The sequence below is a fragment of the Lolium perenne genome, chromosome 7, assembly GCF_019359855.2.
Source record: "Lolium perenne isolate Kyuss_39 chromosome 7, Kyuss_2.0, whole genome shotgun sequence".
Lineage (NCBI taxonomy): Eukaryota > Viridiplantae > Streptophyta > Magnoliopsida > Poales > Poaceae > Lolium > Lolium perenne.
In genome coordinates, this window is record NC_067250.2 from 129,857,181 (window position 1) to 129,929,269 (window position 72,089).

Below are 72,089 nucleotides of genomic sequence, written 5' to 3' on the forward strand. Positions count from 1 at the left end.
CATACTCCAGTTGGAGCTTAGCGACGCTACCTTTTTCGGATAAAGGGAACATATTATAAGAACATACCAATTACACTAATCTTTTGCACCAATATAATGCCAAGAACTAATTTAAACATCAAAGATACACACTTCAAAAATGAGAAAGAGGAAGGAAGAAGAAGAAAGGGCAAAAAAATCCCTCCACATTGATCAATCACTCGCAGCAACTGCACTCGATCTATCAATACAACATCTAGGACTACAAGAGAGGTTCTACAAAAGTGATGCCTTCAAAAAGAGAACAATGCACTAGCAGTGTCATCGGACAATCGTATATTGCATATGTTTTCATCTGTATTAGGTTTGAACTCTCGAGACAATGCCTTTAACAAGGCCTTAGGTACTCCCTCCGTCCCGGTTTACAGGTCTAGTGCGTACCCCAAAGTAATCAATTTGACCAATATAACATAAATTATAAAAAATAAAAAAATTACCCCATTATAAAGTATAACATCTAAACTTTCTACTGATATATATATTTTGTAGTATATACCTTGTGTTACATTGGTCAAATTGACGACCTAGGGATACACGTATGACCTATAAACCTAGACCGATGTAGTACAACCAACGAAGGCCAAACTTGTATTCGCTCCAGATCTGTAGAGCTTGACCGCCGTGCGCCAAACCCCCGGATCGACATGGCTGCTACGGCCAAACCCTAACTCCGCCACCTCTCCCTTCGACCGGAGGTCCCCCAGCCGATGCCAGGAGCCGTGCGCCGCCTGTAGGAGAATGGATCAGCCACACAGTCTCGTCAACAGCGAGGCCGCCGGCTAGGGTCACGACCGAGATCCATATCCATGGGCACCGCCGCTGCCAAAGCACCAACTCATGGGGAAAGCATAGCACCGTCGTCGCCGGTTATGGCATGGGCTTTGCACGAGCGCATCTGGCGGCAATGGCGAGAGGGAAGGCGAGAGGACGCAAGGCTTATGGTGGTGGGAGTTGGGCTCTCCAGTTCGCCCCGTGGGTTACCTTACGCGATGTGGTTCCCGGCCCGCCAGGGATCAGCCTCCAGCTTTGACACTTTGGTGTTTCATAGAAGACGAATTATTTCAGTTGGAGGCGACGTTCTTGTCGATAACGAGACGTCTTGGTGACTTTGTCAATTCTAAGATCCGTTAGATCAGTCTATTGTACAGACTCAGTATCTCACATACATGTGAATATATGTATGACGTTTCTGAGCGAGTGTATTATGTTTTTTTTTTGAGAATACAGTACAATGCAGACACTCACAAACACGCACATACAAATACCCCTATAAGCGCACGCACACTCTGACCCTATGAGCACCTCTGAGGGACTGAGCCGGCATATTCTGAGGTTGACGAAGTTACCACTGGCGCCTCACTGTTAACAGGCACGTCACCTACCACCGAAAGCATAGCGTCGGTTAAATCCTGGAACAAATCTAGGTAAATGCAAACATCCATGCCAAGTCTAGGATTTGAACCTGGATGGACTGGTTCCACCACAAGATCATGTGATGCTGAACATACCTGAAAGTTTCTATATGATGCCGGCATATATTGTGCATATGCCATTGACGGCGAAGCATATAGTGCAGTAAAAAAACACTAGTGCCTGTTCCAACGTCAGGTGCCCGGCTCAACCATTTCATGTCCGAACCACCTGCGTGCAAAGGCTAGACCTGGGAAAATATCTTGGAAGCTACCACAGCTACACTGGGGAGTAGATAAAAATATCTTCTCTTGTTTCTCCGTCCAAACGAAGAAGAAGAGAAGCGCTCTAGTGCAAGTGCAACGTACTCGGCGCGCACGAGGGGACGCAGCTCCACTGGGGCGGAATTGGGCTGGGCGGCCGGCACGACGTCGCGTCCGATGGACCGTAGTGCCCGCCGGAATATTGTGTCACTCCCTCTCGCTAGCCGATGGGGATCGACGGGGTTTATCTCCGGCCGGCGACATGCGCGCGGTGCGCCCCGCGGTTCGCCATTCCGGGCGTCGACGGAGCCGTCGAGGTCAAATCTGGAGATTCTCTGCCGCCGTGGCGAATCACGCGGCCTGTCAGCTCGGGCATTGTCGATCGACGGGACACCTAGGCCAGGCTGCGGCGTGCACGTACTACAGAGAAATTGACTCTGCTCATTCTCTGACGACATGTAATTAACGGACTCAGAAGTCTCATGGTGATGGTGGCCTCCTTTGACAGCGGTCACCTCAAAGCTGGACGCCAGGTTTCGGATGGTCATTAGTTCAACTGCCAATCTGCCATGGTGGTTTCATTGATAGCTTAACTAATCAACTTCTAATGTCAAGTGGTCATTTTTCTGCACTAATCACTCTGCTTACGTATGAGTTCACTACGAGCATTTTAAAACCACGGCAGGGCTTCCACCGAACCGTATCTGAGGACAAAAATATCGACCATTAAGGGTCAGAGGTAACTGATAGGTGCAAGCAGGAGCACGTGCTCCTAGAAGATAAACAAAATTTTCAACTGTTAAAAGAATTCAAGATATTTGCATACAAAGGCGACTCTTTGGTTCACAGAAATAAGAAAAACCACAGGAATTTAAAAGGTAAAATGCAAAAAAAGAAGTCGATGTAGAAGTTATTTGTTTGCACCACATAAAGAACAGGTGAATTTCCTAAGCTATTGAATATATGTCACAGTATTCATAAATGTACATAGGAAAATTTCCAATTTAGACAATGATATGTTGGCCATAGTTTGTGGTATTTGCGGCATTTAGACACTATGAAATGGCTCAACTGTGCTATTTAGACAATGGTATGTTTCGCACATGCTTCAACTAGTTTAACAGTTTGGGGTTGCTGAAACATCCATGCCGGGCCTAACTACAAAATCAAGTGAGCAAGGATATTTCTAAGTAATTTGTGTTCTTCACCTAATTACAAAATAATAAAACCGAAATAAATAAGTGATTTTCAAAATAGTTGCAAACACCTAGTTACTTCAACACCGACATGTGTTTCAGATATTAAGCACGGTGCAGGTGATACCATACCAAGCTGACATATTATTTTTAAAAACCATGAATTTTATGTATAATTCGCAATGCAAATCTGCACTACTAGAATATTTTTAAAAGTACCTACTCATTCTGTCCACAATTACACGTTGCACCAAAATATTGGTTATGTTATGCTAAAAATTATATCGTTGAATTTGTATTCCATGTAATTGAGAGGCCATGCAAAAGTAGATAAATAGAATTTCTCTTTTGTCTTGGCTGAAATATACTTGAATTTAACACAGCTCAATATGTAGACATATTTATTAGGAGAAAAAAATCCACCCTAGGAGAAAATGTCATAGACTGCATCTCAAGAGTAACACATGAGATTGCGGCAACCTTTGCCAGCCTAGGATGGTCGGCATCGTGGGGTGGGGTGGGGGGCTACCTGAATAAAGGTGGCGGTCCTAGGGTATGTCTTGTGCGAAGATGAAGACCTTCATGTGGCCTGCCATTTTTTATATGGCCGGAGTGATGAGTTTCAAAAGGCGCCGTCGGCGAATGTAACAGTGCTTCTATTGACTGGAGTTTGCTGGATCAGGTGGTATTCGGTCGTGCGCAACCATGCTTTTATTCCGACGTTTGGTCTGGAGGGAGCGGCGTCTGTTCTGTGTTGACATCAAGTGATGTTTTGGTCCATGGTGAAGTCAGAAGAAGAGAATATCATGAAGGCTGGATTGGAGGACTAGCTAAGGGAGGTTCAAGTCTCTGTGCTCTTGAGGGGCTTGCTTGGTATTCTGGGCTTCGCAATAGTGGTATGAAAGTGGGGCCAGCGGCACAGGTGAAATTCAGAATCTTACCTTTTATGGTGAAAATCCAAGATCTGGCCTTAACTGCTTATGCCTAGCAATGACCTTGTTGAAGGCATTGTTTTGAGAGCGGGGACTATCTTCAGGGTAAAAACCTAAGATCTTTGATCGGGCGATGACGGTGATGATGCAATGTTCCCTTCTTAGCGGTGTCGCTTTTGGAATTTCTGAATTTCAGGTGATGTCTTGGTGGTGGAAGTATTGTTGTTGCTATGGCTGAGATGCTGTAGCGGAACTTTTATTTCTTAGTTTTATTTTTCTCTTTTTTTGGTTGTGTGCATCCGTACTGCCATTAGGGTATTGCGTTGTTGCAGAAGCTGGGTGTAATTGGTATCTTCTGATATTAATATATTCCCTTTACTGAAAAAAAAAGAGGAACACCTGAGATATCAATTGACATGTAATCTCACACAATAAGTGCCTTATGAATTGTAACTGAATTAATTGGAGACGTGGGCTCATCTATCGCCGGAGTGTGGCAAATCCTTTCACTCCCCTTAAGCTTCTAGATAAGCAGGGTTGCATTGTAGATGCTCTTAGACGATTAAAACCTGAGACAACAGTTGTGGGTTCAGACGAGAAAAGAAAGCCCAAAATTATTCCCGGATAGCACTCCTCTATCTTAGGCCCCGCCACTTTGTGGTATGTCTGCCAACACCCCTACGTGATGACTGATGAGTGATGATGCACCCACATGATAATAATGGAACCAAGGTCCATTTCCTATTAGACCCACTGACGTCGTCACATCTCCACCGTACAAAGCTTTTTCGAGCAGCCGAAGGCGCCGCGTATGTGCAAGTGAATTGCCTAGACACGACAAAAGACGTCAAAAGGCAACCTTATCGATCGTACCCACACATTGCACACAAGTAATTAACCTGCCATGCAACTTCATTTAGAAAGAAGTTCTCCGAATTCTCATGCAGCTTTCCAGCTCCGGAATTATTTTTAGACAAGAAAAACAGAGTGAGAAATATATGATATGATTTTCATGTGCATTTGGCATTGAGATAGATTATGAAATCCACCTTTTTCCCTGCAGCTTTTGTCAGTTTTTCGGTTTCGGGTTGTAAAATAAATTAGACACAAGTCTTAATATGCCGATTTTGTGTTGAGAGCTCTCCATATTTTCATTCTGCTAGTGATTTCTCACCATGGTCAATTGAAGGCATGGTATTGGAAATTTGTCTCTTCACTTCAAATTGAAAACAGTAATGCTATACTATTTCCTAAGTTATTACTCCCAACTACTGTTATAGCGTTTACTATCATCAACTCAATTTATACAATTCCTGCAATCTGAAGTTAGGTTGCTCTCCACAAAAATGTTAGGCTCCAACATATTCATCACAAGGCTAAGCACTCTCCCAGTGATTGCCTAAAAAGAATTCTCAATGTCGTAACCCGACTCGAAGTGCTAGTCCTTCGCGTATCCACTGTAAAAATTGTCAATACCGGCTCAACTCAAAGCAATTTGTGTAGGGATTCATGTAAGCATAGCTCATCGGGCTCGGCAATCGGCATCCTTTTCGCCAATGATTCCTCCATTCTCGAAAGGTTTGCGACGTCACATGATCTGGCTGTCTCTTTTCCCCGCAGGAGAGATTTAGCCATCATGAACTCGTAGAAATGAGAGAGGCGTGACAGCTTAGCTGGATGCATGCGAGGCTAGTAGCATTGGATAAGCAAAAGAAAGGCTGCGGAAATGCGACTTTGCAAAGCATCAGTGTTGTTTGTTCTAACCAGCTAGTTGCTAGAGGGGTGCTAATTTGGGCCCTCGAAATTAGTAATTAATCTTCGAGCGATTAGTGGCACCTCACCTGAATCAAACTAATCTCACAAGAGAAAGGAGAAGCGAACGAGTGGGCACTACAGGGCGCAACATGGCATCATGACTGAGATGCGTAGAACCGCCGCCGTTAGCTTTTGAGTAACTCTAGCAGGTCCCGTAAAAACACCTTAGGGTACATCCGAACCCAAAAACTAATTTTTCCGCCGTTTGTGGTGTGAATATGCGTAGCTTTTTTCGATAAAGGAATATATTAATATCAAGAAGATACCAATTGCACCTAGCCTCTCAAACTACACAATACCCTAATGTGGTAGTAATGATGCACCTAGCTAAAAAATAAAAATAAAAACAAAGAAATAAAAAGTCCCACTATGGTGTTCCAGCCGTAGCAACAACAATACATCCACCACCTCACAACACCTGAACTCTAGACTCTCCAAAAAGCGACACCTCCAAGAAGGAAACAGTTTATAAGCACACCGTCATCGCTCGATCAAAAGATCTTAGATTTTCACCCGGAAGATAGTCCCGACTCTCAAAACAATACCTTCAATAAGGCCATTGCCAGACACAACCAATTAAGACTAGACCTTGGATTTTTAACCTAAAAGGTAAGACTCTGAGTTTCACCTATGCTACCCCCACTTGCATATTGCTGCTGCGAAACTCAGAACACCAAGCAAGCCCCTCAACAATATAGAGACTCGAACCTCCATTGCTAGTCATCCAATCCGGCCTTCATGATATTCCCCGCCTTGGATTTCACCATATACCAGAATGTCATCTGATGGCACCACAAAACAGAGCTTCACGTCGCTCCCTCCAGAACCAAACGGTCGGAATGAAAGCATTGATGCGCACGATCGAATACCACTCGATTCAGCAAACTCCAGGCAAAAGATGCATCATTCGCTGGCGGAGCTTTCCGGAACTCGTCACTCTAACCAGATCAAGACAGACATGCCTCAGGTAGGTGTTCATCTTCGCATAAGAACCGAGGACCGCCACCATTATTCAGGTCAGGCCTAGCACCGCGGACCATCCTAGGCCGGTCGAGGCAACGCGGCGAGACGCCTTGCAACCGGCCGACCCTCTACCGGTGACAACCAAGATCACGGAGAGGGAAAGGAGAAGACCGACCTAGGGCTTACACCCATCTGGTCCGTCCCACCTCGCACCTCCACCGCCGGCATGGCCTGCCGCCAGTGGCCGCCACCACCATCACCAGGATGCCGCCCAAACCGGCACCGAGGTCGCCGAGCCGCCGATGCCCTAGGAGCGCAGTCGCGCATCAAGCAGTTAGCACACCGTGGTGCCCGGCGAGCGCACCATACCCAACCGTGATGTATAGGACTGCCGCCGGCCCTAACATTGGAAGTTCTGAAAATCACTACAGAAAATCCAGAGGAATACCATGTTACGGTCACTGACCATATATATGTGAATCGGACTCTTTCCGTCAACTGCAACAATTAGGATTCCACCGATCATAGACTTGTTCTACACCTGTTTGGACACTTGTACTGTTGTACATGTCGCACTGAATAGCTCGTGGCACCGCAATATGCCATAGAAAATATTTTCTTCTGAATGATGTGTGATTAAGCAAGCCGAGCAAGTCCTTTTACCCTGTGTTCTCAAGTTTATTTTCTTTCTTCCTAGTCAGTAGTGGTCTTGGTCGTTGCTTTGTTTCTCCTTCTTGCTGTTTTCAGTTTTCAAGTTTTCAGTTTAAGGGTTTTTGTCGTTTTCTTTTTCTTCCTCCCTCGTATTGGCTTGAAGCCAATTTGTCTATAAGCTGTTCTTCGGCTTTCTTTCTCCTCTAATATAACACATGCAGTACTCCTGCAGGGTTTGAAAAAATACATATCGTGACACTATACTGAACCTTCCAACAGAGGGTGGCTCGACAGGAACCTGTCCAAGACGATCAGATACAAGCACTACCCGGGTACGTAATCTGGTACTCCTGCAAACCTTCTACCCTAGTAATCTGGTACTCCTATATATATTTAACCGAACCTTCATTCTTCTACCTGTACTAAACCCTTGGGTTCTTCTACCCGGTTGTGCTTTCCATTACTCATTAGACTGTGTGTGATGCATGTCTGCGGGCATTATGCGCAGGATATATTAGGAATGGAATGGAATGCCTTCCATACATCAATCAGGAAGCATACGATCGAATTAATTTCCAGTAGCTACGGCGCCATTGACGAAGGGCTAACAAAGAAAGCACGTAATTCCCTAACCCTCTGATGTGTCGAATTGCTAACACGATCGAGCAACATTCATTCTGACAAAAAGGAATAGGCCCAGGCGCCCAGCAGAGGTTGTTGTATCATTGAAGCATCTCATGTGAGGGAAGGCGCTTTGGGTGATTTTTTTTTACGGATGAAAACCGCGCACAAGGCGGCCGGGGTGCCATCACTCTATTCAGGACTTTATTTCTCCATGGAAGAGAAGAAAGCGACTGTTATAAGTTGATGTCGATCAATTCAGTGCATTAGCCGCGAAATCTTTAGCAGATTCTGTTAATCATATACAATCTGATATTTTGTACATGCCTCCCCTTTATAATGTTCGCTCCTTCTTTCGGTATATTTTTACATGGTAGGACACCTCCCTTTTTGTTTACTTTTAACACTTGGAGAAAGTATCACTATTAGGATTTATAATTTGAAACGGAGGCCATAGTTTAGTATCTTCGGTTACTTATTACAGAAGCACATGTGGGTGAATGAAAATAAAAGGTTACTCCGAGGACGTCCGCCTCGGTTTTGATCTGGACGGTTATGGAGGTAGGCGTATCACCATTAGATCATGTAATAAAGTATGTTTTAGCATAAACCTTTTCGAGCATGAGACGAGTGTCTAAAGAAGTCATTCTAAGGTTATGGATTCAAATTCAAGAAACTCGTGTTTGAAAATTCCACAAAAATAAGAGTGTTTCGCTAATAAAAGCAAAGTTTACCCAGTATGACTTGAGAAAGGGGGTCTTGAACTCATTGTTGCAATACATCGTGTGTTTCTACTAAATAGTGTGTGTCTATTGCACCTTATGTTTCAATACATCATGTGTTTCTGTTGCATCATGTGTGTCTACTATACAATGTGTTTCAATTGTATCGTGGTTTCTACCGTAACACGTGATTGGTGTTGCATCACGCGCTTACTACACCGCATGTTTCAATTGCATCACGTCTTCCTGCTAGGGAGTGGTTACTCTTAGCAGGGCCTGACTCTTAGAGGGTGTTTACTAGTTAACAAAGTAGTAAACCTTACAAAACTAATTCCTGTAAAGGTAGTGTATACAAATACTACACGTTGATACTATGCTATCGTTGGTTAATACATTTTCCCAGACAAGATGTATCCCAAATCATCAAATATGCCCTGTAATTTGGATATTTCTATTATGATGTAATGGGGGCATATAACTACTTTTCCACGATTGGCAAAACAAAGCACATTAGGCTGGTACTTTGTGCAAGTGGAAGAACAAGTAGAGTTAGATGATGTCAAATGGAATATCGTGTGGGATTTGCGATGTTTCTTTACTTTGTGAATGCATCAACACCTACACCAAACATGCCACAGATCGAGCCGTGAGATGTTAACACTATCATTTGTTAATCTCGAAATATACAAAACTTATAACATTCCATGTCCATACGAAACTCGAAAGCTCGACGGCGCGCGTCTGGAGAGACGACAAACGGGATCAACCCCTAACCGATTGATCTGCTCAATGACGTCCAGGAGCACTACTCGCGCGTGAGAGAGGTTGGTGAATCATATATCCACTCATACATGTCTCCAGGCAGAGAACCAGATCCGGTGCCCATGTACGCCTAGTGATGTCAACTGTCAAATGATGAGACGATCCACCACAAGAAGGATTAGGCAGTGGATTTTCCCTCTGTTTATCAGTATACATATATACAGAAGCTGACATCGATCCCATATGCGATGTTTATTAAATATTTGATGAACTTTCACTATTAGGCAGCTAGCTAGGCTGGAATCTTCTTGTACTTGCAGCGGCTTTTTTGGGTGCTGAACTGCTGATAATTGGTGCTTTTAACCAGGCGGTTTTGCTCTGGATAAGCATCAGGGGGGGGAGCTGTGTGTGCGCTCCTGTTTGCTTTGAGATGGGTGCAGTGTCTCATGGATCCTGTAGTGGACGTAGGACAGAAAGGGAATAAATGACGCAGCTGCAGGGTTTTGATGTCTCAGTTGTCTGTAGACAGTAAATGTTCCTATTTCTCCTCAAGGAAAATTTTACAGAGTTATGTTTCATAGAAATAGAAGTATGCGAGCTATGTTCTTAATGAGCGTGTGTGCATGATTTATTCTGCAGGGCAGAAACAAACTATACCTTTTCAATCTGAACTATCCATGAATTCCTAGGCTGTTTTGCTCGTCTCCCTCAAATCAAAACAAATAATGATGAGACTACAGAAGACTAAGCTCATACCAGTGCAGGCCCGCTAGACTACAGAAGACTGCCAGCCCACAAAAAACTAGGGCGAAATTTTGCAAAACTGCACGCACCTGCGCCAGTCCTATTTCTCGCTCATTAGAGGGACGGATTAACCCCCGCACGCGTGCGGGAGGAAAATGGGTCGCGGCCATTTTGTCTTTTTTTCTTTTCCTTCGTTTCTTTTTCTGATTTTGGTACGGTTTTTTTTTTTCTGGTTCTGTTTGGTTTTCACTTTTTCTGTTTTCCTTTTTCTGCTTTTTTATTTTTATGTTTTGAGTATTTTTCAAATTCGAGCATTTTCCAAATTCTAGCATTTTTCAAATTCGAGCAAATTCTAAATTCGAGCATTTTTCAAATTTGAGCAAATTTAAATTCGAGCATTTTTAAATTCGAGCAAATTCTAAATTCGAGCATTTTTAAAATGTGAACAAATTTTAAATTCGAGCAAATTTTGATTTTGTGCAAATTTACAAATTTGAATATTTTTGTAATTCTAACTTTTTTGGACGTGATTTTTTTTCAAAATCACATTGTGTTTAAATTTAAAATTTATTTAAATTAAATTTGCTCAAATTTAAAATTCATTCAGATTCGAAAACTGGTTGAAAATAGTAGAAACAGGAGTTCGAACTCAGATCTCGTTACTCCTAAGACAAAGCTCACAGCCAGCGAGCTAGTTCTCATGTCGTGTACAAATAAAAAGGATATTCTTCTTGTTATGAACACACGAACAAATTAATGGGCTGGCCCACCCAGGTTTTCCTTCTGGCGATGCCTGGTAGCGCCCGCTAATGAGCGGGGTATAGGGAAACCCACGCACTTGGCCCAGGGGCTAGGCACTTTGGCCAGTGCACAGCGGGGCCTCCTATACACCGATCGGGTCGGTGCGGACGCGGTGCCGCATAAGGGTGGACTTGAAGCTCGAGGCTCGAGGCTTGGCTCGGGCTCGACAGGGCTTGGCTCGGGCTCGACTCGGCTCGAAGGTTGGACAAGCCAAGCCTAAACCTCCCGATCAAGGCTCGAGGCTCGACAAGCCAGCTCGAAGGCTCGATTTAATAAAACAATCGCCATGGTATTTGCTAAAAATGTAACATTTTACAATTATAAACAACAATTGAGCATCAATAATATTATCTAATAATTTTATTAAAGTACTAATAATAATTTTATTAAAGTACTAATAATATTATCTAGCATATATTACAAGTTTACCACATGAATGCATGCACTTAGTCAAATAGAGAGAGTCGTATATAACACATAAACTTAGTCCAATGAACACTTTATTACTAAGAGCTTTCTGCATATGTGCATGTCATTCTTCAATCTGAACTAATGAACTAGCTTTGCTGAATTACTCAACCGGACTAATTAATTAGGTTTGCTGCATAACTCAACTCTGTGTAAAAATTTCATCATGTTAGGAAGGACCAATAGTTAAAAACATCAAAGGAAATCATAGCTACGATACTATTAACAAAACCATCTAATCTAATGACTACTCGGGGAACAACTTCCAAGAAACAACCGATACTATCAGACCAAATTCACATAGATAAACCACTGTAGCTCTTTTTTTATGACCGGTTGCCCACTAGTAGCGATAGGTACAGGAGCGCCTAGGGCTCACGAGCCGCTCGAGCCAAGCCACGAGCCAACCGAGCCGAGCCTCGAGCCTCCTTACCAGGCAGATTATAGCAGCAAGTCGAGCCTAGGCTCGGCTCGAGATTTGACTGAGCCTGATCGAGCCGGCTCGGCTTGGCTAAATTCCACCCCTAGCTGCCGCACAGCCCTCGACCCGGCGGTTGTGTAGTGGATCGCGGCCCATCAGTTAAGGACGTTTTTATTTTTCTTATTCTATTTCTATTTTTTCCTGTTTACATTTTTTTCGTTTTTTGAACATAAGGATTTTTTAAATCCATTTTTAAATCTGGAAGTTTAATTTTTTTGTCTTTTTCAAAATAATATTTTCAAAAAAATTAGATATCTTTTTTAAATTTAATATTTTTTAGATTGAACATTTGTAAAAATTTGAATATTTTTTGGAATGAACATTTTTAGAATGAACATTTTTTCAAAAATTCGATTTTCCCATAATTTGAACATTTTTCAAAAATGAACATATTTTAAATTTGAACATTTTTCGATTATGAACATTTTTCGGATATGAACAATTTTTAGCTTTGAACATTTTTTGTTTTGAACACTTTTCAAATTTGAACGCTTTCCGAATTTGAACTATTTTTAAATTTGAATTTTTTCGATTTTGAACAAAAAGAAAAATAAACAGAAAAAAGGAAACAAAAAAGAAAATAGAAAAAAGAAAAAACCGAAAAAGAAAATGAAAACGAAAACGAAAACGAAAAAAAGGTGAAAATGGGCCAGACCCAATACCCGACTAGGGTGTGCGGTGCGTGGTCGGCACCGACCTGATCGGTGTATAGGATTCTCAGTGCAGAGCAGCCATAAAATCTAGGTGGGAGTTCCTCACACTTCAGCGCCTCAACATCTGAATCAAAAGGCAGCCCATTAACGCATATAGTTTTCATGAATCTCAGAATACGTTATTAATCTTCAAAAAATAAATGTTCACACGGTTTAATATAGATGTTCATGTGACTGAAAATAATTGTTCATGTGTCAAATAGAAAATACTTATATGGACACCCCTGCGTGATGGTGTGTAGAGCTTCGCGGGAACACGAAAGGCCATGTGACGCCACACGAGGCAGGAGCGAGCACGGAGCATGGGGTGCGCACATCATGGGGGTCGTGCATGTCATTGTCTCACCTCATATTTTTATGATTTTTTGATATATTTTCTCTTCCTTCTGAATTTTAGACTTTGTTTTCTTTTTAAGTGTTCATTTTTTGCAATTTAAATGGAATACATTTTATTTCAACTAAATACAATTCAACCTTGCGGTGATCCTGCATATTGTAGTATACAAATCGTTGATATAACGTCAATGAAATATCGTTGCACTAGTGTTACGTCCCATAGAGTGGAAAAATTGCGGGTCCAAAGCATGTCTATAGAACTATAACTCCGACTATTTACAAAAGATCATCAAAGCCTCCTAATTACAATAAGGTAATATTGCAAATAAAACTCCAGAAGAACAATTCGTAGAGTAAAGTTATCACTAACTCTATCTATATAGGTCCTTAGCTTGCTAAAAAAAACTATGATTGGACTCTACCTACTTAGGTTCTAAGATTAGGGAATTGGTTCCCTCCTATTCCTAGGCTAAGTTTACACCATGATGTTTGTAGAAGTTAACTTTATTGGCTTCACTGAGTCCTGCCCCTTGTAGTAGTTGACTCCTCGGTCCCTGAGTTTTAATGTAGCTTCTCCATTAAAAATAAAGTTGTTATTGCTTTACTCTCTCTTTATCTGTAAATATCTTAGATGAGTTTAGGCGTAATATTAACATTAGATTAAGGAAAGATTAAGGGGGTCGTCAGATATGGTACCAACTGTGTACGGTCTTCTTCTTGTACTCATCCAGGGCAGAGGCTCTTCCTGCCAATGTAAACACGCAACCGAACCCCGGATTGGGGTATACATGTCTAGCACACACCATAAAGCCGACGGATTAGGCGAGGTATGCCAGCACCTGAACCTACATCCATAAAGCCATGCAACAGCCTAGGTGAGGGTATTCACCCTCCATCACCCTGGTGATTGATATCCGGATGCATCAGCATGGTCGGTTAGGCCCGGCCAGGCCCGGTCAGGCCCAACTAGCCAACTAGGCCCAGATTAGGCCCCACCAGCCACGCTGTTGCGCCAAGGCCGCCACCTGCGTCTACCTACAGCCCCGTGTCGGTCTGTCTTGCCACCACCGACCAACCCACCGCCATGCTATGTCGGTTGCCGTTGTGAACAGCGTCACCGTGCCTCACTCCCCCTATGTTGGGCCCGAACCGTAACCACGCGCTACCAGGAGAGTACCACCTCCGTGAGGCCCGAGAACAGGTCGCCACCGCCAGTCAAGACCTCTTCCACACCCATGTCGCACCGACGGGCCATGCCAAAATGTAACAACCCAACTTTGTGAACCTAGACAACAGTTGTTTTGAGAATGCAAAATTTAGAGCCAGCAAAAAAAATTCAAAATTTTGTGTACTGATTTGACTGAATGTTGCCATTGTCATGCTTGTGTGATAATTTTTGCTAAGCAAAAGAGTTCAAAGTATGGTACTCCCTAAATTTATAAAATAGAAAATCCTATAGTTAAGTTAAATTCAAAATCTCTCTGGTTCTTTTTCTCTCTCTGTCACTTTAGGAAAAACCCTAAGCCGTAAAACGTCACCTAATACACGGATTAGTGATCTTCAAATATTGTGATTTTGAAAATTTTGAGGTAGCCACACCCCTTCCTCCTCTTATCAAAACCTTTATTTTGAAAAATTACTTGGATTACTCCACCATGCTAACTTACTTAACAAATAATTATTTTCTTGTGAGCCATCAATTGAGGCCTCTTTAAAAAATATGAAATAAAGGAGAGAGAAGGAGTTGGCCATGCCGGCCATGTTGAGATCCATTTATTTCTCTCTCATTTTCTCTCTCTCCCTCTCTTTTCTTTTCTTATACCTCTATTTTCATGTACCTTTCCTCCTATCATGGTTGAGCATTCTTCATGTTTGAGATTGGCATGGTGGAAGAGAGAAGAGAGGAGATGGACAGTGCATGTGAGCACGGATGTCCTGCCCTAGAGCATCCCTCCCTCTCACCCAGGCTAACCCAATGACCAATTCTGCACACTGCCGCCGTCTCTCAAGTCTGCGCACCTCCCTATCCCTCCTACCATCCTGCTCCCCTCTCTTTTCCCTCTTATAAGGTCACAACCCTCTCATCTTCTCCCCAATTTGCCACATAACCCTCACCCACTCCACCACCCCACGCCCGAGCGGAGGGATGCTCTATCTCTCCCTACTGCTTGAGCTCGAGTTCAACGTCATCTTTGTTCCGATGAAGGTAACTGTCGCATCAAACCACTGTTCCTCTACCTCACTTCATCTTTGAGTTTGCACCATTTTCCTCGTCCTAATACGCTCTCTTCCCTATCCTAGGTTACTCTCGAGACGACGGTTGTTCCCAGTCCCTAACGTCGGCGAGCCCATCCGTGTCGTCGTCCTAGTTGTTGCCCGTCGAAGATGGAGCTCCTGCCACATTGCCTCAACACACCATGCCAGCCTCGACCCCTTTAGACCTCCCCCCACACTCTGTAGGTGAGCCGCTGCTCAAACCCGTACCCAGGGTTTCATTCCAGTCGACTCCCAAGTTGCATCGAGGAAGACGATGCATGCACTGTTGGATTGAATCCAACTACTGCATGTCGTTTTCCACCTGGTCCTGCACGCTGATGAGGCAGGGCCCTCCTATACGTTTTCAAACCGTCCGTTCGCGCACGGGCGTGGAAAATCTAGGTCGGATCGAGTCGAATCTGGGTTTCGGCCCGATTTTCTTCCTTTTCATTTTCTGAAAATTGCTATCTAGATATTGTGCAGCAGCTTTTAAATCACTTAAGGTTAATCACTCATCCAAATCACTTGATTCAAAACAAAATTTAAACCACCTGGAACTTCATGCATGTAATTATCTGCTCTAGTTATTTAGTAGTACTTATGTCTCTGAAATGTTGCTTATGTGATGTTTATTTAATTATGAGAGTTTTGTAGATCCTTTTTATATGAGACGAATTTTGCTGGATTGTGTTGATGAATAGCTTCATTTTGGTCTAGGATGCACTAGCAAAAGCTTCATAGCTTATGTTTAGATTTAATTTTGAGATCTGTCTAGAATAGATTTCAGGGATTTTTTTAATTTGATTTATGAAACAAAACCAACTTCAAGTGTTAGGTATCACAATGGGCTATTAATGTGCCAGTGGGAAAAACTTACGAGTTCCATATAATTTATGAGATTTTTGTAATCAAAATATAAACCCTTTTCAGTATAAAAATTCTAATAATTATTTCATAATTAGAAAATTGTCAAATAAATTTTGGCTGAATCTATATTTCAATACCTCTCTCTTGATATGTTGATTATCGTGTTTTGGTGTTTGTTGGTGTTTGTATTACCCTATTTTCTGCCTTTGTAAAATGTTTAAAAATAATCACAATAATATTTTTGAGAAAATCCAACTTGGTTATGTTCTCTATGTTAGTAGCTTTCAGATGGTATATTGTTTGCATGTTAGTTTGTGACAAAGAGCTGTGTGCCCTCTTCAATAGTACCTAAGCTATTTGTAGAATAAAAAAAATCATATCTAGAGTTTTAATTTACCAAATTGAGTCAAACCACTTTATGTAGTTTTGTAAAATCAAGATTAACCTTTGTGATTTTACCAAATTTTGTGCCCACTGCTCTGGAACACTGCTCTGGAACACGGAGTTGATTAGTTGTTGTTGTTCTTTTTATTTTGCGACGCTAGATTCAAACGCCGCCAGAAACGAGGAAGGAGAAGGGCTGAAATTTTTGAAGAGAATAGCCAGGCAGGGAAAGACACCTCTTGATGCATACCTAATATTATTGTCTTATTCTTGCATTATTTACAATTTTATAAATTACATGTTTATACTTATTTTATTACCGTGGGTGACTATGTCACTCGTAGTTTTACACTTCCATCTTTACGGGTGCTTCCCGTCATTGATACCTACTGATCCCTCCCCTAGTAATTTGGTGCTTAACACCATAATATCTTTGTCACCCCTTTTCTAAGATAGATCATACTATAGGTGGGGACCACTGAAAAATTGAGTTTTGGAAAAAATCATTTGTAAAGAAAATGGTTGTTCGAAAACCTTGGAAGTGGGACCATCCTGCCAATGTGAGTTTTTGTGAAGGAAAGATTTTGAAATGGTGCACGCTGAAGGAAAGAAGAGGAAAAAGTGTTCTCAAATTTTTTAGCGACTAAGTACTCACCCAGACTAAAAGGTTGTGCAACCACATTACCCCGAAGTGGAAATGGGCATAGCGCACTAGTTTGCCTTGCTTTAGTTTGGGTCCTGCAAGTGTAAGGGGCAGTCCGAGCATGGAAATCCATCGACCATGGCCTTCCCAACAGTATGGGAATGCCTTTCCATTTCGTATAGATGGCAGGGGTGCAACCTATGAGCTTTCATTGAAAGATGATCCACAGTTTGTCGTGGCATTCTGGAGGCTCGAGCTGGTTGGGGACTTTGCAACTCCTGGAAAAAATAGTTCATGGGACTCTGGTGTTGGAAGGTACAACTCTAGGTGGCATGTATTAGGCTAAGGCAAGCAAGCGAAAAACTACGATCGGCTATACGAGCCTCTCGTACCGACGGTTGGCGAACCTGAGATGATCTTGGTGGATTTATCGAATTTTGTGGAAAAATGTACAACCTCTGCATATTATAAAACTGTTCAAATTGTTGTGTCTATGATTATGGACGGTTGGGAAGGTTGGTGCTTAGCCTAAAAAGTTTTGTTTTATAAAAGTTTTTTTCTTCAAAATGTTTTGGAAAGATACCTGCGGGAATGATAGGAGGAACACATGATGGCACAGAGGAAAGATGATGGGTCATACTGAGATCACCGGCAGGGCCGGTCCTGAGATTTCGAGGGCCTGGGGCGAAATTAAATTAAGGGCCCTTAACATATAATTCATATTTGTATTATAAATAAATGTTATCAGTGTCTCGAGATCTAGGCCGGCATGTGTTGTTCCAAACTCCACTTGAGGGTGTTTGTATGAATTATGATATTACTCCCTCCGTCCCAAAATGTAAGGCGTCTAAGGGTTAGTCAGAAGTCAACGTTTTTTAAATTTGACCAAGTTTATACACAAAAATATAAACATTTACAATACTGAATCAACATGAATAGATTCACCATAAAGTATATTTTCTTAATATGTTCATTCGATATTGTAGATGTAATTTTTTTCTAAATATTTGATCAAAGTTAGTAAAGTTTGACTTTTGAACAATCCTTAGACGCCTTACATTTTGGGACGGAGGGAGTATTTGAATAAAGGAGGTGTGAGTTGCTCTAAAAAAATATAATAAAGCACATTCAAACACATCATTTATAATTTTATAAATGATAATTTGAAGATATTTATTTAAACTATCCATAAAGTCTTTGTGGCTCCATCAACTCATATGTTTTTTAGCTACCGATGGCATTGGCATTTGATACCATCAAAGAAGTCATCAGCGACCTTGATGAAAATTGTGACAAAGCATGTGAACTGACGAGTTGATGTTTTTTTTTTCAGTATTCTAGAAAGTGGGTGAATCAAATCATCAATATTATCCTTCCTCGATTCGGTCCCTATAAATAAAATATAGGAATTTTACACATAAAGTGCATACAAAAGAACCATTTAGATAAATAATTTATGCATATTGTATTAAATATTTTCTCTAATATCATGTCGTCTCCTCATCATGTCCGCCAGAGGGTCGGTGATCGGCAATCTCAGACTCTTGTCTAGGAAACGGTTGAACAATGTCGTGCACCACACCTGGTTGGCTTAGAATTAAACTCTTACCTAGCCATAGCCTTGTGCAATTATATCTTTGCCAACTATTAGATGATGCACAGTGTAAAGGGTATGTATGACTTTTTTTAGCATGATGAAAATGAACGTCGACTATGTGTTTGCATGGTAGTCTTACTACTATGGTTCAGTCCATAACTAAAAGAGAAAAAGGGTTATGCAAGGGAAGAAGGCCCAAAACTAACGGATGGGGAGAAAAAGCCCATGTTTAGAATAACGCTTCCTCCTTCTCTTCAACCTACGAAGAGAAGAGGCACAAACTGCTCGCTGCTGGCTGCTCTAATGGCGCCCGCATGAATTACTCTGCCGCTGCCACTAGTTCAGAGTTGGGGCCCCTTGGTACCGGGGGCCCGGGGCGGCCGCCCCGCCTGCCCCCCCTCAGGGCCGGCCCTGATCACCGGATTTGGAAAAATGGGTCATCCTTACCTATTAATCTTCTAAAGAGTTTTGTTTTCAAAATATTTTAAAGGCACAGAGATGTCTCATCAACAAGAGAAAAGGTTGCTCTATTTGGTCAAACTTAGATTAACGCTTGTTCCTTGCTGCTGCTACTGCCAAAAATGCATGTCCTTTACTTCTCTTTTAGGTGGTTTGCTAGTACATTCAAACGTACTTACTTGTATTGTTGTTCGAACTATTTATGATCAGACTGTAAAGAGGAGTACTTCGAGGAAGAATAGCATAACACCGAGGATGCAAACTAGGACATTCTCCCTAGCAGTCGCCTGTAGGGTTAAGGCGTGACTTGGATCCCCACGATGCTTTTGCGAAATTGTTTTCGTTGTTCGCTGTTGAACTATGCATTCATGGCTTTAATGTAAGACTGTTGTAAGACTTTAAATTTTATACTGTAATGAACATACTAATCTGGTATCCAGTTCAGTTATGTGTTTATGGTGTATTGATCATTGGATCGTAAATATGAAAAATATGGATCCATAACAGAAGTTTCGAACTACTAAATCCATGGCCCTACACAAAACCGCCGCAAGAACTAGCAAATGTCGGATAATAGAAAGCCTGCCGCCACCGGCCCCGCATGGGCTTTGCCCAACAGTGCTCGCCAGGGGCGGTTGGGGGACGGGGGCGACACGGGACCCAAGAAGAGATTGACCGGGAAGCCTGTGACAAGCCTGTCATTACCGAGTTTCTTAATAATGTGAATCCTGAGTTCATTCTTCCTCCTTAATCTAGCTGGACTGACACTAGCTTCGTGAGTTGTGATCATGCTCAGTTTTTTTTACGGTTACAGTCTTACAGGTCCTAAGAGCATCTCCAGCTGCGTCCCCAAAGCATCCCTAAAGGGATTTGGGGCGCGTCGGACCAAAAAACCGTTCCAGCCGCATTCCCCAAAGCCCATTTTTGTACGGCGCGCCCCGATGCGGTGTCCGGCGCCCAGAGCCCGTCCCCGTCCCACAGGGGACGCACCGGGGACGCCGGACACACCGAAAAGCGAGGCGGGGAGTGGCGGGGCCGACTCGTCAGCGGCACAATAAATTTTAACCTAACCGTCGCCTACCTCGCGACGGAAGTTATTGGCGCGCAGCGACGGTGCAGTTCCCGCAGCGACGGTGCAGTTCCCGCAGAGCCGCAGCGACGCGTCCCGTTGCGCCTAGCTCTGCGTGCCGGCGTTAATGAGCGCCACCGCTCCTCCGCCTCCCTCCGGCCTGTAAAAGGGTCACCTCTCATCGTCTCTCTCACACACAAACCCTATCGCCTCTCTCCCAAACCCTTGCCGCCACCATCTCAACAAGACTCGACGCTATGTCTGGTAGAGGCGGAGGCCGACCTCGCGGCCGTGGTCGTGGTCGTGGCCGCGGCAGAGCTGAACGCTCGCCATCGCCTCCCACGTCGTCGGCTTTATCGTCGGAGATGGACGTGGAGCCGGACGTGTTGTTCGAGTTCGTCATCGTCCTCAAGGGCGACCCGCGCGGCATCCAGAGGCCGCCGTACTCCTTCGCCGACTACGTCACCGGCGAAGACCACCCGCGCACGATGCATCTGCGGGAGGCTGCATGCGGCTACTACCGGTGGATCGTCGACGTGATCTACGACGCGCGCGGCAAGATGTACCTCAACATCAGCTGGGAGAAGTTCGCGCGGCACCACAACCTCGAAGCCGGCTTCATCCTCCTGTTCTCCTACTTCGGCGACAGGGACATGAGCGTCAAGGTCTTCGACGAGACACGCTGCCGCCGGGACTACCACGGCGATAGCACCGACGAGGAGGACGACTGAGTGTTGTTTCTTCGCAGCGAACACGTGCACGAAAGTTTCTGGATGTTCGCCTCATCGGTAGAACCAACAAGGGCACCATCCTCCCGCTGGATTTTCCAGTTTAGGTGACTGGGTGTGCCCTCGAGAGTTCTTTCTTAGCAGCGAACACAGGAAACCTTCGATGCACGGTCTAGTTAGGTTTAGTTTCTTTGCAAAATTTTATATTTGTGTCCACCATGGTTCAAACTATGTATTAGTTTGTGGAAAACCATGTTCCGAACTGTGTCTTCGTGTACCACGTCCCCAATTATGTATTAGTTTGTGGAAATTGAAATAAAAATGTCAAAAAAAAGTATTTTAAATGTTTGGGGGAGGCGTTTGGGGGACGCGGCTGGGGAGCGACGTCCTCCAAACACGGCACGAACAAAACATGTACCCCAAACACTCAATCCGGCGCGGTTTGGAGTACGCTTTGGAGGACGCGGCTGGTGATGCTCTAATAAACTGCGTACGCGGCCCTTGTGTCGAGAAAGGTTTGACACCGACAACAGGCCGTCAGTATTGTTTATCCATCAGTTCTACTGGTTAGTTGGAATGGAACGCGGTATGATAAAATATATTACACTGCTTTTGGATCATTCGTTATCCCATGCGAACGTGAGGAATAAGCATTGGCACGTGATGCACGATTTGTTTATCTCAGACCCAGGTCGCAGCAATGATATGATGCGTGATCCATGCCCCTGTTTGTCCCCTTCGCCAGGTTCACCCTCCAACCTCCATCCTCCCTTCTTCGCCATAGTCGCAGCAGTTGCAGAGTAGAACAGCAGTAGCCACAAGAATTTACCGCAAGAGGGATATCATTTTTGCTGGAGGAACACACAGCCTCTGATGGTACGCGCCATGCCGCCATGCTCTCCAGTTACATGTTTCTGGCTATTTTCGATGCATTTTTCTTGAATTTTTACCTGCACTTCGGCTAGCTGGATTCTTTCGTTTTCCTGCAAAATCGCATATAATGGCACTGTTCAAGAGTCTGGGGGCGACGGGGAGGCAGATTGAGCGGTTGCTTCTCACATTTTCTTGCCTGCTGAAGTAGTGAAATGAGACTGGTGGGTAGCTTCGCATGCCGAAATGGTGTAAGCAGTGTATGGCTGCTTCAGTAGAACTGGAGAAGGTGAGAGAGACCATGTGAAAATCGGAGGATGATTTCCTTGCAGAGTTTTCCAGCTCATAAGAGCGGCCTTGAGAAGATGCGTGGGCTGCCAAGTAATCCAGCCCATTAGGTTTCAGAGCCGGGACTCCTGATGGGCCGATGCTTGAGGCAGAACGGCGAAGAGAACGCCTCGCCGGAGCACGCGAGCCTCGCGCCAAAGTGGCGGCGGCGCGGGCTTGCCTGCGGCCGGCAAGCAGCGCCCCGTACGCATGGCCACGCAGATTCGTTCACCACCGTAGCAAATGCCTAAACCAAGCAACGAAGGTTGCTGCCTATGGAGCCGCCGCGAATCCGAGATTGGTAGCCAGGTGGCTTCGTCGCTTCACGCCACTGTCGCCGCAAGGACGCGGACTCGCCGTATGTGGCGGTGAGCCGGAGGAGGCCGTACTGATCCTCCGGCGGCGGTGACGGTGACGGTGACGTGGGAAGTAACTGCACCTTGCATTACGTCTTCGTTAGTACTTTTTCACCAATTTATCATTGATCTGGACTGGGTCACCGAATCAGCTTAGAGGAACACTGTGTCACCGAATCAGCTTAACTTCCAGCCGCGGCGCAGCTCACGGATCGCAGGGCAACCTGGTGGTCTAAACGCAGAGATGAAGGCGGTGTGAAACCTCATGCGCAAGCTGGGTCTTCTCAAGGGGGATGAGGCGCCATCAGAGGCTGCCCTGGAAGCCTACCATAGGATGTACGAGCTCCCCCTGACGGATGACATGATTGAGACGATTGCAGAGTTTTATGGGTGGTCGCTCTCAACGATCAGAGGCTGCTCCCCACCACAGCTGGGGATGACGGGTGGTCGCCTCATTGAGGCCTGACCCGTGACGGTGGTCCACGGGTGTCGCGACGGTCCAATGTTGTACGAACCTAAGGTGCTGGTGGCCAATGTGCGAGGCCTCAATGATCGCGCAAGACGTACGGGTGTTAGGAGTGTAGTGAACACTACGGGTACGTCCATTGTATGTCTCCAGGAGACAAAGCTATATGTTGTAACCCTTGCTATCGTTATTGAAGCGCTAGGCGCAGAGTTTGATGCTTACTTCTGCTTGCTGGCGGTTGATACTCGGGGAGGGATCATCGTGGCTTGGACTAGCCGGGTGGTGCAGCTCGACAGCGCCCACTACGGGGCTAACAGTGTCACTGCGAGGGTCTCCCCTGTGGGTGGTGGCCCGGGATGGTGGCTGACTTCTGTCTATGGTCCACAGGCTGAGGCTGACAAGGTCGCCTTTCTGGAGGAACTCCGCGACGTCCGCAGGGGTCATCCGGGACCGTGGGCGCTCTGCGGCGATTTTAACCTGATCTACCGCGATGAGGACAAAAACAATGGTAACCTCAACCGTAGGATGATGGGCAGATTTCGACGCTTCCTGAACGACTGCGAGCTGAAGGAGATCTACCTTCACGGACGCCGCTACACGTGGTCGAACGAGAGGGAAACTCCCACCCTCGTACGGTTGGATCGGGTGTTCGTCACGGCTGCTTGGGAGGAGTTGCATAACAGCTGCATGTTGCGCTGCTTGGCAACGGTGGTGGCTGACCACTGCCCACTCCTCTTGGACTGTACCACCAAGTCCACGGGTCCGAAGCGGTTCCAGTTTGAACGCTTCTGGCTACGCTTAGAGGGCTTTGAGGAGGTGGTGCGGAGCGCCTGGGATGTTGTGGAGGGGGACCCAGACCCCTTCCGGCGGCTCACCGCAAAGCTGAAGCGCACGGCGCGCAGTCTGATGAGCTGGAGCGACAAGAAGATCGGATGTGTCAAACTGCAGCTGTTGATAGCGCGGGAAGTGGTGTTGAGGCTGGACGTGGCCATGGAATCTAGACGGTTGTCGCCGGACGAACGCCGTCTCAGGGCCCACCTCAAACACGCTTACCTGGGCCTGGCTTCTCTGGAGCGTACCATGGCAAGGCAGCGCGCCAAAATTGCGTGGCTTAAGGAGGGGGACGCCAACACGGCCTTCTTCCATCAGCACGCGGCGTATCGTCGCCAGAAGAACGTGATCCATAGCCTACAGGTTGGAGGCGCGGTCATCTCTGACCATGCGACTATGGCTGAAGCTGCTTTCACTCACTTTGAGGGTTTGCTTGGAACCTCGGTGGATAGGCAGCATTCCCTGAATTTGGACTTCCTGGACACCCACTCGGAAGACCTCTCGGAGCTGGAGGCGGGGTTCACGGAAGACGAGATCTGGGAGGTGATTCGGCGACTGCCAACGGGCAAGGCGCCTGGACCCGACGGGTTCATGGCTGAGTTTCTTCAAAAGTGCTGGGGAGTGGTGAAAGGTGACTTCATGGCGGCCTTCGACAAGCTGTTCACGCTGTGCGGGCGCCTAAGCGTCCGGATGCGGCTGCCTAAGCGTCCGGATGCGGCTGCACTTGGCGACTACCGGCCGATCAGCCTAATCCATATCTTCGCCAAGCTGGTGGCTAAGGCGATGGCCACTCGCTTAGCCCCTCGGATGGAGTCGCTGGTGGATCGCAACCAATGCGCTTTCATTCGCAAACGTTGTATCCATGACAACTTCATGTTGGTTCAGCAGACAGCTAGATTCCTCCACAGGGAGAAAGAGCCGCGTGTGATGCTCAAACTTGACATTGCACGCGCTTTTGACTCCGTCTCTTGGGGTTTCCTCTTGGAGATCCTCCGCAAGTTAGGGTTTGGACCAAGGTTCCGCGATCTGGTGTCCATCCTCCTATCCACGCGAGTACGCGGGTGTTGCTCAACGGCGAGTCAGGCCCCCCGATTTGGCACCGACGGGGCCTCAGGCAGGGCGACCCCTTGTCGCCAGCGCTGTTTGTTCTGATGATGAACTCGCTCAGTAGGATGTTGGCCAAGGCGACCGAGCTGGGGGTGCTGAGACGTTTAGCGCGGCGGGACCTGGTGACGTCGGTGTCACTTAATGCCGACGATGTGGTAATCTTCTGCCACCCAGATGAGACGGAGCTGCGGGCTGTCCGCGGTATCCTGGAGCTCTTTGGGCATGCATCAGGTCTGCGTACCAACTTCGCTAAATGCTCCGTATCACAGATCGCCTGCTCGGATGCGGAGGCTGCGGGCGCAGCTGCACTCATGGAGTGTCAGCTTGCGCCGTTCCCGGTGAGATACCTTGGCATCCCTCTGTCTATCAGGAGGCTGACGGCTGCTGCATTCCAGCCCCTGGTGGACCGCCTGGCTGACAAACTACCCACCTGGAGGGCATCGATGATGCCTAGGCGGGACGTTTGGCGCTGATCCGTTCGGTCCTCGCAGCGATCCCTCTGCACCAGGTGATGGTGCTGGGCCTCCACAAAAAGGCCCTGAAGCAGGTAAATAAGATCTTGCGTGGATTCCTTTGGGCAGGTAGGGAGAATGCCAACGGGGGGCACTGCCACGTCAACTGGGCGCGGGTGTGTAGGCCGCTGTGGCTGGGAGGCTTGGGCATCCCAGATCTCGCGCGTACCACCATTAGCCTCAGGGTGAGATGGATCTGGAGGATGCGTACTGACCCCCTGCGTCCTTGGCGCGGGCTGGACATGCATTTCTCGAAGACGGAGCTGGATGTCTTCGCGGCCTCCATCTCCATGGTGGTTGGCAATGGGGAATCCGCCCTCTTCTGGGAGGACAAATGGTTGGATGGCAGGTCCATCAGTGAGTTGGCGCCGGAGGTGTATGCTCTGGTGCCGAAACGTCAGCGGAAGTCACGCACGGTCCGAGAGGCGTTGGTTGAACACTCCTGGATCCCCGACATAGTTGGGGCTCCGAGCGCCCTAGCACTGTGGCAATATGTTCAGTTGTGGGGCCGGCTCAGAGACACCCAGCTAGTGCCGGATCCGGACAGGATGGTATGGCGTTGGACGACGGATGAACAGTATTCGGCCGGTTCCTGCTACGACACCCTCTTTCAGGGGGCGATCACTTCAGGTTCATGGAAGCTTAACTGGAAATCCTGGGCGCCGCCAAGGGTGAAGTTCTTTATCTGGTTGGCATGCCTCGACAGATGCTGGACGGGGGAGAGATTGGCACGGCGCGGCCTTCCGCATGCGCCTAGGTGCCCGCTCTGCGACCAATCTGTCGAGACCATGAGCCACCTGCTCACAGGGTGCTCCTTCTCCAGGACGGTTTGGTTTGAGGTTCTGTCGTGGATTCGATCCACCGCAGGCCCTCCCATGGCTGAGGGTGACTTCGCGGAGTGGTGGTCGCTGGTGGTGCGGACCACCCCTCGCCAGCTACGCAAGGGCACTTCGTCGGTGATCATGCTTACGGCATGGTGGATTTGGAAGCACCGGAACGCGGCAGTCTTCGACAACACGCTGCCTTCGGTGGCATCCTTGTTCAACGACATCGTGGCCGAGGCGCGGGAATGGGCGGACGCGGGAGCCCGGGGTGTGCGCCAGTTGCTCCCCTAGATTAGTTTTTCTTTTTCTTGGGTTGAGTTGTACGGCGTGTTGTGTCCGTCCTCGGACTTGTACATAAACTTTTCTTTATCTATCAATGCATCGAAACGCAAGGCTTTTGCGTTTTCGCGAAAAAAAACACTGTTTGCTGCCTTCTTGCTGATATCTATTTGCTGATTTATGCTTTATTTTTTTCAGGAACTAATGGGGCTGATTTTATGGCATTGGTTATTTATCTTCTCCAATTTAGCCTCATTCTCTTGCAGTTTGAGTTCAGATGGCCTTTCCCTCCTTGCTCTCTCCAAGAGGCTCATACTGCCATACATGATAAACTCAAATTGGAGTTCTTCTGATACAACTCCTTGTGCATGGATGGGTGTTCAGTGCGAGAGGAACAATGTAGTTGACCTTAATCTATCATACTACAAAGTTTCTGGTTCAATCGGTCCTGAAGTGGGGCGTTTGAGGTACCTGAAGCAACTTGATCTGTCAAGTAACAGAATCTCCGGTTCAATCCCTGCTGAGCTGGGCAATTGCACTCTGCTTACTGTATTGGATCTGTCAAATAACAGCCTTTCCGGTGGGATTCCGGCATCCCTTATGAACCTAAAGAAGCTGTCACAGCTCGGCTTGCACTTCAACTCCCTCAGCGGAGAGATACCCGAGGGGCTGTTCAGGAACCAATTCCTGGAGGTGGTGTATCTCCATAACAATACACTCAATGGTTCGATACCATCATCAGTAGGGGAAATGAAAAGTCTTCGACACTTTACGGCTGCAGGGAATATGCTGTCCGGAGCTCTGCCCGATTCGATTGGCAACTGCACCAAGTTGGAGGTTCTATATCTGTACGATAACAAACTGAATGGCAGTCTTCCGAAATCCTTGAGCAATATCGAAGGACTCATGGTCCTCGATGCCAGCAATAATAGTTTTACAGGTGACATCTCTTTTAGATTCAACAGCTGCAAACTGGAAGAGTTTGTAGTATCCGCAAATCAGATCACTGGAAAAATCCCGGCGTGGCTAGGCAATTGTAGCAGTTTAACCAGACTTGAACTTCTTCAGAATCGGCTTTCCGGCCAGATACCAACTTCGATCGGCTTACTGAGAAATCTCGCAAACCTTATACTTAGTATGAACTCCTTGTCTGGGCCAATCCCTCCTGAGATTGGTGACTGCCGGTCGCTGGTGTTGCTGCAGTTGGGTGCAAACAGGCTTGTGGGTACTATTCCAAAACAGCTGGCTAATTTGAGCAAGTTGCAGCGGCTCTATCTGTTTGAGAATCGCCTCACTGGAGAGTTTCCTCGGGATATTTGGGGCATACAAAGCCTTGACAGTGTACTTCTGTACAGGAACAGCTTATCTGGGGGACTACCTCCAATGTCGGCAGAGTTGAAGCACCTAAAGTTTGTGAATTTATTGGATAATTTTTTCACCGGAGTCATACCACCAAGATTTGGGATTAATAGCCCTTTAGTACTGATTGACTTCACAAATAATAGTTTTACTGGTGGAATCCCACCAAACATTTGTGCAGGTAAAAGATTGGAAGTTTTGAATTTGGGGCATAATTTTCTTAACGGCACAATTCCATCCACTGTTGCCAATTGCCCAAGTTTGGAACGAGTTGGTCTCCAGAACAACAGCCTTAATGGGCAAGTTCCAGAATTCGGACTTTGTGCAACTCTACTCTATATAGATCTGAGTCAGAATTCCTTAAGTGGTTATATTCCAGCAAGTTTGGGCAGATGTGCTAACATTACAAGGATAAAATGGTCTAGAAACAACCTGGGTGGTCCAATACCACCGGAACTTGGAAAATTACTGAAGTTGGAAAGTCTTGATCTCTCTCACAACAGCCTACAGGGTGTACTTCCTGCAGAGATTTCTAGTTGTTTGAAGTTGAACTTGCTTGATTTAAGTTTTAACTCTTTGAATGGCTCTCCACTCACACTAGTATGCAAACTGAAGTTAATGTTAAGTCTGCGGTTGCAGGAGAATAAATTCAGTGGAGGCATTCCAGATTGTATCTCGCAGTTAAGTGTGCTAGTCGAGCTACAACTTGGCGGCAATGTTCTTGGGGGTCATCTCCCTTCATCATTAGGAACATTAAAAAAATTGAGTACTGCATTAAACCTTAGCAGCAATGAGCTGAAGGGCAGCATTCCGTCTCAGTTAGGCGACTTAGTGGATCTTGCAATATTAGATTTGTCAGTTAACAATCTTAGTGGGGGTCTTGCTCCGTTAGGGAGTCTGCGTTCACTGTATGCCTTGAACCTTTCCCATAACAGATTCAGCGGGCCAGTGCCCCAAAATCTTCTACAGTTTATGAATTTCACGCCAAGTCCATTCATTGGAAATTCAGGTCTCTGTATGTCCTGCCATGACGGTGATTCTTCTTGCAAGGGAGCTAATGTTTTGATTCCTTGTAGTTCATTGAGGAAAAGAGGAGTACACAGCCGAGTGAAGATCGCTATGATATGTCTTGGTTCGGTTTTTGTAGGTGCATTTCTGATACTTTGTATCTTTCTGATATATAGGGGTTTCAAGACAAAACTTAAGGAAGAGTTAAATCCGTTTTTTGGGGAGTCATCTTCTAAATTAAATGAGGTTATAGAGTCAACTGAAAACTTTGATGACAAGTACATCATCGGCAGAGGTGGCCATGGAATTGTATATAAGGCAACATTGAGGTCGGGAGAAGTATATGCTGTGAAGAAGCTTGTGGGTCATGCACATAAGATTTTGAACGGAAGCATGATAAGAGAGATGAATACACTTGGTCAAATTAGGCATAGGAACTTAGTAAAACTAAAGGATTTTTTGTTGAAACGTGAGTATGGGTTGATTCTCTATGAATATATGGAGAATGGTAGCCTTCATGATGTTCTGCATGGGGCTGAGCGAGCTGCAATTCTGGAGTGGAGAATACGGTATGAAATAGCTCTTGGTACAGCCCATGGTTTAGCTTATCTCCACAATGACTGTCACCCAGCCATCATTCACCGTGATATCAAACCGAAAAATATACTGTTGGATAAGGACATGGTGCCACATATCTCAGACTTTGGCATTGCAAAACTTATCGACCAATCTCCTGCTCCTTCACTGACTACTGGAATCATTGGCACTGTTGGATATATGGCCCCAGGTATGAATGGAAGAAACATGGTGCATACTTCATTTTGTCTTAGTCAACAAATTATTTTATTTGTTTTTATTGTATTCTTCTGAGCATCCTACAGACTAATTTAATGTTGCATGTTTGTTTAAAAAGTTTCCAATCAGTTGGTTCACTCTACAACCTGAATTTCTTTTACATAATCTTGTGTCTTCACCATTCGAATTTAGCTTATTCAAAAAAATAAGTAAAATATAGTTATTAATTCAGTCATACGCAATAGTTGTTGCATCTCATCTCTTGGCAAATAATAGAACATCTAGTACAAGAATCGGATGAAACAAAGGCTTGCTAAATTTGTCATTGACATTAGACATTTGTATTAACCGCACATATGTAATGGGCTTGTAAATACATTCAAAGGTTAAAAGGTATGGAACATATGCATCATTTTTCTGCCCATATTTTTTAACTCGGCATTTGTATTACTCTTAGAGGTCGTTTGGTATCCATCATTTGGGCCTGGAATTCTGGAATTCATTTTGGAATTTCATAGGTGGGCTGTTTGGTTGTCACAGAATTGGGTCATCATTTCATTTAGGAAATCCAGCAAAATGACACCATGGGTAAACACAATTCCAAGCTGAGACCTGTCATTTGCAATTCTTGTGGAAGCTATTTACAAATTCAATATTGAATTATGTTGTCATTTGCAATTCCTGTGACAACCAAACAAGTGTCTATTTCTGGAATTACAATGTAAATGAAATGAATGCATGTATTCATTTCAAAATGCTACAAATGAAATGAAAGCCTGGCTTCCAAACGACTCCTTACAGATACCTAACGGGTTTATGGTTTCTGGCAGAGATGGCGTTTTCAACCAAGAGTACCATTGAGTTCGATGTGTATAGCTACGGAGTGGTATTACTTGAACTGATTACCAGAAAGATGGCCCTTGATCCCTCGTTTCCTGACAATCTGGACCTAGTTAGCTGGGCATCCTCCACGCTGAGCGAGGGCAATGTCATCGAATCAGTGTGTGACCCAGCTCTTATGCATGAAGTATGCGGCACTGCTGAGCTGGAGGAAGTATGTAGTGTGATGTCTATAGCTCTTAGATGCACGGCGAAGGACGGAAGCCACAGGCCTTCCATGATGGATGTTGTGAAAGAGCTGACACGTGCTAGAGGTGATGCAGCGTGGCTGTCGAAGCAGGAAATGACTGGCTGCAGCAGTTCCTGTTGAAATCCAGCAACATCCTGTTCTGTTCCAGCAGTTAAGTTAAACGGGGGTAACCATGCCATACAAAGTGGTCCCAGCGGTTGGTGATGCTGGAGAAGAAGGAACCTCAGAAGACAGGCAGAAATGGAGGAGCAGATGCTTCAGGTGGCATCGTCCCTTGCCGAAAGGTGCTTCAGCAAATCGTTGAAACACAACTCCACCAGTCCAATTCATGGAATTAGAGAGGACTAGATAAAGGGGCGGTTGTGCCCAACAAGTATGTTGGTTCTTGTTCTTTTCGATGTATGTCAGCTGCGTCTTTGCTGGTAGATAGTATGCACTGATGCCCACTTTACCTACATGCTCCGTTAGTGTTCGGTAGCAGTGCAAGTCTTCCAAAATTAATAATGCTTTCTGGTAGTCAGATTTCACTCTTTTTCCCTTTCTAGCACAATGTTATTTTTGTGTTATCCTTCATTGGAATTGGAATCAATTTTAACCGCCAGTCCGCCACCAGTTTCTTACTCAGTGGAGATGTAGTTATTCTTCAATTTGTCCTTCTAGCTTTTGTAGCAACTAAAACTCTTCACATTGAGGTTTGACAAGACAAAATTGAATGGATTTCGAGCACCATTATACAGTTGTAATAACGCTTTCCCGTTTAGAATATACTAGGTACCATTAGAACAGGATGACATAGTTTCACAGCGAAGTCAAGTACATGATGACACATAATTGATATTGAATACATTGGGAAATGTCATCTCGTGTGATTGCCTCTAGGGAATATTTTCAACAGTCTTCCACTTACATTAGAATCCAGTCGTCCAGGTATCTACTCATTGACTTGTGTGCTACTCATGCTTCAGCTATGGAAGAGGCTTTGTCAAAGCATCAACAACATTTATATATGTGTGTGTTTTGCAAATTTTCACGTCACCACCTAAACCACACCAAGATCCTTTATGGACTTACTAATACAAATGTATTCCTCTGTGGCATCTAAACCAGTGACATACTCGGGTTTTTTTTGTAGAGTCCGCAGTTGTATCTTGTCATCATAGCATCTTCATTCAACATTAACAAATATACTGATTGGGAATGATAGTCATCCTTATCGGTTTTGAAACTAGCTTCGGTGTAACCACTAAAATCGAAGCTCAGTCCCCACCTCCATAAACTATGAACATATTTGTAGTACTTTTCAAGTACGTAAGGATATTATTTAAAGTTGTTCACTGACTCTCAGCATATGAAATAGTAGACCGAGTACATATTATGGCATGCATAATGGATCTAACTACCAAGGCATATGGAATCGCTCGACTTGACTCAAAGAATGCAGTAATACTCTCACTCTTTTCTACGACTAACAACATGTGACATGGGCAAGAACCCCTTCTTAATCTCATTCATTTCAAACATTGACAAAATCTTATCAGTATATGTACTCTAACTCGATCCAATGAGGCTACTTGATATATTTCTATAGATCTTAGTTTCCAAATTCCAATATATGTAAGACTACACACTGATACATATCAAAGTACACTAGCCGCGGTTGCATGTCTTGTTATCTTCTAGCTTGCATCCTTGCTAACACCGTCACAAGGGTCGTTGCCTCGGCCGACAGAGCCATGCCATGTGTCTAGCATGTGTTCCTGCACAAGTAGTCACACGGATCAGCGTCTCGGTCGAGGGCTCACTGAAGCACGCTGCTGCATAAAGCCTCCCACCCATGCCATCAGGTCACTTGAATGTTGACTAACGCGTCCATGTGGTAACATAGGCACATAGCCATCTGCACGTTCAACAACATCGGGTGCCTGTTGTCTCCCTTTCTTCAGAATGTGCACCTCACCCATGTAAGAAAACTATATACCTAACTGTCGTGTCCCCGCGACGCAAAGAGGATCCAGTAATTTCATAAACTTGGTTGATCTTATGAAAAGACTGACATATAACAAAACAAATAAAAGTTATATCTTAGGAAGGAGGGTATATATAAAAATTGCATTGTTGGATATTACTGGTCTAAACCTATCAAGCTTGATTATAGCTGCTTTGTTGGTTTTGACCCAAAATTAGTGGGGGTATTGCTTTTCATCGTCGTTCCTCGGAAAATAAATGATTGTGTTGGCCTTCCGATAATAAAGGTATCAGAAAATCAGTACACAAAATACACTATTTTGACAAGGCAACAAGTTCATACGACATTTGTTTCTCACGACTCGCATAGCTTAAGCAGCTACCCAAAAGCTTAATCACTTTCAAAGAACATATTATTTTAAAACCAATAGAACAACATCAAAGCCTTTTCCCAAGCAAGTTGAGTAGGCTAGATATGAAACCCAGCAGAAATAAAAGAAAGCCAAAACAAGAGATGGAAAAAGAGAGGTACCAGTATTGACGAGTATCTAAAAAAAACGTTGACCAATGGGGGAATGATCCCTCCCTTGGCTATACGTTGTTAGGTAGGATGAGACTCTCACCGCGGATGGACGCTAGGATGATAACCCGGTTTAAAGTCCGCTCCTTCCAGCGAAATTACCGCTAGATGAGGATTCGAACCCGGGTGGACTGGCTGCGCACTCGCTAGCCTTGCAACTGAGCTAGAACTCAGTTCTCGTATTGACGAGTATCTCTCATTATATCCATTTTCATGGTATACAAGTCCCTATTATTTTAAAACCAATGCGGTTAAAAGACTCAGATATTTGCTTTTTAAATAGTGTCAGGATTAAACAACTGCTTGCTAGGACACCACAAGTACCATCTGTCTGTGATTCAAAAACAAAATTTACTTCCTTTTCAAATGCAAATAGGGACTTATTTACCAAGCTTGTTTGTTGGTTTATGTCATTGTAAAATGCTATTATATTGATGCATGTTGTCGGAAGTTTTTGTTCATCAAGCATCGCAAGTTATCAATTTCAAGTTAGAGGTTGGTGTAAATTCAGAAGCCGTATTTCTTTGCAACAAAAATCAGAACAAACAATAAGTATTCACTTGTAAACTGAATTATGGTCAAGATAGGACAAAATCCCTCTTCGAAAATAGAAGATGACCCAGTTTCAATCGTGTACAGCTAAGCCATACCACTTGCTTAATTAACAAAGAAAAGGATCTAGGCTGAATGTGTGCGTGATATCCATGATCAAACAACGGACAAGTTCAACGAGACCATGTCATCTTGCAAGTTCCAACTACCAATAAATAGGATATTTTTTTGAAGCGCACCATCTATCTCCTAGCTATATGGCAATATTGGAAATTCAGAAATGCAACCCACAATTTTCGTTTGTGTATTTATATCTTGTGAATTGTTCTGAGAAGACTTTATACATCAAGCACAGAAGTCAATGAGAACAAGCAAAATGGTACAGAAGCCGCGAGCATACGGAAATAATGGAAGAAAATCTACAAAGGCGCCTCCAAATGAAGGATACGCAAAGCAATTTGACAATGAGAAAGGATATACTCAGCCGTGTCCTTCCGCCAGAATGCATGGTCTCCTACATCGCTGCAACTTCAAATGGACAACTCTGAAGAAACCGTCAGATAGCTGACTACTGAAATTCCTCTCCGCAAATTAAAGCATTGTTCCCAACCTTTGTCAGAGAGACAAGGTGCTGGTTTAGGAAAACTAGAAAAACACCAAGGAATAATCATACTATTTCAGTCACAGCTACGATTCAGGCCGAGTGTTTACATACGTGCTCTCCATGACCAAACAAAGTTCTACAATCTAGGGTGAGTGCGTGACCATACCATGTCCTAACCAACTATAAGTATACTGGCATACACAGTTAGCTTCTCACCCCCACCACCCATAGCCCAAGCAGCCATTCCAAGAGCAAGCTAGGCAACGAAATGGCCCTAGTAGCGCGCACGAGGACGGTGTTGCTAGTGGCGGTGCTCACTGTGCTGGGGCTAGCCACCGGTGGCGTCGCGCAGCTCAAGAACGGGTTCTACACGGGCAAGTGTGGTGCCAACGACGTGGAGACGATCGTGCAGGGCCTCGTCAAGGCCCGCGTCGCCCGTGACGCCGCGATCGTTGCCCAACTCCTGCGCTTGCAGTTCCACGAGTGCGCCATCAATGTTCGTGTTACTATTCCAGTGCTTGCAATTGCATGTATACACGGGCCATTGGTCATCTGCTCCATGCATACGCATTACGGATATAACTTACCTGTGTGTATGATGTAGGGCTGCGACGCTGGGCTCCTGGTCGATGGCCCCGGGACTGAGAAGACGGCAAAGCCGAACCTGAGCGTGAAGGGCTATGACCTAATCGCGGCTATCAAGACGGAGCTCGAGAAGCGGTGCCCTGGCGTCGTGTCCTGCTCCGACATTGAGATCCTCGCCACAAGGGACGCGGTCGCTCTAGCTGGTGGGCAGAGGTACGCCGTGCGCACCGGGCGAAGAGACAGGCGGCGCTCCACTGCTACCGACGTGAAGCTTCCCAAGGAAGAGGATACAGCCGCGCAGGCGGCCTCTTACTTCGGCAGCCTCGGTTTCACCGAGCTGGAGATGGTGGTTCTTCTAGGCGCCCATACCGTGGGCGTGACCCACTGCAGCAAGATCAAGAAGACACGTCTCTATAGCTATGGCGGCAAGGCCAACTCGACAGACCCAAGCCTAGACCCAAGCGACGTGGCCGTGTACAAGAAGTTTGTGTGCCCCAACACGGCCTCGTCGGACAACAACATCCTGTACCTGGACACCCAGTCCAGCGTGTCCAGGATAGACAACAGCTACTACAAGAGGCTGCAGGGGCGCCACGGCGTGCTCTCCGTCGACCAGAACCTCTATGCCAATGGTGCCTCCACCAAGAGGCACGTCGACAACCTCGCCAACAACGTCATCGACTTCTCCTCACTCTTCCCGAAGGCGCTCATCAAGCTCAGCGAGCTCAAGGTGCTTACCGGCATGCAGGGTGAGGTGCGGAAGGTCTGCAGCAGGTTCAACTGATCATTTATAGTCTTTTTCCTATCTGAAGCAGGCGTGATCAGTGATCAGTTTCTTCCGTCGTTTTCCTCCTTATTTTCCAGATTCTTGGTTTGGTCAAACTGAATCACTTAAGTTTGATCCCATGTTCGATTCATTTGTTTTGCGGTTCAAATAACGGCTTGTAATCAAGTGCAAGATTTTACCTGTTTTTTGTTTGATGAAGAAAATAAAGGTCACCATTGACGGCGTGCATCCATTCATGTTGCATATAAGAGATCTCGAGTATAGGTTGTGCATTCCTATTGAACTAGACCACAGGCGTGTTTTTCTTGTGTGGCTTGTGTCTTTACATTTGACACATCTAATTCTCAACTAAATTAAAAAAATATGAAACAATAAAAAAAGAAAAGTACCTCCACTGCAGCCGTTGAAACGACGGCTCGCTGAGGATCCTGACACGCTCAAGGCTTATCGGAAATGCTAGGTGAACGATCCACCAACGACTCCACTGTCACAGACAAAACAAAAATGAATAGTATTAACATTTTTCACCACTCGTAAGTTAGCAAGGTATCACAAATCATATTGATCTTCAAGACACTTGATTCCTTCTTCAAAAATATTGAAGCAAAATATCGACAAGCAAATGTGTTTATTTGATGCAGAGAGCAATTCACATATAATAAGAGTGACAGCATGAGATCCAATCTCCACTACATGCTCATTGTAGAGAAAGTCACAAAATTTGGAAGATGAAAAGAATGCTCTTTATGGACCTTGGATAATGTACCATGACAAAATTCGGTAAAATTATGTTACTCCCTCAAAGTTTTACTAAATCAGCGACATTTATTATGGATCGGAGGGAGTAAAAGAAATCAGTTCACCTTGGCCCCATTTCCATGCCATGTACATTCATCCAAGGCCACTGATCAGCAAAGTCAGGGCATAGTGAAATGAAACACCTCATTATACATGAATCTTCTCAAATTATCAAATAAGAAAACCCATGAAAAGTTCAGAAAACAAACATATCTTCTCCGCTGGAAATAAAGATGTAACTCAAAATAAACTGTAGGATACCAATAATCAAAACACAAAGGTTTATATTCTTCTGGACAAAAAGTTTGTGCAATTTCATGCTTCACTTACTCTGACAAGAGAATTTGCATAGTTAGTATATGATTGCCTAATCTATTCCGGAGTAACCATGTTAATTTTTTGGTTATTCACAAAATATATCTTGGTTGAAGCCTCCAGAGCAGCATGTCGGCTTCCCATACTGAATACAATGGCCACGGGGCTTGTTTATATATGTGATTACAAATTCAACCAAGTTTATGCACACAAAATACCATGAAATTCCCTTTAGGCCTTGTTCGTTTTGATGGGATTAAATCCAGACTTGGAATCCATCCAGGCATGGATTAGGTTGATCCAGAGGTTGCACCCTATCCCTTCTAATCCCCTATCCCTAATCCACTATAATCCCTGTCTCAGCAAAGCATGTTTGTTTGTTTAGACCTCTGTGGTGGGATTGAAGTATGGATTAAGCAAACAACAGCAAGTTTGTTATTAAATGCAACCTTGCCCTTTCTCTCTGGCAGAAATATTTCCAAAGGTCAGGTGGAGAGATTTTTTTCCAGACCTGCTCTGAAGAAATTTTTGGGACCGGCTGGGCAAGAATACCGCCAGAGGCTAAACGAAGACCACCTTCTGCTGGGCTGGTATAGTTACATCACCGGGCTGGCCAACCGGGGTTGGACCAAAATCCAGACCTATCCCTTCCTTCTGGCGGATTAAAGGCCTTGATCTCCAAAGCATTACTCGTCTAGAGTTACCAAAGATATTAGCACATGAACTATAATCTAACTTTCTACCCATTTGTCCATAGCACTAACTAAAGCACGCTAAAAAGGATTTGATGATAAAATCAAGAGTTGTTAGCCTTGTATATCATATCTCATCAAAGTTCTGGAGAGACCCTCAGTACAAACGACAGCTCAATCTTGTAGAGTACATATAGTGGAGTACAAACTAAAGCTGACAACATCTAGCTTGTAGAATTTGCAACTTTCAGTTGCAGTACAATCCAAAAATAAGTTTGTGCCTACCTACCCGGATGAATATCAAAAGGAAGAGAGTAGAGTTGGACACCATTTGCTCTATGTGTAATCGGGCCGATGAGGATGGCGGCCATTTGTTTCTAATATGCAAGGGTGTTAAACCTCTTTGGCGCAGTCTTCAGTAAGAGGATGTTCGACTTCTGCTACTATCTGCACCAAATCTGCTGCCATGTTTGAACTGATCTGGTCACTCCCGAGTCATCAACAAAACTCAGTTCTCATTCTCATGTAGGACTGGTGGACTACGCTTAACAAGAAAAAATGCGGAAGGAAAGGCTAGAAGTGTCGACGAGATCTGTCATATCATACAAATACACCTGCTGGACTTCCAGGCTCAACTTGCTCCTTAGATCGAATTTTAAGACAGTGTCTTTGGAGGCAGAGGCAGGATGAGCCAAAGCAATCATTATCAGCTTGGGAAATGATCTGCAAACCCAAGAGAAATGGTGGACTGGGATTGTCAATTTTCAAAAGCAAAATGTTGCTCTGCTGATTAAGTTCCTTGATAAATTCTATAACCACAAGGATGTGCCTTGGGTTAATCTTGTTTGGGATGCTTATTATTCAGGGAAAATTCCACATGCTGAAAACCTATGTGGTTCCTTTTGGTAGAGGGAAATAATCAAGTTGGTGGATAATTTCAGGAGTGTGGCAGCTGTTACAATGGGCACTAGGGATACATTTCTTTTCTGGAGTGACAATTGGGCTGTAGATGGTTCTATTAGGCCAATGAAACAAAGATTTCCTCAGTTGTTCTCTTATGTTTTAAATGAGGAACTGTTTGCGAAAAAGGTTTTTGATGCAGAAGATATCTCCTCTTTGTTCTACTTGCCTTTATCTCAGATAGCATATCAGAAATTGTTGGAACTGAAACAGATGATGCAAGAGAATAGTCCTTCTGATCAACTGGATGTTTGGAAATATTGTTGGGGGGACAATTATACTCCTGCTCAGTTCTATAAACTGATTCATGAACACATGAAGGTGCCAAGTGTTCACAAATGGCTATGGAAATCCTGCTGTATGATGAAAACTAAAATGTTTGCTTGGTTGCTGTTATCAGACAGACTCAATACTAGAGATTTACTGCAGAGGAGGCATGTGACTGATGATACTCATTGTGAGCTCTGCCCTGGAAGAATATATGAGGGCAGGATTCATCTGTTTTTTCACTGTAATTTCAGTCAGCGGATTTGGAACTATCTTCAGATAACATGGGTGGAAAATGACAATATTCAAACGACTGTTAATGAAGCAAAAAGGAGTTTCGGCAAGCCTTTCTTCATGGAGGTTTTGATCACTGCCTGTTGGAATATCTGGTTGCTAAGGAATGGGAAAATATTTCGCAATGAAAGGCCTACTTTTGGAAAGTGGAAGGCTTAAGTTTGTTCATGATATGCTGTAGTACAGGATCAAGCACAAGCATAAGGACGTGTTGTTAAATTGGATTGGGAGTCTGCCTTAGTTCCTTTATGTTGTTCTGTTCCTTTTTTGTACATATGAGTTCTTTTTGTACAGTTCTTGAGTTCTAAATAAAATTGCTGTGGGGATTTTTGCCTCACAGTTCCTGGTAAAAAAATGATGCAGTGGTTATGCAGCAGCAAAAGGCATGGACTCGCCCGCCAATTGACCATGTTAAAGTCAATTTCGATCCTGCTTTTTGTGTGGAATCAGGTGAAGGGGCATGGGGCTTCATTGCACGATCTGATGCTGGCGAGTTCATCGCTTGTGCTGCTGGCGGACTATGGAACCTAAGGGATGTGTTACAAGCAGAGGTAGAAGCATGTGTGGTGGCGGCGGAAGGTGCGGCAGCCTTGGGTTTGAACCACATATTGTTTGAGTCTGATTCAAAGACTTTGGTCTCGGCTTTGTCGACGAAGAACGATGATCTTTCAGTGATTGGTGTGGTACTGAAGGATGTACAGAGTATATGTGTTTGCTCGTTTGAGTCTTTTCAATTTTATTTTTCTCCTCATAGTTGTAATGGCGTCGCCCACTCCCTAGCTGCATGCCGATTCAGAATGTACTGGCTGGGAGGGAAACACCACACTTTGTTTTTGATTTGGTTGCCAGCGATAATGCTGTGCACCTTGGGTATGGAATACCGTTTCCACGTCCAAAAAAAAAAAAGTTTGTGCAGACACATTTTACTGAAGCACCTCATGAAGCATTGGGATCACTTAATCCTACTTTGTTTGGTGGTGCACAAACAACAAATTGTTATCAGTAAGGCTGAAGGTTGAAAAGTATGCAGTACACAGAGAAGGCATTAATAAATAACGAAGGAAAACTCGAAGTAGCCAAAGAATAGGTGAATAATTTGTAGATACAAAGTGCAAATGAATATATTTTATCTTTGCGGAAAGAGGTAGGTAGAGTGCAGGAAATCTCAAATGATTTTGTTGTTTGGAAAAATAATTCCAATTCAGAAAATAAACATTGGAACTTGGATCATATTTCACGTAAATTGTATCTAATACATATTCTTATGATGGTATGCACAGTATGATTTTTCAATGCTTAGGAAATCATGGCACAAAAAGGACCGAGGAATGTCATGTTCTTGGAAATAGATGGTTGCAAACTATTAGAAGGCACACTATTCTCGAATTCAATTAAGCATTTTGTGCAATACAAAACAAACATTAAATAAAAAAATGCTGGAGGAACTATGCATGGTAAAGCAAAGTTATTCTAATCCCCAGGATCAGTTCTGCAATGTCAAAGGAGTTATTTCATCACTTGGACGGACGACGAAGCAGTGTAAACCATTTAATTATATAGCCTCTATATGCAACCTTAGTATCCTACCAAAAATGCAATGCTAACTATTCGGACCGAAATCGAAGACAGATTCATGTGAAAAGCAGTAACAAAGACTCACTGAAGTTTAAGAAATCTATGACCTAACCATTTGCTGCCCAGCAAGTGGTCCACTTACTCGCATTTCAGAAAGCAATGTGAAAGAACAAACAACCATGTGACTGTAGAGTCATCTAGTAAGCAAACGGACGCTCAGCGACCGTTTGCGTCCGCGTAGACCGGAAATACGTCTGGCACCACCTCCAGCGGGGTGACGCAAAGTGACCGGGCCGTCCGCGGAGACGCAAACCTGGCCCATATTTGGGCCAGGTTTGCGTCTCTGCGGATGCTCGGCGGACGCGCAAAGTGTCCGCTCGCTTCTCCACCGGGCCCGCCTGGCAGCGAGCCTGCATCGAGGGCATCGCTTCGGCGGTCAGCGCTTCCGCGTCCGCGCCGCAGCCTTCGCCATCAATGGTGCGGCTGCCTGTTCTGCACGCGCACTGGCGGGCAGCGGCTGGACTTCTGCGCCGCCTTCAATGCCATCGTATCCCGCGCGCGGCCGCGTTTAAAAGACCACCGGCCGCGTTCCTCCTTCCCCCACACCTCCACTCGCACCACCACCGCCGCAGCGCCATGGGGAAGAAGAACGACTTCGAGGCCTCCGGCAGCGGCTGCAAGAGGGTGCCGCTCCCCGTCACGCTGGGAGGCTCATGCACGGCAAATGGATGCCATGCGAGCGCTGGTCCGGCGTGCAACTGCCTGGCGGCTGGCGGCTCAGCTGCCGGGTGCCCATCCCTCCCGTCCCTGCGCGCGAGCCTGATCGGACCGCGGAGATCCGGCGAAGGAGGCGGTACCTGCCGCCGGACCTCCGCGACGATCCGGCGTACGCCATCAACTCCGGCAGCTGGCGTACGTATCTATCAACCGAGACGGATAAGAGAAGAAGGGCGGGCTTCATGGGCGACACGGATTTTCCCTTCGGGTCTGCACCGCCGACTCGTCCACGACGACAGGAGGCGCCGAGGCGTCGTCAGCAGGCGGCAACGCGCGCGCAGCACAACGACGACGACGACGCCTGCGCCGCCTACGATGATGAGGACGACTACATCGAGGCGCTCGCGTACCATAACGAGGAGGTGAAGGACGACAGCGACGACTACGTCGCGGCCGTCTTCCACGAATGGCAGCTGGCCGTGGCGGAGGGCCGCGTTTTCGAGTTCCCGGAGAACATGACGGACGACGAGATGGTGAAGCTCGGCGTCCTCGTCTCTGAGAACGACGCGCCTGTGCAGCCGCCGCTGCCCCGGTACGCCACCGGCGTCATGCCGCCGGGCCTGTCGGAGGATGAAGCCCTTCGACTGGCACTACAGGACTCGGCGGCGCCACAATCGCAGCCCTGGGCACCGCCGCCACAGCCGCAGCTCTAGGCGCCTCCATCGCCGCCACAGCCGCAGCCCTGGGCGCCTCGTCCACCGCCGCCACAACCATACCCCTGGGCGCCTCCGCCGCCGCCACAGCCGCAGCTCTGGGAGCCTCCACCGCCGCAGCCCTGGGCGCCTCCTCCACCTCCAGCACCGTCGGCGCGCCCGGCGTACGCTCCCCCGAATGGCAACTGGTCGTGGGTGATACCGGAGCTCATCGTGCTCGACAGCGACGAGGAGCAGCAGTAGGCGTTAGGGTTTTTTTTTCATGTTTTAACTATGTAAATTATGTTTCATGTATTAAAAAAATGATTCAGCCAAAAAAAAATGCGTCATGCCGTTGGAACCACCCCGACGCAAACGGACGCGCGGTCGATTTCGACCATTTCGACCGATGCAAACGGACGCGCGCAGACGCTAAAATGCGTCGCGCCGCTGGAGATGCCCTAAGCCACCTCCTTGTTGATGGACCAAAGGAAATATACAATAACCAATGACAAGGATGTACATTCCACTTCTAGCTGGCTACTTGCACTCTTTCTACAGGAATCAGTTCTTTCAGCAGGAATGCATTAACCGCTTGCTCTTCTCATACTTACTGACCGATTAGGGAAATTGGTTTATCTATGGATTTAACTACAGACCCTGACTTACTCAGATTATAATGTTCCAAGAGACTCACCATAGGCACCACACGCCACATTGGGTTCCTCAGGGGTGCTCCCAGCTGAGCTCCTCCAAGCGCCATCTGTGGATGGGGTGCCCACTGGTCGGGGCTGGTCTCACGCCTTAACCTCCTCCACCTTGCCTCTACCTTTTCAACGACATCAACATCGACCTCAACATCCATCTCCGATCCCTGTTCATCCTAGGGAAAACGAGGGTCCATTGGGGCAAGCGCAGCAGATCCAATTAGCCTCTCTCCTTCCCGGTCTTCCTCGCTGTCGTTCTAGCACCGGTGCGAGGGTGAGAAGGTCGTCTGTGGTGGTGCGCGCTCGCCAGGGAAGAGGGGCTTTAGGCGGTAGAGGCGAGGCATCTAGATAGGTGGTGGCGGCGGGAGTGCCGGTCCGTGGAAGAAACAGAGATGCGAAGGGCGCGTTTGGTAGCATGCACATGTCTTTTTTGCATGTGCTGACAAGTTTAGGGCGCGTTTGGTTGCTTGCACCTAATTCCTACATCACTGGCACAGTGGAAAGAGCCCATGCGCGTTCACGATGGGTCATGGGCGATAAAAGCGACTTTGTTTGGTGGCTTGCATAGAGATTTGTTGGCCCCATGGAGATTTGGCTCTGGCAGTTTGGTAGGTCGGTTTTCAGGCCTTATAGCAGCCTAGAACGGTGTCAGGTCTATTTGGTTGCAACCCATAATCCGGTTTTGCTTACCTCTTCCCTTCAGTGGTGAGATTACCAGTGATCAACAGCACAAGCAAGAACACAATCATAGACGACAGAAAACTTAGCAGTGATCATAGACAACACAAGTTGACGAGACAACATTTTTGCAGACACGATCATAGTTCTGGACATGGCATACAAGATCAAGTTCAACACACTAGACACGAACAGGAAGTAGACACGACATGGTACCATGTTAGCTTCAGACATGGTACGGGCACCTGCTCACCACCTCAGTGCAGGTGTGGTTGAAGATGACCACACTGTAATCCAAGGAGGACACCTTCCTGAAGGTGAGGAACTGGCCTACTTGAGCTAATGGGCGACGGCGAAGGCCGTCCATCCCTGGTCGATGAATGCGGCATTTCCTTCTCTCCTCGTAGCCATCCTCCAGTTGCATCCGGTGTTGGTGGTGACGATGATGTTGGAAGGAATTTCTCCGAACCACTTGACGAAAGCTTTAGGGATCATGATCCGGCCGAAGGTTGGCTTGAAGATGATGCGGAGGAAGTGGTCCGGCCTTGCCTTCTCGTGGAAGTGGCCGACCTTAGCCGGCCTTCCACGATGCTTCTTGGCCGGTCCTCGCCGAGAACCTCAGCAGGTGACACAAGCATGATCTTCTCAGTCTGCCAGAAAAATACAAGCCATTATTAGAGGTGTGCCTGCTCACAAGTAGTGTAGATGAAAACGGGCATTGATAACATTAGTAAGGGCTCATACATTCGCTCACACGGCATGCATAGGGAGTGGCCACAAACTAATTGTAGTGTGCAACAACTGTGGCACACAAGACTAAGTTTGAGGCCACCACCTAGCCTTCCATTATGCCTTTGTTGAATCATTGGGCAACGCAAATGAGGCCTCATACATTTGGTCACATGGCAGGCAGAGGGACTATCCCAAACTAAGTCTAGTGTGCAACGAATATGGCACACACAACTAAGTTTGAAGGCAGCACCTTGCTTTCCATTGTTCCTTTGTTGAATCACTGGCCAATGCACTAGACAAATCAAAACGAGGCCTCATATGTAGGATCACATGGCAGGCAAAGGGACTGTCCCAAACTAAGTCTAGTATGCCAGTAATATGGCACACATGACTAAGTTTGAGGGCAGCACCATGCCTTCTACTGTGCCATAGTTGAATCATTGGCCAATGCAGAACTGAAGAAGCAGAAATATGCAAAGAAGGGTATAAGAGGCCTCATACAATGAGGATATATGGAGGAGATGTTTGACTAGAACCAATGGCATGGTCATGTTAAGTCATGCCATAAGTTCTGATCAATCATCTCCTCATACTATGATCCCAGGTTATAATCATTGGCCTGGTTCAATCAAGAAACAACACAAGTAGGAGATCAAATTGATTACATTTCGTGTGCTACTTAGGGTACATTACATATTCTACTTAGGCCACATTATAAAATCTCCTGCAGAACATCTACAACACATTCATCACTCGTCACAAGTAACCCTGATCCTCTTGAGCTTGTCCTTGATTGCAAAGTTCACTTGAAGCAGATCGTATATGTCATACTCTAGCCTCCAAAGTCTTTTTTCTGCCTCCCATTCCTGTTTCTTAGCCCTCCTCAGTTGTGCTTGTGTTCTATACAGATTCTTGAGGAGAGCAACTTTGTTCTTCAAGTCCTCCCACTCCTCTTGCGTCTGAACAAACTAGCGTGACTCAACTTAATCTTTCGCACAACATACTAAACCCGAACACAAAAAACCCTTCCCCTCTATGCATGCACAGTAGAATCTGCCTGTTTCACCAATCCAAATCCGGTCTATGAAGGATCTACCGCGATTGGAGATTAGAGTAACAGATCTAAGCTAATCAAGACCATGAATAGCAAGAACTGCACAAGAACAGCAAGCAATGGCGACGAAAACCTAGCAAAGATCAATCTGAACCCTATCCTAATGGAAATCCTAGCAGATCTAATGTGCATCTCGTTGCAAATGCCCGAAGATGGCATGTTCGGGCAGAACTAGTACGAAGGTGATAAGGAGAGGTCTTTACCGCCATTGTTCCGGCCGAGGACGAGCTCGAGGTCGCGGGCGAACTCGAGATGCCGATGAAGACTCCGGAGCAGGTTCTGGCCGATGTCGCGGTGCTCCTCGCCGACGTCTCCTCCTCCGATATCGATGCTCGTCTGTGCGGCGGTGCGGCGGATTGGTTGGCGGGAGGATAACCGCCGGCTGATTTGACAGTTTGGGGGTGGTGAGAGTGCGCTCGCGAGTGAGAGGAAGGAGAGGGGAGCCGTGAGGCTAATTATGGCGCGTGTTCCTGAAGGGACGCGGCGTTTCCGCCTCCCTTCTCCACGCGTGCATCCTTCTAGCAGCAACGGGCCTGGCCCCGGAGAAACTGCCATTCCAGGCATTCCTCCAGGGCCTGTCCCGGGGGTGCTTTGAGAACCGTGCGATGCAAGAACGCGGCTCAGCCCAGGCATCCAAACGGGCCAAAAATTGTTGGCCCGATGCGAGCCAAGGGGCATGCAGCCTACCAAACACGCCCTTAGCTAATTGCATGGCATCGCATTGTTGCACAAATTGGGTTTTAAAGCACCCCGGGACAAGCCTGGAGGAACGCCTGAAATGGCAGTTTCTGTGGAGCCAGGCTCGTTGTCGCGAGAAGGTTGCACGCATGGGGAAGGGAGACAGAAAATGCCACATCCCTTCGGGAACACGCGCCATAACTAGCCTCACCGCCCCCCTCTCCTTCGTCTTTCTCGCGACCTAACTCTCACCCCCTCCCCCCGCCCAAAAAAGCGGTCACATCACCAAGGCGGTTCACCTCCCGCCGACCAATCCGTCGCACCGCCGCATGGAGGAGCACCGGTACCGGAGGAGGAGACGACAGCGAGAAGCACCAGGACATCGGCCGCAACCTGCACCGTGGTCTTCATCGGCATCTCGAGTTTGGCCGCGAATTTGACCCAGCCCTCGACCGTAACAATGCCACACTAAGGTCCTCTTCCTCTTACCTTCGCCGTCATTGTGCGACAACATGCCTTGCTTGATCATTTGCGACGACATGTAGATTAGATCTGCTAGGGTTTCCAGTAGGATTGGGTTCAGATAGACATTTCCTAGGTGTTCGTTGCAATTTCTTGTTGTTCTTGTCAACTTCTTGGTGTTCACGGTTGTAATATCCCAGAACATAGGACAAACTAGGGGTAGATTTAGAAATGGGTTGTGCATTTCATCGCAAAACGGGGGAAATTTCCGCGCTTAATTGCATAAAACCTAAGAGTGACCGAGGTTTCTCTCTCGTTGCTAGCAGGGTTAGAGTAAAGAGAGTGCTATGAACTTTTACATGACCTCTTCTGAAATTAGGGTTTTGGAGAGGCAATTGATTTAGCATTTGAATTTGAATTTCAAACAAATATGAAAGAAGTAAACAACAATTCAATTGAATTTATAATTCATAACTCAAATTCAATGTCACATTAATACAAAACAATTCATAAATAAAATATAAGTAATACAACAAGCTCATAAGTAAAACTTTGAGCTTTATTGATTTCACACATATAATACATTGTCATTACAGAATTCCTTTTATATTACAGGAATTGGAACAAATATAAAACAGAAATAAGAAGATAAAATGGAATTTTACAACATTGAATATTTCCTACACTAAATTCTTCAAAGATCTTCATTTGACCTTCTCCAAATCTTGTTCAACTTGAAACCTGCATAAGAAGAAACAAAAGAGACTAGTTTGTCCAGTACCAAGTGTCAATGACACTTGGGGAGTAAAAAATAAGAAGAATAGGATCAGATAAGCATTAGCTAGGGGATCAAGTCCCAACCAAAGCCAAAGGGGAGCACAAGATATTTTCTCAATCATGAGCCATGGTGAAACAGGGGCAAGACACCACGGCACACAACCACATAGGTGTTGTCGACCAAGGAGGACATCAACCAGTGCTATAAATAGCACAGTAGTTTGGAGATAGGGATGAAATCCACATGATAGCAAGAACACACCAGTAGTGTATTCACCTAGTTCATCCAGTAAACCAGGACCAAACCAAACCAAACAAAACCATAGATCATGGTGACCTAGAGCAAGATCATTCAGGAGCTAGGAGGTGAAGGGCAAGTCAACCAGCCAAAAGCACTTCATCAACAAAAAAGTAACCATCTAGGAGTTGGAGCAAGGTATAATTCATAACTAGATTGGATCCAATGATTAAATCCATTATAAGCATGCTCAAACACACTTGGTGTGGAGCTGATGCTCCACAGGGTATATCATCACTTGGCATAGACCAAGTGATCACTTGGTATAGACCAAGTGATGCTAGGAAGAAAGAGGCCAGACCAATAGCAAGTGGATCTAGTTACTGGATATGCATAAGTAAATCAAGTACTAGCTATCCAAGATATTTAGATCAACCATAATAGTGGCCAACTAGTTACCTAGCACCATTTGGTGTATAAAACCATCAGTAAAGACCCATTTTTCATCAAAAGATCTCCATAGGGCATTCATATAGATGATTCCCAACTGTGGATGTTGTTATCATTTTTATAAAACCCACCAGGTAGCCAAATTAGTTGCAACCAAGTTCAGTAGCAAGCTACTGAGGTCACACCACAAGTCCAACAAGAAAACAAGCCACACAGGCAAGTTTGTCTTCATTACCAATAAGGTTCCGATAATCAAATAAATTCCAAATCATCATGGAATTCATAAAAGCATCTTTTAAATCAAATGAATCATCACCAACACATGGTTCATCAAGTGTAATTGACAGTAAACCAACACAAGGAAACATCATGACATGCACAGGTTAGTTTACTGAAGCAATGCTTCAGTAAAGCACACCAGACTACCAAAACAATGCTACCAAGTAATCACTGCAAGCAAAAGTCATTGATAGAGCACCAGTAGCACCATAAGACACTTATGTAGATGATCACACACCAGTAGGAATCACAAGTGAACCATTTGGCAACCAGCAAGTGCTGGGAAACTTAGCCAAGGGCTAATGCATCAATCAAACCACAATAGAGCCTAGTTATAGAATCACAAGGTAACCAGAAGGAACCACAAGAGCAGTACAACCTAGCAAGCAAGCATATACATGAATCATAGCATGCTAGTACAACTAAGTGGTGTGTATAGGAACACCAGATACAATGCAAGGGTAAGAGCAAGATAATCACATAGCAAGCACCATTAGGTACAGGACATGCTCTATAGAGCAGCAACAGTAGCAATGGAGTAGTAGAAGTAGTGGCACAACATGGCCGGCCAGTGGCCACCAAGGGCAACCTCTGGCCAGGGCAAGCCAGGCAAGAAGAGAGTGGATGCAATGGCATCAGGAGGAGCACTCCTGTATGATCTAATGATCATCAGGAAGCAACAGAGGAAGAAGAAAAGCATAGCAGAGCAATGGAGGGTACATAGAAGTGAGCAAAGGGGGAATGGGGAAGCTTACCATACGCCTGGAAGCAGAGGCCACGACATGGCGAGGCAGTGCTCGCGTGTCCGCAACAACTGCAAATCCAAGGAAGTCGTCGGTGTTACGCCGATGAGTTCATCCCCACCGCAAGCACAACACCCTGGAGACGACGGCACAGGTGACGCCACAGCATCAACCGCGCCAGTTCTATCTCCAGACACACGAGAGCATCGACAACGGTGTCCTCATCACGCCGGAGACCACATATCGTCGGAGGTGACCAGTCTCCACATCCAGCACGAAGGCGATCTGGAGCAGGAGGTGGCGAGCGACGAATCCACGCTGATGGATAGGTGGAGCGTTGCGAGAGGAGTTGAACACGAGCGGCGGCGAGGTCAGGCACGGCCGGATTGAGCCGGAGGGTGGCGGCGATGCCATCGCCACGGGAATCGCCAGAGCGTTGGGGTTAGGGTTAGGTCGAATGAGAGAGAGAGAGTGGACCCGACTCGGTCGGTTTGGACCGAACCGGTCTGGTTCAACCCTAATAGGCTGGCCAGTGGGCCCAAGTGGGGTATTTTAGACTTTTTATTAGGTTTTAAATCAATTCAAAATTAAATTCAAATCTTCCACTTTAAAAAATACAAATAAATCCTAGATAACTCCAAAAATTCAAGAAAAAAATGAATAATTCATAGGAATTATTCCTTAACCAAAATAAAATATGAAATGAAATCCATAATGAAAATTTAAAATGAAGATTTTTTAATTTAATTCCAAATTGGAATTTAAGATTTGAATATAAAAATGAAGGAGATATGCCCTAGAGGCAATAATAAAGTGGTTATTATATATATCTTTATGTTTATGATAAATGTTTATATACCATGCTATAATTGTATTAACTGAAACATTGATACATGTGTGATATGTAAACAACAAAGAGTCCCTAGCATGCCTCTTAACTAGCTTGTTGATTAATGGATGATTAGTTTCATAATCATGAACATTGGATGTTATTAATAACAAGGTTATATCATTGTATGAATGATGTAATGGACACACCCAATTAAGCGTAGCATAAGATCACGTCATTAAGTTATTTGCTATAAGCTTTCAATACATAGTTACCTAGTCCTTATGACCATGAGATCATGTAAATCACTTATACCGGAAAGGTACTTTGATTACATCAAACGCCACTGCGTAAATGGGTGGTTATAAAGGTGGGATTAAGTATCCGGAAAGTATGAGTTGAGGCATATGGATCAACAGTGGGATTTGTCCATCCCGATGACGGATAGATATACTCTGGGGCCTCTCGGTGGAATGTCGTCTAATGTCTTGCAAGCATATGAATGAGTTCATAAGAGACCACATACCACGGTACGAGTAAAGAGTACTTTTCAGGAGACGAGGTTGAACAAGGTATAGAGTGATACCGATGATCAAACCTCGGACAAGTAAAATATCGCGTGACAAAAGGAATTGGTATCGTATGTGAATGGTTCATTCGATCACTAAAGTCATCGTTGAATATGTGGGAGCCATTATGGATCTCCAGATCCCGCTATTGGTTATTGGTCGGAGTGAGTACTCAACCATATCCGCATAGTTCGCGAACCGTAGGGTGACACACTTAAAGTTGGATGTTGAAATGGTAGAACTTGAATATGGAATGGAGTTCGAATATTTGTTCGGAGTCCCGGATGAGATCCCGGACATCACGAGGAGTTCCGGAATGGTCCGGAGAATAAGATTCATATATAGGAAGTCATTTTATAAGATTTAAAATGATCCGGAAGGTTCTATGGAAGGTTCTAGAAGGTTCTAGAAAAGTCCGAAAGAAACCACTTTGGATGGCGGAGTCCCAAAGGGACTCCACCACCATGGCCGGCCAACCCTAAAGGGGGAGGAGTCCTAAGTGGACTCCCCTAAGGGGGCCGGCCACCCCCTCCCAAGGAAGGGTGGGAATCCCACCTCTAGTGGGAGTCCTAGCTTGGGTAGGTTTCATGTGATATGGAAGGTTTTGGTTTGGGGTCTTATTCGAAGACTTGTAGACCAACTCTTGGGTGTTCCACCTATATAGTGAGGGCCAAGGGGAGGGGGCCGGCCACCCCAACAACACAAGGTGGCCGCACCACCTAGATGGCCGGCGCCCCCCTCTCCCCAAACCCTAGCTACCCCACTCCTCCTTCTTCCCCGCACGCTTAGCGAAGCTCCGCCGGGATTCTCCACCACCACCGACACCACGCCGTCATGCTGCCGGATTCAAGAGGAGCTACTACTTCCGCTTCCCGCTGGAACGGGGAGGTGGACGTCATCTTCATCAACAACCGAACGTGTGACCGAGTACGGAGGTGCTGCCCGTTCGTGGCGCCGTGATCAAGATCTTCTACGCGCTTTTGCAAGCGGCAAGTGAACGTCTACCGCAGCAACAAGAGCCTCATCTTGTAGGCTTTGGAATCTCTTCAAGGGTGAGACTCGATAATCCCCTCGTTGCTACCGTCTTCTAGATTGCATCTTGGCTTGGATTGCGTGTTCGCGGTAGGAAATTTTTTGTTTTCTATGCAACGAATCCCTACAGTGGTATCAGAGCCGTGTCTATGCATAGATGGTTGCACGAGTAGAACACAATGGTTTTTTGGGCGTTGATGCTCTTGTTATCTTTAGTTTGAGTACTTTGCATCTTTGTGGCATAGTGGGATGAAGCGGCTCGGACTAACTTTACATGACCGCGTTCATGAGACTTGTTCCTCGTTCGACATGCAACTTGTATTGCATAAGAGGCTTTGCGGGTGTCTGTCTCTCCTACTATAGTGAAGATTCAATTTACTCTTCTATTGACAACATTAGTATCAACGTTGTGGTTCATGTTCGTAGGTAGATTAGATCTCTCTCGAAAACCCTAAACCACGTAAAATATGCAAACCAAATTAGAGACGTCTAACTTGTTTTTGCAGGGTTTGGTGATGTGATATGGCCATAATGTGATGATGAATATGTATGAGATGATCATTATTGTATTGTGGCAACCGGCAGGAGCCTTATGGTTGTCTTTAAATTTCATGTTGAGTAGTATTTTAAAATAGTTGTAATAGTTGCTACATGGAGGACAATCATGAAGACGGCACCATTTACCTTGACGCTACGCCGACGATGATGGAGATCATGCCCGAAGATGATGGAGATCATGTCCGTGCTTTGGAGATGAAGATCAAAGGCGCAAAGACAAAAGGGCCATATCATATCACATATGAACTGCATGTGATGTTAATCCTTTTATGCATCTTATTTTGCTTAGATCGCGACGGTAGCATTATAAGATGATCCCTCACTAAAATCTCAAGATAATAAAGTGTTCATCCTTAGTAGCACCGTTGCCAAGACTTGTCGTTTTGAAGCATCTCGTGATGATCGGGTGTGATAGAATCAACAAGTGCATACAACGGGTGCAAGACAGTTTTGCACATGCGGATACTAAGGTGGCCTTGACGAGCCTAGCATGTACAGACATGGTCTCGGAACACGTGATACCGAAAGGTAGAGCATGAATCATATGGTTGATATGATGAACACTTTGAGTGTTCTCCATTGAAATCACACCTTGTCTCGTGATGATCGGACTTAGGTGCGGTGGATTTGGTTCGTGTGATCACTAAGACAGTGCAAGGGATATTGTTTTGAGTGGGAGTTCACCTAGATTTTTAATTATGTTGAATTAAAATTTGAACTCAATTTGTCATAAACTTAGTCTAAACTTTTGCAAATATATGTTGTAGAGATGGCGTCCCCAATCAATTTTAACCAGTTCCTAGAGAAAGAAAAACTTAAGAGCAACGGTAGCAATTTCACCGACTGGTTCCGTCATGTGAGGATCTTCCTCTCTGGCGGAAATCTGCAATATGTGCTTGATGCACCGCTAGGTGACCCTCCTGCAGAAACTGAAACCGATGAAGTAAAGGCTGTTTACGCGACTCGGAAAACTCGGTACTCTCAAGTTCAGTGTGCCATCCTGTGCGATCACGGAATTCGATCTTCAAAAACGTTTTGAGCACCACGATCCTCATGAGTTGATGAATGAGCTGAAAGCTATATTTGAGACTCATGCGGCCATGGAATGCTATGAAGCATCGAAACATTTCTTCAGCTGTATGATGGAAGAAGGCAGCTCCGTTAGTGAGCACATGCTCGCCATGACTGGGCATGCGAAGAAACTCAGTGACTTGGGAATAGTGATTCCTAACAGACTGGGGATTAATCGTGTTCTTCAATCACTGCCACCAAGTTACAAGAACTTTGTGATGAACTAAAATATGCAGAACATGAACAAAGAGTTACCTGAACTCTTTGGCATGCTAAAAGCTGTTGAGATTGAGATCAAGAAAGAGCACCAAGTGTTGATGGTCAACAAGACCACCAGTTTCAAGAAACAGGACAAGTCTAAGGGGAAATTCAAGAAGGATGGCAAGAAAGCTGCCACACCTCCTATGAAACCTAAGAACGGCCCTAAGCCTGATGCTGAGTGCTATTACTGCAAGGAGAAGGGACACTGGAAGCGTAATTGCTCCAAGTATCTGGCTGATCTGAAGAGCGGCCTTGTCAAGAAGAAGAAAGAAGGTATATCTGATATACATGTTATAGATGTTTATCTCACTGGTTCTCGTTCTAGTACCTGGGTATTTGATACTGGTTCGGTTGCTCATATTTGTAACTCGAAACAGGAACTAAAGAATAAACGAAGACTACTGAAAGATGAAGTGACGATGCGCGTTGGAAACGGATCCAAAGTCGATGTGATCGCTGTCGGCACACTTCCTCTACATGTACCTTCGGGATTAGTTTTAAGCCTAAATAATTGTTATTTTGTACCCGCGTTGAGCATGAACATTATATCTGGATCTTATTTAATGCAAGACGGTTATTCATTCAAGTCTGAGAATAATGGTTGTTCTATTTTTATGAATAATATCTTTTATGGTCGAGCACCTGAAAAGAATGGCTTATTTCTATTAGATCTCGATAGTAGTGATACGCATATACATAACATTGATGCTAAGCGAATTAAATTGAATGATAATTCTACTTATATGTGGCACTCGCTGCCTTGGTCATATTGGAGTGAAACGCATGAAGAAACTCCATACCGATGGATTACTTGAATCACTTGACTTTGAGTCACTTGATAGATGCGAAGCATGTCTAATGGGTAAAATGACAAAGACTCCATTTTCTGGTATGATGGAGCGAGCTACTGACTTATTGGAAATCATACATACCGATGTATGCGGACCAATGAGTGTAGCATCGCGCGGTGGTTATCGTTATGTTCTAACCTTCACAGATGATCTGAGTAGATATGGGTATATCTATTTCATGAAACATAAATCCGAAACTTTCGAGAAGTTTAAGGAATTCCAAAGTGAAGTAGAAAATCAACGTAACAAGAAGATCAAATTTCTACGATCTGATCGTGGAGGTGAATATCTGAGTTATGAGTTTGGCATGCATTTAAAGAAATGCGGAATACTTTCACAATTGACACCGCTGGGAACACCACAACGAAACGGTGTGTCCGAACGTCGTAATCGAACTCTCTTAGATATGGTTCGTTCTATGATGTCTCTTACTGATTTGCTGTTATCATTTTGGAGTTATGCATTAGAGACAGCCGCATTCACTTTAAATAGAGCACCATCAAAATCCGTAGAAACAACACCGTATGAATTATGGTTTAATAAGAAACCTAAGTTGTCGTTCCTGAAAGTTTGGGGTTGCGAAGCCTATGTAAAGAAGTTACAACCGGACAAGCTAGAACCCAAAGCGGAGAAATGCGTCTTCATAGGATACCCTAAGGAAACTATAGGGTACACTTTCTATCACAGATCCGAAGGCAAAATCTTTGTTGCTAAGAACGGAACCTTTCTTGAGAAAGAATTTCTCACTAAAGAAGTGACTGGAAGAAAAGTAGAACTTCGATGAGATTGATGAATCTATACTCGTTGATCGAGTAGCGCAGCATCGGAAATTGTACTGCATCGCCTACACCGGCAACAGAGGAAGCTAATGATAATGATCATGAAACTTCGAACGAGGAAACTACTGAACCTCGCAGATCGACAAGGGAACATGCCACTCCTGATTGGTATGATCCTTGTCTAAATGTCATGATTGTGGACAACAATGATGAGGACCCTGCGACGTATGAAGAAGCGATGATGAGCCCAGATTCCAACAAATGGCAAGAAGCCATGAAATCCGAAATGGGATCCATGTATGATAACAAAGTATGGACTTTGGTAGACTTACCTGATAGCCGCAAGGCTGTCGAGAATAAATGGATCTTCAAGAGAAAAACAGATGCTGATGGTAATATTACTGTCTATAAAGCTCGACTTGTCGCAAAGGGTTTCCGACAAATTCAAGGAGTTGACTACGATGAGACTTTCTCACCTGTAGCGAAGCTAAAATCTGTGAGGATTTTGTTAGCAATAGCTGCATTTTTCAATTATGAGATTTGGCAGATGGATGTCAAAACGGCGTTCCTTAATGGAGACATTGAGGAAGAGTTGTATATGGTACAACCCAAAGGTTTTGTCGATCCTAAAAATGCTGACAAAGTATGCAAACTTCAGCGTTCAATTTATGGACTGAAGCAAGCATCAAGAAGTTGGAACCGACGCTTTGATAAGGTGATCAAAGACTTCGGTTTTATACAGTGTCATGGAGAGGCCTGTATTTACAAGAAAGTGAGTGGGAGCTCTGTAGCATTCCTGATATTATATGTAGATGCCATATTATTAATTGGGAATGATATAGAACTATTAAGCAGTGTAAAAGGTTATTTGAATAATAGTTTTTCAATGAAAGACCTTGGTGAAGCATCATATATATTAGGCATCAAGATTTATAGAGATAGATCAAGACGCCTAATAGGGCTATCACAGAGTACATACTGGACAAGATTCTAAAGAAGTTTAGAATGGACGAAAGTAAGAAAGGGTTCTTACCTATGTTACTGTGCAAGGTCTTGAGTAAGACTCAAGGACCAGCTACGGCAGAAGAAAGAGAAAGGATGAGTAATATCCCCTATGCCTCGGCAGTAGGATCTATCATGTATGCCATGCTATGTACTAGACCGGATATAGCACATGCTGTTAGTTTGACTAGCAGATATCAAAGTGATCCAGGAATGGAACACTGGACAGCGGTCAAGAATATCCTGAAGTACTTGAAAAGAACTAAGGATATGTTTCTTTGTTATGGAGGTGACCAAGAGCTTGTTGTAAGCGGTTACACCGATGCAAGTTGGAACACTGATCCTGATGACTCTAAGTCACAGTCTGGGTACGTGTTTATATTGAATGGTGCTGCAGTAAGCCGGGCAAGCTCGAAGCAGTGCATGGTGGCGAAGTCTTCAACGTAATCGTAGTACATAGCGGCTTCAGAGGCTTCATCAGAAGCGGTATGGATGAAGAGGTTCATTGTAGAGCTCGGTGTGGTTCCTAGTGCATTGGACCCACTAGTCATCTACTGTGACAACATGGGTGCCATCGCCAATGCACAAGAACCAAGGTCACACAAGAGGCTGAAGCATATCAAGCTGCGTTACCACTCGATTCGCGAGTACATCGAAGATGGAGAAGTAAAGATTTGCAAAGTACACACTGATCTGAATGTAGCAGATCCGTTGACTAAAGCTCTCCCTAGGGCAAAGCATGACCAACACCAGAATGCCATGGGTGTTAGGTATATTACAATGTAATCTAGATTATTGACTCTAGTGCAAGTGGGAGACTGAAGGAGATATGCCCTAGAGGCAATAATAAAGTGGTTATTATATATATCTTTATGTTTATGATAAATGTTTATATACCATGCTATAATTGTATTAACCGAAACATTGATACATGTGTAATATGTAAACAACAAAGAGTCCCTAGCATGCCTCTTAACTAGCTTGTTGATTAATGGATGATTAGTTTCATAATCATGAACATTGGATGTTATTAATAACAAGGTTATATCATTGTATGAATGATGTAATGGACACACCCAATTAAGCGTAGCATAAGATCACGTCATTAAGTTATTTGCTATAAGCTTTCAATACATAGTTACCTAGTCCTTATGACCATGAGATCATGTAAATCACTTATACCGGAAAGGTACTTTGATTACATCAAACGCCACTGCGTAAATGGGTGGTTATAAAGGTGGGATTAAGTATCCGGAAAGTATGAGTTGAGGCATATGGATCAACAGTGGGATTTGTCCATCCCGATGACGGATAGATATACTCTGGGCCCTCTCGGTGGAATGTCGTCTAATGTCTTGCAAGCATATGAATGAGTTCATAAGAGACCACATACCACGGTACGAGTAAAGAGTACTTGTCAGGAGACGAGGTTGAACAAGGTATAGAGTGATACCGATGATCAAACCTCGGACAAGTAAAATATCGCGTGACAAAAGGAATTGGTATCGTATGTGAATGGTTCTTTCGGTCACTAAAGTCATCGTTGAATATGTGGGAGCCATTATGGATCTCCAGATCCCGCTATTGGTTATTGGTCGGAGTGAGTACTCAACCATGTCCGCATAGTTCGCGAACCGTAGGGTGACACACTTAAAGTTGGATGTTGAAATGGTAGAACTTGAATATGGAATGGAGTTCGAATATTTGTTCGGAGTCCCGGATGAGATCCCGGACATCACGAGGAGTTCCGGAATGGTCCGGAGAATAAGATTCATATATAGGAAGTCATTTTATAAGATTTAAAATGATCCGGAAGGTTCTATGGAAGGTTCTAGAAGGTTCTAGAAAAGTCCGGAAGAAACCACTTTGGAAGGCGGAGTCCCAAAGGGACTCCACCACCATGGCCGGCCAACCCTAAAGGGGGAGGAGTCCCAAGTGGACTCCCCTAAGGGGGCCGGCCACCCCCTCCCAAGGAAGGGTGGGAATCCCACCTCTAGTGGGAGTCCTAGCTTGGGTAGGTTTCATGTGATATGGAAGGTTTTGGTTTGGGGTCTTATTCAAAGACTTGTAGACCAACTCTTGGGTGTTCCACCTATATAATGAGGGCCAAGGGGAGGGGGCCGGCCACCCCAACAACACAAGGTGGCCGCACCACCTAGATGGCCGGCGCCCCCCTCTCCCCAAACCCTAGCTACCCCACTCCTCCTTCTTCCCCGCACGCTTAGCGAAGCTCCGCCGGGATTCTCCACCACCACCGACACCACGCCGTCGTGCTGCCGGATTCAAGAGGAGCTACTACTTCCGCTGCCCGCTGGAACGGGGAGGTGGACGTCGTCTTCATCAACAACCGAACGTGTGACCGAGTACGGAGGTGCTGCCCGTTCGTGGCGCCGTGATCAAGATCTTCTACGCGCTTTTGCAAGCGGCAAGTGAACGTCTACCGCAGCAACAAGAGCCTCATCTTGTAGGCTTTGGAATCTCTTCAAGGGTGAGACTCGATAATCCCCTCGTTGCTACCGTCTTCTAGATTGCATCTTGGCTTGGATTGCGTGTTCGCGGTAGGAAAATTTTTGTTTTCTATGCAACGAATCCCTACAAAAAAAATCAAGGAAAATTCCAAATGACTTAAAATATTTTATGAATCCAATATTTCCAAAGGGAAAAATCTATTATTTCAAATCCTTTCTTTTAAAAGTAAATACTTTTCCAAAAGGAAAAATTCTATTTCTTTTGAGGAAAATCCTTATCAAAGTAATATTAAAGCATTATAAAATATTTAAGGAATAAATATTCCAATAACACCTTAATCACACAAATTTTAATAAATACTTCGGGGAAAGGGATTGAACGAAAAAAACACCATCATGCATACATTATTTGGATTTTATAACATTGTCCTTATCGAATAATGATGCTTCTTTTCAGAACACGAGGTCCAGGTTCCATCCAAACCTTCGAACTGCACTATCTCGCAGTCTCCAGGCAAGTTCACTCTTGCTCATTTCATATTGATTATTTTATATCAATTTACTCGCAAAGAAATATACTTATCACTCTTGCATTAAAAATAAAATGCCACTTTTCCAATTATGAATATGACTATGTGGTGGGCAATGGAACCATGGTATGTGTTGATGGTGGAGGTTCCATTGCAAGGGTTCTACTCATCTAGGACTAATCACCAATGTCGTGTAGTGATTCTAGCGCCATACATATCACGTTAACCATGAGATCTATAATGGCTCTAGGGAAGTCAGATGTATCTTTTTCCTCTCGCATATCAACGAATCAGTAATAAGGGTTGCCTCGATCAGTCTATCTATTTGGTAATGGTGAGGACATCGGTCCGTAACAGTCTACCAATAGATATAGGAGAGGGAAGACTTGTTAAAGGTCTATGATGGATTGTAAGGGTTGTCCGAGTTAGTCTATCTATAGTGTATAGGACAGGGCATGTAAATTATTTAGAACACTCTACCTTAATGGTAAAGGTGAGAACAAATGTCTTGGTCAGTCTACCTATAGATAAAGGACATGACATACTTACAAAAGGGTGGGTATGTGAGGTCGTGGTAAAGGCAGTGATTGGCTTGGTTCTTATACTGGGCCTCACACCAAGAAAGTGTGGACGGGAAAGTATGCCCGGTTGGCAACAAGGATACATTCTCTTATGGGAAAATTAATGCACCTCTACAGAGTATATTGAATTGTGGTTGTCACTCCCTGTTCCGGGAAGGGAACTACGAACGCGGCAGAAAAGGAACTCCGTGAAGTTCTGGTCAACCTGTGAAGACTGGCGGGCATAGTTTTTAGAATAAAATAAACCTTTTGATAAAATGTTTGCGAAACATGCATTGACCTGAGATTTTCTGATCAATGGTCATAGTTAGTGCATCAAACACCTTATCTCTTTTGAACTTGATGAGTACCTCTGTACTCACTTTCTTTTGACACCCTTGCTAGATTGTGATCATGAAGAGGATGCCTACACCGGAGCACCAGAAGGGGACTATGAGTTGGTCTACGAAGAGCCAGACCTTTCAGGAGGAGTTGAAGGTGTGTACTATGGGATAGTCTATGGAGTCGATAACGCAGAGGCGGAGGAGCAGAGTCTTACCTTAGACATCTCAGAACCGATCAGCGTAGTGACTTACCTAAATAAGTTGTTGAGCTTGTTATGTCTACTTAGTTTGAGTTGTAATGATACTTAAGTAATATCGTAGGGTGTTCTCATCGGACCTGTGAAAATACCAACTTGTTAAGACCCATGCTTGTAATATAATATATGGAGTGTTATGACCTACAATGTTTCTGTTGTACCACTCTGAGGGATGTGATATTTGTGAAAAAGCCCCTTCATGAATGTCATATCAACGACTTGTATACAACAAGATGCAGTGGTATGCTGGTTCACCGCAACGGTCACGATTTGCTTACATATGTTAGTGTAATCTCCAACCGCGGTAGATCCTTTGTAGATCGGACTGAGGATTTGTCAAACTGTCAGATTTAACTATGCATACAAAGAGGGGAAGGTTTTTTTGTGCTGGGGTTTAGCATGTTTTGATTGTTGTGCGAAAGATTAAGCTGAGTCGCGCTAGTTTGTTCAGATGGAAGAGGAGATAGAGGACTTGAAGAATGAAGTTGCTCTTCTCAAGAATCTGCAGAGAACACAATCACGAGTGATGAGGGCTAAGAAACAGGAATGAGAGGCAGAAAGAAAGGCTTTTGAGGCTTCAAAGAGAAAGCTAGAGTATGACATATACAATCTGCTCCAAGTAAACTTTGCAATCAAGGATATGCTCAAGAGGATCAGGGCTATTTTTGATGATTGTTGAATGTGTTGTAGATGTTGAAGGAGATATGCCCTAGAGGCAATAATAAAGTGGTTATTATTTATATCTTTATGTTTATGATAAATGTTTATATATCATGCTATAATTGTATTAACCGAAACATTAGTACATGTGTGATATGTAGACAACAAGAAGTCCCTAGTATGCCTCTTAAACTAGCTTGTTGATTAATGGATGATTAGTTTCATAATCATGAACATTGGATGTTATTAATAACAAGGTTATGTCATTGTATGAATGATGTAATGGACACACCCAATTAAGCGTAGCATAAGATCTCGTCATTAAGTTATTTGCTATAAGCTTTCGATACATAGTTACCTAGTCCTTATGACCATGAGATCATGTAAATCACTTATACCGGAAAGGTACTTTGATTACACCAAACACCACTGCTTAAATGGGTGGCTATAAAGGTGGGATTAAGTATCCGGAAAGTATGAGTTGAGGCATATGGATCAACAGTGGGATTTGTCCATCCCGATGACGGATAGATATACTCTGGGCCCTCTCGGTGGAATGTCGTCTAATGTCTTGCAAGCATATGAATGAGTTCATAAGAGACCACATACCACGGTACGAGTAAAGAGTACTTGTCAGGAGACGAGGTTGAACAAGGTATAGAGTGATACCGAAGATCAAACCTCGGACAAGTAAAATATCGCGTGACAAAGGGAATTGGTATTGTATGTGAATGGTTCATTCGATCACTAAAGTCATCGTTGAATATGTGGGAGCCATTATGGATCTCCAGATCCCGCTATTGGTTATTGGTCGGAGTGAGTACTCAACCATGTCCGCATAGTTCATGAACCGTAGGGTGACACACTTAAAGTTGGATGTTGAAATGGTAGAACTTGAATATGGAATGGAGTTCGAATATTTGTTCGGAGTCCCGGATGAGATCCCGGACATCACGAGGAGTTCCGGAATGGTCCGGAGAATAAGATTCATATATAGGATGTCATTTTATGTGAATTAAATTGACGCGGAAGGTTCTATGGAAGGTTCTAGAAGGTTCTAGAAAAGTCCGGAAGAAACCACCAAGGAAGGTGGAGTCCACATGGGACTCCACCTCCATGGCCGGCCAACCCTAGTGGGGGAGGAGTCCCAAGTGGACTCCCCCTTAGGCCTTGTTTACTTCTCTCGTATTTTTCTTCCCAATGGGTATGGGGATGGGAGGGGATTTGGTGTTCACCCAATCCCCTCAAATACCCCTCCCCAAAAATACACTAGTATGATGGAGAGTTTTTGATTTAGGCAAAAAATGTGGGGATGGGAGGGGATGGGAGGGGATATATCGGGATTATGTCGTTCAAAACCGGAGAAGTAAACGGACTAGTGGGGATTTTCCGGGATACGAAATAATCCCCTCCCATCCCCAAAAATACCCTAGAGGTAAACAAGGCCTTAGGGAGCCGGCCACCCCCCCATATGGGAGGTAGAACTCCCACCTCTAGTGGGAGTCCTAGCTTGGCTAGGTTTCCCCTCCATATGGAAGGTTTTTGGTTCGGGTCTTATTCGAAGACTTGGAGACCAACTCTTGGGGTTCCACCTATATATAGAGGGCCAAGGGGGAGGGGGGCGGCCACCTCAAACACCACCAAGGTGGCCGCACCCCATAGTGGCTGGCGCCCCCCTCTCCCCAAACCCTAGCCGCCCCGCTCCTCCACTTCCCGCACGCTTAGCGAAGCTCCGCCGGACTTCTCCACCACCACCGACACCACACCGTCGTGCTGTCGGATTCAAGAGGAGCTACTACTTCTGCTGCCCGCTGGAACGGGGAGGTGGACGTCATCTTCATCAACAACCGAACGTGTGACCGAGTACGGAGGTGCTGCCCGTTCGTGGCGCCGGAACCGATCGTGATCAAGATCTTCTACGCGCTTTTGCAAGCGGCAAGTGCACGTCTACCGCAGCAACAAGAGCCTCCTCTTGTAGGCTTTGGAATCTCTTCAAGGGTGAGACTCGGTAAACCCCTCGTTGCTACCGTCTTCTAGATTGCATCTTGGCTTGGATTGCGTGTTCGCGGTAGGAAATTTTTTGTTTTCTATGCAACGTTATCCTACAGTGGTATCAGAGCCGTGTCTATGCATAGATGGTTGCACGAGTAGAACACAATGGTTTTGTGGGCGTTGATGCTCTTGTTATCTTTAGTTTGAGTACTTTGCATCTTTGTGGCATAGTGGGATGAAGCGGCTCGGACTAACTTTACATGACCGCGTTCATGAGACTTGTTCCTCGTTCGACATGCAACTTGTATTGCATAAGAGGCTTTGCGGGTGTCTGTCTCTCCTACTATAGTGAAGATTCAATTTACTCTTCTATTGAAAACATTAGTATCAACGTTGTGGTTCATGTTCGTAGGTAGATTAGATCTCTCTCGAAAACCCTAAACCACGTAAAATATGCAAACCAAATTAGAGACGTCTAACATGTTTTTGCAGGGTTTGGTGATGTGATATGGCCATAATGTGATGATGAATATGTATGAGATGATCATTATTGTATTGTGGCAACCGGCAGGAGCCTTATGGTTGTCTTTAAATTTCATGTTGAGTAGTATTTCAAAGTAGTTGTAATAGTTGCTACATGGAGGACAATCATGAAGACGGCGCCATTGACCTTGACGCTACGCCGACGATGATGGAGATCATGCCCGAAGATGATGGAAATCATGTCCGTGCTTTGGAGATGAAGATCAAAGGCGCAAAGACAAAAGGGCCATATCATATCACATATGAACTGCATGTGATGTTAATCCTTTTATGCATCTTATTTTGCTTAGATCGCGACGGTAGCATTATAAGATGATCCCTCACTAAAATCTCAAGATAATAAAGTGTTCATCCTTAGTAGCACCGTTGCCAAGACTTGTTGTTTCGAAGCATCTCGTGATGATCGGGTGTGATAGAATCAACAAGTGCATACAACGGGTGCAAGACAGTTTTGCACATGCGGATACTAAGGTGGCCTTGACGAGCCTAGCATGTACAGACATGGTCTCGGAACACGTGATACCGAAAGGTAGAGCATGAATCATATGGTTGATATGATGAACACTTTGAGTGTTCGCCATTGAAATCACACCTTGTCTCGTGATGATCGGACATAGGTGCGGTGGATTTGGTTCGTGTGATCACTAAGACAATGCGAGGGATATTGTTTTGAGTGGGAGTTCACCTAGATTTTTAATTATGTTGAATTAAAATTTGAACTCAATTTGTCATAAACTTAGTCTAAACTTTTGCAAATATATGTTGTACAGATGGCGTCCCCAATCAATTTTAATCAGTTCCTAGAGAAAGAGAAACTTAAGAGCAACGGTAGCAACTTCACCGACTGGTTCCATCATGTGAGGATCTTCCTCTCTGGCGGAAATCTGCAATATGTGCTTGATGCACCGCTAGGTGACCCTCCTGCAGAAACTGAAACCGATGAAGTAAAAGTTGTTTACGAGACTCGGAAAATACGGTACTCTCAAGTTCAGTGTGCCATCCTATGCAGTCTGGAATCCGATCTTCAAAAACATTTTGAGCACCACGATCCTCATGAGTTGATGAAAGATCTGAAAGATATTTTTGAGACTCATGCGGCCGTGGAATGCTATGAAGCATCGAAACAATTCTTCAGCTGCATGATGGAAGAAGGCAGCTCCGTTAGTGAGCACATGCTCGCCATGACCGGGCATGCGAAGAAACTCAGTGACTTGGGAATAGTGATTCCTAACAGACTGGGGATTAATCGTGTCCTTCAATCACTGCCACCAAGTTACAAGAACTTTGTGATGAACTACAATATGCAGAACATGAATAAGGAGTTACCTGAACTCTTTGGCATGCTAAAAGCTGCTGAGATTGAGATCAAGAAAGAGCACCAAGTGTTGATGGTCAACAAGACCACCAGTTTCAAGAAACAGGGCAAGTCTAAGGGAAAATTCAAGAAGGGTGGCAAGAAAGCTGCCACGCCTCCCCGTGAAACCTAAGAACGGCCCTAAGCCTGATGCTGAGTGCTATTACTGCAAGGAGAAGGGACACTGGAAGCGTAATTGCTCCAAGTATCTGGCTGATCTGAAGAGCGGCCTTGTCAAGAAGAAGAATGAAGGTATATCTGATATACATGTTATAGATGTTTATCTCACTGGTTCTCGTTCTAGTACCTGGGTATTTGATACTGGTTCGGTTGCTCATATTTGTAACTCGAAACAGGAACTAAAGAATAAATGAAGACTACTGAAAGATGAAGTGACGATGCGCGTTGGAAATGGATCTAAAGTCGATGTGATCGATGTCGGCACACTTCCTCTACATCTACCTTCGGGATTAGTTTTAAGCCTAAATAATTGTTATTTTGTACCCGCGTTGAGCATGAACATTATATCTGCATCTTGTTTAATGCAAGACGGTTGTTCATTCAAGTCTGAGAATAATGGTTGTTCTATTTTTATGAATAATATCTTTTATGGTCGAGCACCACAAAAGAATGGCTTATTTCTGTTAGATCTCGATAGTAGTGATACGCATATACATAACATAGATGCTAAGCGAATTAAATTGAATGATAATTCTACTTATATGTGGCACTCAGTCTGCCTTGGTCATATTGGAGTGAAACGCATGAAGAAACTCCATACTGATGGATTACTTGAATCACTTGACTTTGAGTCACTTGATAGATGCGAAGCATGTCTAATGGGAAAAATGACAAAGACTCCATTTTCTGGTATGATGGAGCGAGCTACTGACTTATTGGAAATCATACATACCGATGTATGTGGACCAATGAGCGTAGCATCGCGCGGTGGTTATCGTTATGTTCTAACCTTCACAGATGATCTGAGTAGATATGGGTATATCTATTTCATGAAACATAAATCCGAAACTTTCGAGAAGTTTAAGGAATTCCAAAGTGAAGTAGAAAATCAACGTAACAAGAAGATCAAATTTCTATGATCTGATCGTGGAGGTGAATATCTGAGTTATGAGTTTGGCATGCATTTAAAGAAATGCGGAATACTTTCACAATTGACACCGCCGGGAACACCTCAACGTAACGGTGTGTCCGAACGTCGTAATCGAACTCTCTTAGATATGGTTCGTTCTATGATGTCTCTTACTGATTTGCCGTTATCATTTTGGAGTTATGCATTAGAGACAGCCGCATTCACTTTAAATAGAGCACCATCAAAATCCGTAGAAACGACACCGTATGAATTATGGTTTAATAAGAAACCTAAGTTTGTCGTTTCACGAAAGTTTGGGGTTGCGAAGCCTATGTAAAGAAGTTACAACCGGACAAGCTAGAACCCAAAGCGGAGAAATGCGTCTTCATAGGATACCCTAAGGAAACTATAGGGTATACTTTCTATCACAAATCCGAAGGCAAAATCTTTGTTGCTAAGAACGGAACCTTTCTTGAGAAAGAATTTCTCACTAAAGAAGTGATCGGAAGAAAAGTAGAACTCGATGAGATTGATGAATCTATACTCGTTGATCAGTAGTAGCGCGACCGGAAGTTGTACTGTACCGCCTACACCGGCAACAGAGGAAGCTAATGATAATGATCATGAAACTTCGAACGAGGAAACCATCGAACCTCGCAGATCGACAAGGGAACGTACTCACTCTGATTGGTATGATCCTTGTCTAAGTGTCATGATTGTGGATAACAATGATGAGGACCCTGCGACGTATGAAGAAGCGATGATGAGCCCAGATTCCAACAAATGGCAAGAAGCCATGAAATCTGAAATGGGATCCATGTATGATAACAAAGTATGGACTTTGGTAGACTTACCTGATAGCCGAAAGGCTGTCGAGAATAAATGGATTTTCAAGAGAAAAACAGATGCAGATGGTAATATTACTGTCTATAAAGCTCGACTTGTCGCAAAGGGTTTCCGACAAATTCAAGGAGTTGACTACGATGAGACTTTCTCACCTGTAGCGAAGCTAAAATCTGTGAGGATTTTGTTAGCAATAGCTGCATTTTTCGATTATGAGATATGGCAGATGGATGTCAAAACGGCGTTCCTTAATGGAGACATTGAGGAAGAGTTGTATATGGTACAACCCAAAGGTTTTGTCGATCCTAAAAATGCTGACAAAGTATGCAAACTTCAGCGTTCAATCTATGGACTGAAGCAAGCATCAAGAAGTTGGAACCGACGCTTTGATAAGGTGATCAAAGACTTCGGGTTTATACAGTGTCATGGAGAGGACTGTATTTACAAGAAAGTGAGTGGGAGCTCTGTAGCATTCCTGATATTATATGTAGATGACATATTGTTGATCGGGAATGATATAGAACTATTAAGCAGTGTTAAAGGTTATTTGAATAATAGTTTTTCAATGAAAGACCTTGGTGAAGCATCGTATATATTAGGCATCAAGATTTATAGAGATAGATCAAGACGCCTAATAGGGCTATCACAGAGTACATATCTGGACAAGATTCTAAAGAAGTTTAGAATGGACGAAAGTAAGAAAGGGTTATTTCCTATGTTACAGGCAAAGTCTTGAGTAAGACTCAAGGACCGGCTACGGCAGAAGAAAGAGAAAGGATGAGTAAAATCCCCTATGCCTCGGCGCAGGATCTCTCATGTATGCCATGCTATGTACTAGACCGGATATAGCACATGCTGTTAGTTTGACTAGCAGATATCAAAGTGATCCAGGAATGGAACACTGGACAACGGTCAAGAATATCCTGAAGTACTTGAAAAGAACTAAGGATATGTTTCTTTGTTATGGAGGTGACCAAGAGCTTGTTGTAAGTGGTTACACCGATGCAAGTTGGAACACTGATCCTGATGACTCTAAGTCACAATCTGGGTACGTGTTTATATTGAATGGTGCTGCAGTAAGCTGGGCAAGCTCGAAGCAGTGCACGGTGGCGAAGTCTTCAACAGAATCGAGTACATAGCGGTTTCCAGAGGCTTCATCGAAGCGGTATGGATGAAGAGGTTCATTGTAGAGCTCGGTGTGGTTCCTAGTGCATTGGACCCATTAATCATATACTGTGATAACATGGGTGCCATCGCCAATGCACAAGAGCCAAGGTCACACAAGAGGCTGAAGCATATCAAGCTGCGTTACCACTCGATTCGCGAGTACATCGAAGATGGAGAAGTAAAGATTTGCAAAGTACATACTGATCTGAATGTAGCAGATCCGTTGACTAAAGCTCTCCCTAGGGCAAAGCATGATCAACACCAGAATGCCATGGGTGTTAGGTATATTACAATGTAATCTAGATTATTGACTCTAGTGCAAGTGGGAGACTGAAGGAGATATGCCCTAGAGGCAATAATAAAGTGGTTATTATTTATATCTTTATGTTTATGATAAATGTTTATATATCATGCTATAATTGTATTAACCGAAACATTAGTACATGTGTGATATGTAGACAACAAGAAGTCCCTAGTATGCCTCTTAAACTAGCTTGTTGATTAATGGATGATTAGTTTCATAATCATGAACATTGGATGTTATTAATAACAAGGTTATGTCATTGTATGAATGATGTAATGGACACACCCAATTAAGCGTAGCATAAGATCTCGTCATTAAGTTATTTGCTATAAGCTTTCAATACATAGTTACCTAGTCCTTATGACCATGAGATCATGTAAATCACTTATACCGGAAAGGTACTTTGATTACACCAAACACCACTGCGTAAATGGGTGGCTATAAAGGTGGGATTAAGTATCCAGGAAAGTATGAGTTGAGGCATATGGATCAACAGTGGGATTTGTCCATCCCGATGACGGATAGATATACTCTGGGCCCTCTCGGTGGAATGTCGTCTAATGTCTTGCAAGCATATGAATGAGTTCATAAGAGACCACATACCACGGTACGAGTAAAGAGTACTTGTCAGGAGACGAGGTTGAACAAGGTATAGAGTGATACCGAAGATCAAACCTCGGACAAGTAAAATATCGCGTGACAAAGGGAATTGGTATTGTATGTGAATGGTTCATTCGATCACTAAAGTCATCGTTGAATATGTGGGAGCCATTATGGATCTCCAGATCCCGCTATTGGTTATTGGTCGGAGTGAGTACTCAACCATGTCCGCATAGTTCACGAACCGTAGGGTGACACACTTAAAGTTGGATGTTGAAATGGTAGTACTTGAATATGGAATGGAGTTCGAATATTTGTTCGGAGTCCCGGATGAGATCCCGGACATCACGAGGAGTTCCGGAATGGTCCGGAGAATAAGATTCATATATAGGATGTCATTTTATGTGAATTAAATTGACGCGGAAGGTTCTATGGAAGGTTCTAGAAGGTTCTAGAAAAGTCCGGAAGAAATCACCAAGGAAGGTGGAGTCCACATGGGACTCCACCTCCATGGCCGGCCAACCCTAGTGGGGGAGGAGTCCCAAGTGGACTCCCCCTTAGGGGGCCGGCCACCCCCCCATATGGGAGGTGGAACTCCCACCTCTAGTGGGAGTCCTAGCTTGGCTAGGTTTCCCCTCCATATGGAAGGTTTTTGGTTCGGGTCTTATTCGAAGACTTGGAGACCAAATCTTGGGGTTCCACCTATATATAGAGGGCCAAGGGGGAGGGGGCCGGCCACCTCAAACACCACCAAGGTGGCCGTACCCCATAGTGGCCGGCGCCCCCCTCTCCCCAAACCCTAGCCGCCCCGCTCCTCCACTTCCCGCACGCTTAGCGAAGCTCTGCCGGACTTCTCCACCACCACCGACACCACGCCGTCGTGCTGTCGGATTCAAGAGGAGCTACTACTTCCGCTGCCCGCTGGAACGGGGAGGTGGACGTCATCTTCATCAACAACCGAACGTGTGACCGAGTACGGAGGTGCTGCCCGTTCGTGGCGCCGGAACCGATCGTGATCAAGATCTTCTACGCGCTTTTGCAAGCGGCAAGTGAACGTCTACCGCAGCAACAAGAGCCTCCTCTTGTAGGCTTTGGAATCTCTTCAAGGGTGAGACTCGATAAACCCCTCGTTGCTACCGTCTTCTAGATTGCATCTTGGCTTGGATTGCGTGTTCGCGGTAGGAAAATTTTTGTTTTCTATGCAACGTTATCCTACAGATGTAGTGTAGGAGATTCTTCGAATGGTTGAGCTACGGAGAATTTGTAATGGACCCTAAGTAGAATTTGTAATGTACCCTAAGTGCCAGTGTAATGTATTGTATTTGAACTGATACTTGTGTTGTTGCTGATTGAACTAGGTCGATGATTATAACCTTGGATCATAGTATGAGGAGATGATTTATCAGAACCTATGGCATGACTGAACATGACCATGGCCATTGGTTATGATAAAACATCTCCTATATATGTCCTCATATTATGAGGCCTATGGTACCTTGCTTTGCATGTTTCTGCTTCTTCAATTCTGCATTGGACAATGATTGAACAATGGCACAACGGAAGGCAAGGTGTTGGCCTCAAACTAAGTCATGTGTGCCATACACTACAAGAAATCTGCCATAAGTTGACAAAAATAAGGTGTCACTGAAACGTCACTAATGGCTACTTGTGACGTTACGGTGACGCTTTTCAAAACGTCGAAAGTTGGGAGTCAGCAGTGACTGCTTAATACGTTCCACTTGAAAACGTCGTAGAGCTTTGTGACGTTTTAAAATGTCACTGACGGCATGACGTTACCAAAACATCATGGGCACCTGCCCCCGAGTCCAGTGTGGCAATCCGACGTGGTAAAATTGTGACGAATTAGAAATGTCAATATCTGAATTCAGCCCGGTCCATTCAGCTCCTTATGTGGGCTGAGCCCATTAGTTCTGATTATTTTTTTTGGTTTTGTTGGGCCTTGGCCCGTAACTGGCCCAATTACCTCGGCCTTTTTAGCTTATTTTTTTCAAGGGCTTTTTTAACTGCTGTACTTACTGGGCCTGGGCCAATTTTCATTGGGTCGTGGCCTTTTTAGGACCCATTACAGTTTTGCACCGACAGTCAATAAGAACCAGTCAAACTCATTATTAGTATGAACATAAAACTTAGCAAATTAATCAATTACATTGCAGCAACAAAGAACCAGTCATGCTCATTATTAGTATGAACATAAAACTTTTGTCACGGTGACTTGGAGCAATAAGACTCAGTCATGCTCGTTATTACAATGTAAACATAAAATTTCACTAGAGTTGTCTTCAGGATTTCCAGCATGCATCTTGCTAGAAAATGATGTTGCACAAGTTGTCTTCAGGTTCTCCAGCTCCAGGTTGTTCCGCAGCAGCTCGTCCTACACAGCCCAGAAACATCGCTTCAGGTCAACCCAAGTAAAATAAGCATCAAGGGACATAGTACACAGCAAACTCTTCTTCACAGCAAGATACAACAATCGGAGAGTTTTTAGATAAATAAATAAAATATGAGAGCACTAACATTTTCTTAAAATAAAGTTCAACCCGACAAAAAGATGCAGGTTTTTCGCACAGTAATATGAGAGCACTAATATTGGCTGTACAACTTATAGAATAACCCACATAATTTCATGAATAAGAGCAGTAAGGTTAAATGTGATCTTTATAAAGTATTGGATCTAGCAATAGCTGGCAGAACATATTTATAACCTAATATATCAGGAAAAATTGCAACTTATGCAATGATCCACAACGTGAATTAGAGCAGTAAGGTAGATGCATTCTTTATAAACTATTCGATGTAGCAATAGCAGACAAAACTTATATAGCAACCCGACTACTGCTTGGTGAACTGCTCAGTAACTTCATCACAAGCCTATATATATATACTATTGCACTGTTTGAATATGACATGATAAGAAGTTAATTTTCAATTAACTTCACATCATGTCATATTCAAAAGAAGGTCATGTAACGCTTATTACAGAAGGCATGTATAGAAATGAAAGCACAAGCTTATGTAAATAAAGAGAAGAAATGTAAAACAAGTTGCTGCTTATTATAGATGGCATATAATACAATAGAAGGAATTAAATAGCAGAAAGAACTGAAACTGCATGGATTGTACAGTAGTAGACTGGCAGAACTGTGCAATTAAGTCAACTTAAAACGGAAGGCCTAGTCTATTTAGAGTAGGACATGTGTAACAGTAACGAAATGAAACACTAGATGCAGATCATGTTCTTTAGAAACAAGCATTGAGATCATTTAGCAAAAGTAAATAATTCAGGGACTACTTAATAACTAGCATCCAGATCATGCAACAAGTTTAAAAGTTAAAAGACTACTATAACACACAGGTGGTATCAAATTTGCTTGTGGAACAAATACAGGTGGTATACGTAGCTTCAGGTGGTATACATAGCC

At 44.6% G+C, this 72,089-nt stretch overlaps 2 protein-coding genes and 1 long non-coding RNA gene across 3 annotated transcripts; 2 read left to right on the forward strand and 1 right to left on the reverse strand.

Annotated features, from left to right (window-relative positions):
* The first annotated feature begins 21,671 nt into the window (after positions 1 to 21,671).
* Positions 21,672 to 31,558, forward strand: LOC127318439 (uncharacterized). The gene is made up of 3 exons (XM_051348922.2): positions 21,672 to 21,796; positions 26,691 to 29,646; positions 30,485 to 31,558. Exons 1-3 carry the CDS (start codon positions 21,794 to 21,796, stop codon positions 30,862 to 30,864), a joined length of 3,339 nt encoding a protein of 1,112 aa, XP_051204882.1. The 5' UTR covers positions 21,672 to 21,793; the 3' UTR covers positions 30,865 to 31,558.
* A 471-nt stretch (positions 31,559 to 32,029) lies between these two features.
* On the reverse strand, positions 32,030 to 43,228 carry LOC139833312 (uncharacterized). Its single transcript, XR_011748780.1, has 3 exons — positions 42,825 to 43,228; positions 36,207 to 36,301; positions 32,030 to 32,501 (listed from the first exon to the last, which is right to left on the reverse strand). It is a non-coding gene; the product is annotated as an uncharacterized lncRNA (long non-coding RNA).
* Positions 34,714 to 35,841, forward strand: LOC127318423 (peroxidase 57). The gene is made up of 2 exons (XM_051348906.1): positions 34,714 to 34,941; positions 35,050 to 35,841. The coding sequence occupies exons 1-2, from the start codon at positions 34,714 to 34,716 to the stop codon at positions 35,812 to 35,814; spliced, it is 993 nt and encodes a 330-aa protein (XP_051204866.1). The 3' UTR covers positions 35,815 to 35,841.
* Positions 43,229 to 72,089: the final 28,861 nt, after the last annotated feature.

Excerpts from the sequence above, each read along its gene's own strand:
- LOC127318439 (XM_051348922.2), top strand. Across the intron at positions 29,647-30,484 it reads TGTTGGATATATGGCCCCAG|AGATGGCGTTTTCAACCAAG; the intron begins GTATGAATGGAA and ends GGTTTCTGGCAG.
- LOC127318423 (XM_051348906.1), top strand. The coding sequence starts at position 34,714 with ATGGCCCTAGTAGCGCGCACGAGGACGGTGTTGCTAGTGGCGGTGCTC. Across the intron at positions 34,942-35,049 it reads TCCACGAGTGCGCCATCAAT|GGCTGCGACGCTGGGCTCCT; the intron begins GTTCGTGTTACT and ends TGTATGATGTAG.